The sequence below is a fragment of the Miscanthus floridulus genome, chromosome 1 (assembly GCF_019320115.1).
Source record: "Miscanthus floridulus cultivar M001 chromosome 1, ASM1932011v1, whole genome shotgun sequence".
NCBI lineage: Eukaryota > Viridiplantae > Streptophyta > Magnoliopsida > Poales > Poaceae > Miscanthus > Miscanthus floridulus.
In genome coordinates this window covers 34,793,243-34,864,227 of record NC_089580.1, presented here as the reverse complement: position 1 = coordinate 34,864,227, position 70,985 = coordinate 34,793,243, and the positions used below count along the sequence as shown (strand labels likewise).

Sequence of the window (70,985 nt, the reverse complement as noted above, 5' to 3'; positions counted from 1 at the left end):
GAGGTCTGGTCGGCTTCGGTTGAAAGGGTGAAAGGTCCTAATGGCTAGAGGGGGGTGAATAGCCTATTAAAAATCTACAACAACACTTAACAAATCGGTTAGACAATTATGAGGCGAAGCAAGTGTTGCGCTAGCCTACTAAAATAGCAAGCCACCTACCACAATTCTAGTTTATATAGTTTCTATCCACACAATAGCTATGACACTACACTAAGTTAGTGTGCTCTCAAAAGCTAACTAAAGAGCCACACTAACCAAACTAACAAGCTCTCACAACTAGCTACACTAAAGAGCTTGACAACTAGTTTACGATAATGTAAAGAGAGTGAGCAAGAAGGTTATACCGCCATGTCGAGGAAGGAGTCAATCAATCACAAGAATGAATAACAATGAAAACCAATCACCTCAGAATCAAATGATGACACAATGATTTTTTACCGAGGTTCACTTGCTTGCCGGCAATAGTGATACCATACAATTATCAAAATCATTTGATTTTCATGAATGAGCCTATTAAATGTGAAAGATGTCTAGATGCACTAAATAAGTCCTTAGCAAGGATGTATGCCATGCCAATCAACTTTTACCTTGGATTACTAGAAGGAGAGGCATGTCATATAAGTAGGGATGCATCAACACATATTTGAGAAATCCAATATGTTCAACTCATTCCTTAGGTTGCAAAATCTTTTCTCATCCAATGACTTGGTGAATATATCGGTAAGTTGATCTTCGGTGCCAACACTCTCATTGCAAATGTCTCCTTTTTGTTGGTGATCTCTTATGAAATGGTGGCGGACATCAATGTGCTTTGTTCTTGCATGTTGAACCGGATTGTTGGTCAACTTGATTGCACTCTCATTGTCATATAGCAATAGTACTTTCTTAAACTTGATTCCAAAATCACACAAAGTGGCCTTCATCCAAAGTACTTGTGTGCAACGACTACCAGCGGATATATATTCGGCTTTGGCGGTTGATAATGCAACACTATTTTGCTTCTTTGATGACCATGAAACAAGTGATCTTCCCAACAATTGACATGTGCCCGAGGTGCTTATGCTTTCAACCTTGCATCCCGCATAATTCAAGTCATAGTAACCAACTAGCTCAAACTTTGCTCCTTTGGGATACCACAAACCAATATTTTGTGTATGCTTCAAGTACCTCAATATTCTCTTAGTAACCTTCAAATGACTTTCTCTTGGTGAGGTTTGAAATCTTGTACACATGCATACATTAAACATGACATCCGGTCTTGATGCGGTCACATAGAGTAGGCTTCCAATCATAGACCGATACAATTTTTGATCCACCATATTTCTACTTGCATCACTATCCAAGTTGCCATTGGTTCCCATTGGTGTGCTAATGGCCTTGCCATCACTCATGCCAAACTTTTTGATCATGTCCTTGATATACTTGCCATGACTCACAAATGTACCATTCTTCAATTGTTTGATTTGAAGACCAAGGAAGTAACTTAACTCTCCAATCATGGACATCTCAAACTCATTAGCCATCATCTTTCCAAACTCATCACAAAAGTCTTGATTTGTTGATCCAAATATGATGTCATCAACATAGATTTGCAATACAAATAAATCTTTTCTAATCTTCTTGATCAAAAGAGTGGTGTCAACCTTTGTAACACCACGGGTGTTTAAATATTAAAATCTAGCATGTCATCATATGCATTGCAAAGCATTTGGCATTTAGTAAAAACTTTGATGTGCATTTACTAAAACAAGTTTACAATTATGTAATGAATGTTGAATTGTATTGTTTGACTCAAGTTCAATATCTGTTTGGATTTTGAATTTTTCCAAAAAACCCCGCTTTTCAACATTTAAACCCTACTCTGAAAATCCATTTCAAAATCTAAGCATATTTTGGGGTTGGGCCCAAAAGCAAAAGTGTAGAGCTTGGCAAGTTATACAAAGTTTGTTCTTGGAGTTTTTCAAGTTGTTTAGAAAAATTTTGAGTAATTCAAAAAGGCGTAATTCGTTAAATATCCCCTATTTGAATTTAAAAGATCATTTCAAAATCTAGAAAGAATTAGGGGTTGGTTATAAAAGCAAAGTTGTAGAACTTTTGATTTTAAACAACTTTTATCTTTGGAGATTTTTGAGTTGCTATACAAATTTGGGAGTAATTTGAATTTGAAATCGAATGGCAAATCTGTAATTTCGGTGAACAGTACTCACCGCCCTAGCTACATGGCCGGCGATCTTCGGTTTGCTTCCAGGCGTGGTCGTGGCCATCTTTGATGTCGCGCTGGCGTGGTGAAGGCCACAGCGCAGCTTCCTTATGCTTCTGAGCTGCTCTACTTAGCCTTGGCCGTCGTTGTTTGCCTCCGCTCTCTTGCTCTGTTTTTCCGACGCCACGGCCATAACTCCGGCGAGCTCGTGTCGATGCCGTAGTGCTTCACCATCGCTGATAAGCTTGTCCCAGCTCCGTCTCATCCTTATGCACCTAAATAACTAGCCCTGGTCGCTTGCCATCATCGGGAAACGCCGTTCGACGCTTTTCTTCCTCATGGCCGGCAGCACCACCGTGGAGTGCGCGTCGCCATGGCTAGCGCGCTACGGTGAGTCTCTGCCCTTACCGAGTCTTGCTTCGGCTTCACCGCAATAATGTAGTGCTTTGTGACCCATTGGTTTCTCATTTTGACCACCATAGCTACCGGAGCATCACCGTCGTCGAAGATCGCTCCGCCGTGACCGTTGTCAACGTCGACCCGTGTCACCGAAGCTTATCCGGTCTCGTTCTTTGCTCCAACGTGTTCGTGGTGAGCTACTGGAACTTCCCATGCCCTCTGTTTCACCGTTTTCGGCTTCATTTCGCCGGCGTAGCGTAGCCGCGCCGTCGTGGCCGCCATGGCCGACGTAGTGCTCGGTCCAGTCCATAGTTAGTCAGGCTTGTGCTCAAAATGGATGCGCCTAGTCTCGGGGAGGGTGTAGGTACCTTGGCCGTCGCTGTTGGACTCACCGGCGGCGAGATATCATCGGTCAGCGCCATCATCGCCGTAGTCAAAGCACGAGGTAGAAGATGACAGGTGGGGTCACCATGTCAGTGACTCAACGTTCAAAATGAATTTTTCTATTTTTAGATTTGAATGAATAGTGTCTATTTTTGTTATTTTTGTGTAGATTTATTTAGAGCTCCAAAAATTATGAAAAATTTTGAGTGACTTCTCTGTGATGCATAGTATTTAATAAAAATATGAAATAATATTTTTCAGTACTTTTTGAATGTGGTAAAAATTACTCAATTTATTAATAAATGGATTTCCATGATTTTTCTAGGCTTATTTATTTATCCAAAAATTATGAAATTTATTTTGCCACTTAGTCACCAGGTAATGAACATGTACTAAAATTTTGAGCTCAATTAGAATAAGTTGATTTATTTCATAATTTTGAATTAAATAATTAATTCATAAAAGTGAATAGTAACTTTTAATGATTTAGGTTTTTGTTTGGACTTTTGGATTGAGTGATGACCTTGGGTCATTAGTTGATAATGATCCTTGGCAATTGATTTGGGTGTTGTGAAAAAGGTTTGATTAGTTTGACTTGCAACCGTACCGTGAAGGAAAGTTGTATTCAAATTATTAATTTTGCATCCATCATCGAGCATAATATTTAGTATTCCGCATCATGTTGAACATGGCATTGTTTTTATGTGTAGTGAACGAAGGTGAACACGTGGTAGTTAATCAAGTCATGGAAGAAGTTAATCCGTCTATTGAGGTCGGATCGAATACTTGTGAAACGTCGCAGGAACCGGACTTTTCTGTAAACGAAGGCAAGCCCCGGATGCATATAACCCTACCTTGTGTTTTACAAATTAATTTCGCTTTTGCTTTCCGTTACCGCATTAAGTGGTTAGGAGTTAAGTAAGAGCCTAATTGGTGCATTACCACCCTTGTTATTCCATATTTACCATATTACCAGTCTAAAACCCGTATATGCCTAGTTTTGCTTAGCTATGCGTAGAACGATGAAAGTCAGGTGACTACCTGCCACCTGCAAGTAACAAATGGAACATTGGTTAATTTTGTCAGCATGTGATATGAGAATGTGGAGTAATAGATCTAGACCGGGCGGACTCGGTGTGTGTGAGCCACAAGACATGGAGGTCTTGTGAGCGGGTTATTTCCGCCTGTGTCGATTAAGGCACGTCCGTTGTTGAATTGTATGAGGTGAGAATCTATAGTACTAACCACATACTCTGGTAAGCCTGAACTTGGCAATTCTATTACGAGAATGGCTACTCGCACACTAGGAGTGGAGAGATGGCGGGAATAGCGTGTACCCACGTGGCCATGGGCTGGAATGGTGGAGTACTGTGTTCTCGGGTGGCGCAGACCCGTTCTTGTTTTAGGGGATCTGAGGGTAGGTTGGTATATGTAGGTCGGGGACCTGCATATGTCGTGTGGTCTGGAATCCCCAGCTGGGCTTAATCGGTTCAAATCGTCGTTGCTCCTTGGTTAAGGAGACTCAACTCACTATTCATCATCGTAGAATTAATAACCGGAACTTGAATAAGGCTTGTGAAGGTGTTGGATATGAAGTTTTATGATCTCAGTGCAGATTGTGTCAGCTTTGTATATAATTCTTGAGAAGTTTTCTATATAAAGAATGTTGTTAAAAGAGCTTTTGCGCAAAAGAACTTTGATCATTGTTAAAGCTATACCTTGAATCCCTGAGCCTGCATTACTGAGTTTATCAGTTAATATTTTAGATAAGTCTTGTTGAGTACTTTCGTACTCAGGGTTCGTTGACCCTTGTTGCAGGTGAGCCTCATGAGTAGATCTGTTTTGGATCATGCTGCATGACTATCGTTCGTTCTGACGATGAGAAGTAAATGTGTGATCCTTGGGCAGGATGTTTATTTTGTGTGATATGTATATATTAATTATGCCACTCCACTACTACTATGGTTTGTAATAATTATCGAACTTAGTTTGTAAGGTTTGAAACAACTGGTTTGTAAACTATGTTATTGTAAGACTTCCGCTGTTTTTACTCTGGTTTTGATATTTGAATAAATTTTGTAATACTGCAATGACTCTGTAACGTGATCCTGCTCGGAAATCATGGATGATTCGGGGTTCCCCGAGGACACCCGATAGTCTTTTTAAGTTATTGGAAACATATGCATAAATGTCAAAAGTCGTCGGACAGTGACAGGTGCATGTGGGCCCTATAACTTAGGAGGTTCTGCCACAGAATGGTATCAGAGCGATCGTTACAAGGTTTTTGTTGTATTGTTTTACAAAAAAAACTTCAAAACAATTTGGATGACTAAATTTAACTTGGTAATTTAGTCCAAATTGCTTCTGACTTATCTTATTTCTTTCTCACCATTCCCTATTTGATTAAAAAGGTTTTGTGTGGTGGAGTAGTAATCATACTATGCCCTATATAAAAATAAATGTTGTTTATGTGCATTATAAACTTTGATGTTTTTGTTCGTAAGAACGATTCATGCATCAGGAATAATTCACTCGTTACTTCCTTCACCTCTTAGTCGGGAGTTAAGTAGTGAGTCTGGTTTGAGGAATGTAATCCATCTTAGCTACTTTTTAGATTTTGATCAAATGGTCTTACTTGGATTAAATTGGTTTCCTACAGTATGGCTCGTGCCAAGATGACGCCCCGTAAGTCCACCGAACCCAAAGGAGTTCCTCGTCACCAACTTGCCCCTAGAAACGATGGTGCTAGCAGTAGCAGTTCTAGGCCTAATCCTAAGGCAGAGATACAGAAGATTTCCGTAGAGTTAGCACAAGCTACTAGAGATAGGGCTTTGGATGCTATATAGGTGGGAGAATTATAGGATCAATTGAGGCGTCTCACCACCGCACACAGGAACTGCGAAAGTATGTTAGTTCGTATGGTGGAAGGAATAAATGAAGCTTGGCATAGGGAAAATGTAGCTAGAGCTAGAACTCATGAGCTAGAATTCTATGTAGAAGATTTAGAAGAACATAATACATATCTACATGAGGAAGTTCATAGGCTTAGCAATCTACTAAATCCAAATCATGAGCCTCAAGCTGATGCCATGGACCCCGGTGTCATCCTTGCCGATGATGATGAATCGGGAGAGGAAGAAGAAGAAGATCCTAAAGAATTAGTAATGATCGATGAAAGTGATGATGAAGGCGGTAATAATTCCGGAATGGATACCGAGCCTAAAGTTTGAAGAAATTGAGGAAAAGAGTAGAGTTGTATAATAGTAGCTCTAGTTAAGTTATGTAGTTCTATTTTCGTACTCGTGGGTTTGATTGTACATTAGTAAACTCTATTTAATGTGTCTAGAGTAAGCTTTGGTACAATTCAATAAAGACATGTGAATAAAGTTTGGTTTGTTATGAGCAGATGCGTCGTACGCGGGGTTCGTTTATTCCGAGAACTTCACAAGATGAGGACGGTATTCCAGATCTACCACCAATTCCAACCAATTTAGCTGATGCTATAACTGCACTTGTCAATGTGACGGTTGAAAATTCTCGTTTGCTTCATGAGATGGCTCAGAGTAATCAGAATCAGATGTACGGAAACCGTGGACGCCACCATAACCGCCAGGAGGCTACATATGTTGATTTCACAAACACAAGACCCCCGGTGTTCACCAAGACAGATGAACCATTGGAGGCTGATGACTGGCTTTGAACCATGGAGCAGAAATTTGACCTTATCCCATGCACGGAGTATCAGAAACCTACGTTTGCTGCCCAACAACTTAGAGGAGCAGCAAGTGCTTGGTGGGCAAACTTAGTGGCTATGCAACCTGCTGGCATTCCAATAACTTAGGCTGAGTTCTATACTACCTTCAGAGCCCATTATATCCCTAAAGGAGTGATGGCTATGAAGCTAGATGAATTCCTTGCTTTGAAACAAGGAGATCAAAGCATGATGCAGTATGTGGGAAGATTTAATCATCTGTCCCAATATGCATCCGAACATATCAATACTGATGCCAAGAAGAAGAGGTGGTTTATGAGAGGCTTGAATACCAAGTTGCAGACTATGATGACCACTTGCACCAATGTCACTTACCATGAGGCAGTAAATATTGCAATTGCTTCAGAGTCAAAGTATCGGCAGCATAAGGAGCTCAAAAAGAAAAAGAGTGTGCCATCTGGATCTTTTGGGGGAAATCAGAAGAGGCAGAGGGTGATTTATCATCCAGTACAGCATAATCGTCCTCCTTATCGTCTGCCACAATTCCAAGCCGGGCAACAGTCAAATGTCCGTCCTGCTATAACCTATCCGAGTTCACAATCAACCAATGCTCCTAGTGGCAATGCTCCAACATCCCAGGGTCACAACTATCCATGCTACAATTGTGGAAGGACTGGTCATTTCTCCAGGGAATGTCCATATCCTAGGCAGGCTAATCAAAATTATCAGAAGGCCCTTGCTAATCAATAACAGGGTCAGGCAACAAACAGGAACCCCAATCAGAATGCTCAGAAGGGCAAAGATGAGAGGAAGACAGGACGGGTGTTCTATATTCAAGCTGGAGAAATTTCGGAAGGGGAGCTAGTGATGATGGGTATGTTTCCTGTTGCCAATCACCCTATAGTTATACTTTTTGATTCCGGCGCATCGCATTCATTCATCAATAGAATATTTGTCGTGAAGCATGAAATTTCAATTGGGGCAACAAAGGAAAGTTTCTTTATACAGTCGCCCGGGGGACGTCTATGTACTAAGGAAATGGTATACCAGGTACCCATAAACCTGGGTGGGCATATTTTTCCCACTACCATGATTATCCTTAAGGATCAAGATATAGATGTAATCTTGGGAATGAATTGGATGTATCAGCATAAGGCTGTTATAGATGCTTTGAATAGGACCTTAAGAGTGAGTTTGCCTGACAGTAATTCTCAACTTCTTATCCAACTTCCCACCCTAAGAAGATCAGTGAGCAAGATTTGTGCAACTGTTGTCAAAGAGATTAGAGATATTCTGGTAGTGTGCGAATTTCCGGATGTGTTTCCTGAAGATTTACCCGATCTATCCCCTGATAGGGATGTATAGTTCAATATAGAGTTAGAACCTGGAACAGCTCCAATTTCTTGGAGAGCTTATAGGATGCCACCTAAGGAATTGGCCGAGTTGAAAACTCAGTTACAAGAATTGATTGAGAAAGGGTTTATCCAACCTAGTTCTTCACCTTGGGGATGTCCGGCAATTTTTGTGAAAAAGAAAGATGAGACCCTAAGGTTATGTATTGACTATCATCCATTGAATGAAGTGACCATCAAGAATAAGTATCCATTACCTCGGATAGATCTGCTTTTTGATCAATTGGCCGGAGCCAAAGTTTTCTCCAAGATAGATTTGAGATCAGGATATCACCAAATCAAGATAAAGCCTAAGGATATTCCCAAAACAGCATTTATCACAAGATATGGGTTATATAAATACTTGGTAATGTCTTTTGGTTTGACAAATGCTCCAGCTCATTTCATGTATCTAATGAACTCAGTATTCATGCCTGAGCTAGACAAGTTTGTAGTAGTGTTTATTGATGACATTTTAGTATATTCCAAGAATAAGAAAGAACATGCGGAACATCTCAGAATTATTCTGACCCATTTGAGAGAACATCAACTATATGCCAAGTTCAGCAAGTGTGATTTTTGGCTTAAGGAAGTGCAATTTCTTGGACATGTCTTGTCAGCCGAAGGAGTTGCAGTTGATCCAAGCAAAGTGAAGGATGTGCTTGATTGGAAACTGCCAACCACAGTTCATCAAGTTTGGAGTTTTCTGGGTTTGGCGGGATATTATCATCGGTTTATTCCAGATTTCTCAAAGATATCAAAGTCCATAACTGAATTATTGAAGAACCAAGTTAAGTTTGTCTAGTCATCAGATTGTGAGAAGGCTTTCCAGACTTTGAAGAGACTGTTAACCACTACACCAGTATTAGCCCAACCTGACATTGAGAAGCCGTTTGATGTTTATTGTGATGCTTCAGGTATTGGTATTGGAGGTGTGTTGATGCAAGAAGGCCGAGTCATTGCCTATGCATCTAGGCAACTTAAGCAACATGAAGAACATTATCCGACTTATGACTTGGAGTTAGCAGTTGTGGTTCATGCTCTGAAGATTTGGCGGCATTACCTACTTGGTAATACGTGCCATATGTATACAGACCACAAAAGCTTAAAGTATATCTTTACTCAGTTAGAGTTGAACATGCGACAAAGAAGATGGTTAGAACTGATTAAGGATTATGATTTGGAAGTACATTATCACCCCGGTAAAGCAAATGTGGTTGCAGATGCCCTCAGTCGCAAAAGTTATTGCAATTGTCTGACAGTGAGAACAATGGGTTTGAATTTATGTCAAGAAATGGAAAAGTTGAATGTAGAAGTAATTCAACAAGCAAGTTTGACCAACATAATTGTTGAAGCCACTATTCAAGATCAAGTTATTGCTTCTGAGAAGGAAAATAAGGGTATAGCCCATATCAAGGAAAGAGTCAAGAATGGAAAAGCGGAATGCTTTAGTATTAACAAGGAAGATGTGTTGTGGTTCAAGGATCGCCTGGTGGTTCAAAAGTTCCTGAGTTGCGGCAGTCAATTCTAGATGAGGCACATGCTATTAGGTTATCAATCCATCCGGGAAGTAACAAGATGTACCATGACTTGAAGCAAAGATTCTGGTGGACTAAAATGAAAATAGAGATTGCTAGATATATAGCAAAGTGTGATACTTGTCAAAAGGTGAAAGCTATACATTTGAGGTCTGCTGGTGAATTACAACCATTACTTATTCCATCTTGGAAGTGGCAGGATATAAGTATGGATTTTATTGTTGGTCTACCCAAGACATCAAAGGGATTTGACTCAGTATGGGTTATTGTAGATCGACTCACTAAGTCAGCACATTTTCTTCCAGTCAAGACAATATATCCTACTATCCAATATGCCAAGATGTATTTAGCAAGAATCATGAGTCTCTATAGAGTACCCAAGACTATTGTGTCAGATAGAGGTACACAATTTGTCTCCAACTTTTGGAAACAATTGCATTCTTCATTGGGTACCAAACTTCTGTATAGTACAGCTTATCATCCGCAAACTGATGGACAGACTGAAAGAGTTAATCAAGTACTTGAAGATATGTTAAGGTGTTGTGTCCTTAACTATTCCAATAAGTGGGACGAATGCTTACCTTTGGCTGAGTTCTCATACAACAATAGTTATCAGGAAAGCATTAGAATGGCTCCATTTGAAGCACTCTATGGACGTAGATGTAGGACATCATTGAGTTGGTTTGAGCCTGGTGAAAGAAGATTCTTTGGAGTTGACCTTGTGAAAGAAACAGAAGACAAGGTTAGACAAATACAGAGTAATTTGAAGATAGCTCAATCCCGACAAAAGAGTTATGCGGATAGAAGACGGAGACCATTGGTATTTACTAAAGGAGATTTTGTATATCTGAAAGTATCACCAATGAAGGGAGTTACCCGTTTCGGTGTTAAAGGAAAGTTGGCACCCCGATATATTGGACCATATCAAATTTTGGAAAGGTATGGAAAAGTGGCATATCGTTTGAAGTTACCTGAACATCTTGTAGCTGTGCATGATGTGTTCCATGTTTCTCAATTGAAGAAGTGTCTTCGAGTGCCTGAACAAAATGTTGAAATTGAACGAGTAGAACTAGAACCGGATTTAACCTATTCCGAATATCCTATCCGAGTGTTAGATCAGAAAGATCGTGTTACTCAAAGACGGACAATCAAGTTCTATAAAATACAATGGAATCAACATTCAGAAGAGGAAGCTACTTGGGAATCAGAAGACTACTTGTTAGAAAAGTTTCCAGAGCTTCTAGCGTCAATATAGAATAGAGTAGTGTTAGTTGTGCTCGGTTGCTACAAGTTGTGTTTTGTAAAGGAACCTCAGCTGTTTTATAGGCAAGTTTTGGATGTTTTTGGACTGACACATTTCCTTTTCCATTACTTACCCTATGGCTTTGAATCTCGGGGCGAGATTTCTTTTAGTGGGAAGGATTGTAACACCACGGGTCTTTAAATATTAAAATCTGACATGTCATCATATGCATTGCAAACCATTTGGCATTTAGTGAAAACTTTGATGTGCATTTACTAAAACAAGTTTACAATTGTGTAATGAATGTTGAATTGTATTATTTGACTCAAGTTCAATATCTGTTTGGATTTTGAATTTTTCCAGAAAACCCCGCTTTTCAACATTTAAACCCTACCATGAAAATCCATTTCAAAATCTAAACATATTTTGGGGTTGGGCCCAAAAGCAAAAGTGTAGAGCTTGGCAAGTTATACAAAGTTTGTTTTTGGAGTTTTTCAAGTTGTTTAAAATTTTTTTGAGTAATTCAAAAAGGCGTAATTCGTTAAATATCCTCTATTTGAATTTAAAAGATCATTTCAAAATCTAGATAGAATTAGGGGTTGGTTATAAAAGCTAAGTTGTAGAACTTTTGATTTTAAACAACTTTTATTTTTGGAGATTTTTGAGTTGCTATACTAATTTGGGAGTAATTTGAATTTGAAACCGAATGGCAAATCTGTAATTTTGGTGAACAGTACTCACCGCTGTAGCTACATGGCTAGCGATCTTCGGTTTGCTTCCAGGCATGGTCGTGGCCGTCTTTAACGTCGCGCTAGCGCGGTGAAGGCCACAACGCAGCTTTCTTGCGCTTCTGAGCCGCTCTACTTAGCCTTGGCCGTCGTCGTTTGCCTTCGCTCTCTTGCTCTGTTTTTCCGACGCCACGGCCATAACTCTGGCGAGCTCGTGTCGATGCCATAGTGCTTCACCGTCACTGATAAGCTTGTCCCAGCTCCGTCTCATCCTTACGCACCTAAATAACTAGCCCTGGTCGCTTGCCATCATCGGGAAACGCCGTTCGGCGCTTTTCTTCCTCACGGCCGGCAGCACCACCGTGGAGTGCGCGTCGCCGTGGCTAGCGTGCTACGGTGAGTCTCTGCCCTTACTGAGTCTTGCTTCGGCTTCGCCGCAATGATGTAGTGCTTTGTGACCCATTGGTTTCTCATTTTGACCACCATAGCTACCGGAGCATCACCGTCGTCGAAGATCGCTCCGCCGTGACCGCTGTCAACGTCGACCCGTGTCACCAAAGCTTATCCGGTCTCGTTCTTTTCTCCAACGTGTTCGTGGTGAGCTACTGGACCTTCCCATGCCCTCTGTTTCACCATTTTTGGCTTCATTTCGCCGGCGTAGCGTAGCCGCGCCATCATGGCCGCCATGGCCGACGTAGTGCTCGGTCCAGTCCATAGTTAGTCAGGCTTGTGCTCAAAATGGATGCGCCTAGTCTCGGGGAGGGTGTAGGTACCTTGGCCGTCGTCGTTGGACTCATCGGCAGCGAGATATCACCGGTCAGCGCCATCATCGCCGTAGTCAAAGCGCGAGGTAGAAGATGACAGGTGGGGTCACCATGTCAGTGACTCAATGTTCAAAATGAATTTTTCTATTTTCAGATTTGAATGAATAGTGTCTGTTTTTGTTATTTTTGTGTAGATTTATTTAGAGCTCCAAAAATTATGAAAAATTTTGAGTGACTTCTCTGTGATGTATAGTATTTAATAAAAATATGAAATAATATTTTTCAGTACTTTTTGAATGTGGTAAAAATTGCTCAATTTATTAATAAATGGATTTCCATGATTTTTCTAGGCTTATTTATTTATCCAAAAATTATGAAATTTATTTTGCCACTTAGTCACCAGGTAATGAACATGTACTAAAATTTTGAGCTCAATTAGAATAAGTTAATTTATTTCATAATTTTGAATTAAATAATTAATTCATAAAAGCGAATAGTAACTTTTAATGGTTTAGGTTTTTGTTTGGACTTTTGGATTGAGTGATGACCTTGGGTCATTAGTTGATAATGATCCTTGGCAATTGATTTGGGTGTTGTGAAAAAGGTTTGATTAGTTTGACTTGCAACCGTACCGCGAAAGAAAGTTGTATTCAAATTATTAATTTTGCATCCATCATCGAGCATCATATTTAGTATTCCGCATCATGTTAAAGATGGCATTGTTTTTATGTGTAGTGAACGAAGGTGAACATGTGGTAGTTAAACAAGTCATGGAAGAAGTTAATCCGTCTGTTGAGGTCGGATCGAATACTTGTGAAACGTCGCAGGAACCGGACTTTTCCGTCAACGAAGGCAAGCCCCGGATGCATACAACCCTACCTTGTGTTTTACAAATTAATTTCGCTTTTACTTTCTGTTACTGCATTAAGTGGTTAGGAGTTAAGTAAGAGCCTAATTGGTGCATTACCACCCTTGTTATTCTATATTTACCATATTACCAGTCTAAAACCCGTATATGCCTAGTTTTGCTTAGCTATGCGTAGAACGATGAAAGTCGGGTGACTACCTACCACCTGCAAGTAACAAATGGAACATTGGTTAATTTTGTTAGCATGTGATATGAGAATGTGGAGTAATAAATCTAGACCGAGCGGACTCGGTGTGTGTGAGCCACAAGACATGGAGGTCTTGCGAGCGGGTTATTTCCGCCTGTGTCGATTAAGGCACGTCCGTTGTTGAATTGTATGAGGTGAGAATTTGTAGTACTAACCACATACTCCGGTAAGCCTGAACTTGGCAATTCTATTACGAGAATGGCTACTTGCGCACTAGGAGTGGAGAGATGGCGGGAATAGCGAGTACCCACGTGGCCATGGGCTAGAATGATGGAGTACTGTGTTCTCGGGTGGCGCGGACCCGTTCTTGTTTTAGGGGATCTGAGGGTAGGTTGGTATATGTAGGTCGGGGACCTGCATATGTAGTGTGGTCTGGAATTCCCAGCTGGGCTTAATTGGTTCGAATCATCGTTGCTCCTCGGTTAAGGAGACTCAACTCACTATTCATCATCGTAGAATTAATAACCGGAACTTGAATAAGGCTTGTGAAGGTGTTGGATATGAAGTTTCATGATCTCAGTGCGGATCATGTCAGCTTTGTATATAATTCTTGAGAAGTTTTCTATATAAAGAATGTTGTTAAAAGAGCTTTTACGCAAAAAAATTTTGATCATTGTTAAAGCTATACCTTGAATCACTGAGCCTGCATTACTGAGTTTATCAGTTAATATTTCGGATAAGTCTTGTTGAGTACTTTCATACTCAGGGTTCGTTGACCCTTGTTGCAGGTGAGCCTCATGAGCAGATCTGTTTTGGATCGTGCTGCATGACTATCGTTCGTTCTGACGATGAGAAGTAAATGTGTGATCCTTGGGCAGGATGTTTATTTTGTGTGATATGTCTATATTAATTATGCCACTCCACTACTACTATGGTTTGTAATAATTATCGAACTTAGTTTGTAAGGTTTGAAACAACTGGTTTGTAAACTATGTTATCGTAAGACTTCTGCTGTTTTTACTCTGGTTTTGATATTTGAATAAATGTTGTAATACTACAATGACTCTGTAACATGATCCTGCTCGGAAATCATGGATGATTCGGGGTTCCCTGAGGACACCTGACAGTCTTTTTAAGTTATTGGAAACATATGCATAAATATCAAAAGTCATCGGACAGTGACAGGTGCATGTGGTACCTATAACTTAGGAGGTTCTGCCACAACCTTGCCCATCATGAACCTTTTAGAGAGTAGGAAGTCCCTCAATCTCTCAAACCATGCTCTAGGTGCTTGCTTCAAGTCATACAATGCCTTCTTCAACTTGTATACATGGTCGGGCTTCTTGTCATCTTCAAAATCGGGAGGTTGCTTAATATATACTTCTTCATTGATGTAACCATTAAGAAATGCACTCTTGACATCTATTTGATAGAGCTTGATGTTGTGGGCACAAGCATAGGCTAGCAAGATTCTAATTGCTTCCAATCTAGCAACCAGGGCATATGTTTCTCCAAAGTCAAGACCTTCAACTTGTGTATAGCCTTGTGCTACTAATCTTGCTTTGTTCCTTACTACTATCCCATCTTGATCTTGCTTGTTTCTAAAGACCTATTTGGTTCCAATCATATTGTGTCCCTTTGGTCTCTCTACTAATTCTCATACCTGATTTCTTATGAAGTTATTCAATTCTTCATGCATGGCATTCACCCAATCAACATCCTTCAATGCTTTATTTATCTTCTTTGGTTCAATGGATGACACAAATGAGAAATACTCACAAAATGAAGCCAATCTAGATCTTGTTTGTACACCTCTAGAAATATCACCAATTATAGTATCCAATGGATGATCCCTTGCAATATTGGTTGGTTGGAGGATTGGAACTTGATTGCTTGCACTTGCTTGATCATTGGGTTGAGATGATGTACTAGCCACTTGATCTTGTTCATTATCATGAGAGCCACTTGTACTAACTTGATTTGTATCATCTTGCACAATTGAGTTGGAGAGCACTTGAACTTGATCATCTTCGTCATCATTCACTTACATAGGCCTCAATTCACCAACATACATGTTCTTCATGGCATTTGAAAGTTGAATGCCTCTAACATCTTCTAAGTTCTCATTCTCTTCTTGTGAACCATTGGTTTCATCAAATTCAACATCATAAACTTCCTCAAGAGTACCACTATCCAAATTCCAAACTTTATATGCTTTGCTAGTGGTTGAATAACCAAGTAGGAATCCTTCATCATATTTCTTTTCAAACTTGCCCAATCTAGTGCCTTTCTTCAAGATATAGCACTTGCAACCAAAGACCCAAAAACATACAGTGTTGGGCTTTCTACCATTCAAGAGCTCATACGGTGTTTGAAAGGACCAAGATGCCTAAGAGGGGAGGGGGTGAATTGGGCTAATTACAAATTTCTTTGCAATAATCAAATCCTATGGTTAGCCCAATTAACCCCTTGTGCCTAGAAAGTGTTTCTTTTGATCTAACGCACAAAAGTTTAGCACCCTAAGTTCCAATCCTACTCTAGCATGGCAATTCTAGAAATGTAAAAGACAAGTATTGAATTGCTCAAAGTAAATGCTTAAAGTAAAGAGAGAAGAAGGAACACGGCGATGTTTTACCGAGGTATCAGAGAGTTGCCACTCCCCACTAGTCCTCGTTGGAGCACCTGTGCAAGGGTGTAGCTCCCCGTTGATCCGCGCAAGGATCAAGTGTACTCTACGGGTTGATTCTTTGACACTCCATCGGGGTGAATCACCCACAACTGCTCACAACTTGAGTTGGGTCACCCATAAGCTCCGCTGGATGATCACCAAACTCCCAATCATCACTAAGCCATCTAGATGATGGCGATCACCAAGAGTAACAAGTATGAACTCTCACTTGACCACGACAAGCCTAATAAGAAGGGTGGATGCACACTTTGCTACTCTTCTGTCGGGTTCATAAACCTGAGGTCCCTTGGGGATCGGCTTCCACGACAGGGCTTGGCCTAGGAAAACGGCCTTTCTTTCTCCTAGACTGGCCTAAGAGTCTAAACTCAATAGACCAGAGCACTAGCTTCAGGCCCAGGCTACTTTTGGCCGATCTCTCCGACCAGAGCACTAGCTCAGGCTTAGGCCAACTCCGAATGGCCTCTCCGATCGGAGCGCTAGCTTCAGGCCCCGGCTGCCTCCGCACGGCCTCCATTTAGAAAGCTTGATCCGAGGACCGCCTCCGACTCCAACCCCGTGTCTTCGACCAGGGTTCATAGAAAAACCCCGCCAATCGCTATTCTCCGACTGGCGTGCCAGAACCAACTGGGGCCATCCGACCGAGGATGCCCGCTCAGAAGGAACCAGAAGGCGTACGAAGGAAGGTAAGGCAGGGCTTGCAAGTCAAACCACTATACTAGGGACCATACCCGGCTCAAAATAGTGCTCTATAGCCACCCTGACACAAAATACTATAGGGGCCGCTAGAAACTCCCATATGGTAGCCCCCCGCGTGTCTCTGGACATCGATCGCAGTATGGGCTCTAAGATTTGCCATACCGGGTGAACATAGCATGGCTCCTCACATGCCACTAGTCATCAAGAAGTATTTTGCAGGTACTGGCGTCATCCTTCCTGAAGAAGATAGCTCGCCCCCTGTGCACATCTGACATCCTACAGTGACATCGACAGTATTAGGGGGTGTCAACCATTATCTAGTCTTCATCACCGTAGGCAACAAGGCTTAGAACATCCGTACTCTCTCCCCCTCACCTATAAAGCTATCCCCTTCATCTATAAAAGGGAATGCCCTCCCTCCAACAAAAGGAGATCAATTTCTTCAAGCTCAGACTCACTAGATCAACATCAACACTCCCAACCATAGGACCACCTAGTTCTGACTACGACCCTTCCGGTCGGAGCTAGCCAAACCTCTTGTATCCCCCCTTCTTCCTCCTTCTTTGTACCCCCACTATAGACTTCGAGCATCTAGGCTTAGGAATAAAGTCATCGACCGACCCCAACTGGACGTAGGGCACGTTGCCCGAACCAGTATAAATCCTGTGTCATTGAGCGCTAGACCACATCCGATCACAACGTGATGAGTACAGGCCCGATCTTCCGAGAGGTAGCCGGTAAGTTCGATTTGTGGAGATCTCGACGTTGGCGATCCGGCTTCAAATCAGACACGATTCGAACCCTACAACCGTTACACCACCGCTCCGTTGGTTATCAACCAAGCACAACTTCATTGACCTCGCCAAGAAGGCTTTTCCTGCAAGCGAATCGAAGAGCACAAGCAAGAAGGTAAAACACGCAATCTGAAATTGCAAATATGAATGACGCGAATATCAATAGAGGGTTCAAGAACTCGGTTCCAAAGGACTAATCGACACAGTGGAGGAGATCAAGAACAGGGGCTCTGGATCACTGTAAAAGGATTTGTCACCACAGTTACAATGAATGATTCAGTTTCTCGAGGGAAAACTAAACTCTAAACAAAACCCAATTGTGTAGCAGCGGCGGCGGCTGTGTTTATAGTCTAAGACTCGACCTAGGGTTGGGGACGGCCAGGGGTTGGGCGCCCACAACTTGGGCTTAAGGCCCGACACGATACATGGCCAAGTTGGCCCAAATAGGTGACGCAGCACCTTGCCGTGGTCACACAGAATGATCCACGGACCTTCTGGAGCTGGGACCAGATCCAAAACGACGGCATCGTCGTCCCCTTTCCAACGCATCCAAGAACGGCCCGTTTCGATGTCGTATGAGGAAGTTATGACCGAAACAGTAACGACGTGTCTGCTGAATCCGAGGACGACGTGGCAGCTGAGTTGGAAACGAATTGCAACTTGGGGAAGACCATGGCGTCGGTGTGTCCAGCGTGGCGATGTCCTCATCATCCTCCCCTTCTCGAATTGGAGTCATCCTCGACTCCATCTTGGCGATGTCCTCATTACAACGTACAGCAAAACTACAAATATTAACTAATTGGTCACTTTCTGCACCGATAGTTGGCACTGTCCATGGGGAGGATGCTGTATGTTCAATACTCTTTTGGTCATCGGATGGCCTATTTTTCCACCACCCCCCGCCGTGGCGGGCTCGGGCGATACGATTTGTTTTGGCTCGCTGGAGTTCCCCACAGTCTCGCCTGCCGGGATGCGGGTTCCACCCGTCTTCGAGCCATTCCAGGCCTTTTGCCTCAGGAGCCTGGACTTCGTCGCTGACCGGCTCGGCGTACTCCACCTCTGCGAGGAGGCTTGTGACCTAGCACCCATCGGAGGGACGTCCTCCATTGACTCCGGGACGTGCGACTTCAACGGCGCATCATCTGTGCTTCATTCCGAGCAAACTCTCTACTCAAACCCCGCTGTGAGTAATATACATGCTGTTATTTACTTACTGCGCTCTATCTTCCACCAAATACCCGGTGGGTTACTATTGTCCCCATCGTAGCTGCCATATGGTTGGTTCCCTTATTGCCTCGCATCTTCCGTGGACACAAATGCCTAGGGACTCTAAAAGGTGCTGGCGCCGCACCCTCTCATGTCTGAGTTCATGGGGATGGCGAGCTATGCTCCCACCTGTTTCCTTGACAACATGGATGACAATGTCGGGAGTGACGGCTCCAGCATCAGCGACGTGGCGCCTAGCCACTGTTGGTCCTAGGAGTACACTATGGCAAACGCCCCGAAACGACCGCTAGGGGTACTAGAGTCCTTCCGGACCCATGCCCTACCGGGCCCCCACACGGGGACCCCCGATCTCACACATGAGCACGGGTAGGATCTACGACGATAGTGGCCGCATCAGCCACCAACTACACCAATGCGCTCGGCGCACCACACTACGCCCCATGCACATAGACCGGCGAGCGGTGCTCAAGGTCGCGCCCATCAGCCCCAGCGCAATGCTCTGGTTCAGGGGACCAACCCCCCACAGTTCGCTCGGGCCAATTAGAATGTTGTCGCCGCAGCAATGCTCCTGCGTGACCTGCCTGAGCCGAACGATCCTCATGGACGAGCAATCCACCAGAACCTCTAGGTACTATTGGAGACCACCGCCGTTCAACAGGCGGAGTGCTTCGTATCATGATGCCGACTCATGACCTCGCTCCATGTCTAGGGAATAGGGATGCAGTAGATGGGGCACTATACCCAGTCATCGCCACAACCACTGATTACGGCACAAGAATCCACAACCGCACCTCATCTTGACTTGACGACAACCCCGTGCCAACCGCCTATCTATGCACGGCTTGGGCCAAACCAAGACGCACGCAGTGTCGATCAGAGTCCCAACCCTGATAGCCTGGAACCACGGACCTTTGTCCAACACCCCCAGCAAGCGCCTTTTCTACCGCGCTTCAACAGGGGCCACGACAAAGGTAAGGCCAAGCTCTAGGATCAAGATGAGGGCCCCTCCACATAGAGGGGAAAGAAGAACAGAAAGGATCACCGCCGATTGGCTAACTTCATGTCGGTCGCCGTGGCCGATCATGCAGGCACGTAGCCCCAACAAGACCCTTTGAGCCACTTTCACAAGCTCATGGAGAGCCCATGCACCAACCACAACTATCCCGTCAACCATCTCTACAAGGACTGCCAGCTCCTCAAGCACCTACTGAGGTAGGCTGGCAGGCTAAAGGAAGAAAAGGGCGAGGAGGCCACTACCGAAGAAGGGGGCGTAGCGGGCAAGGATCCAGACGACTGAGGTGATCCAACCAGAAGCCTACCGACTGAAGGATGATGACGACGCTCTCTCCAAGGACCTTGGTAGTTCGTTCCTTTGTTTTACCTTACGTAGCTTTGCTTTAGAACATTCTGACTAATCGCACCCCGCCTTTTCCTACGGCTACGACCGGCCGAGCTTCACGGGCCATGCCCCGGGCTCGTAAAGTTGCAGCCCATGGAACAAACGGGCAGGTACAAGAGAGAAAGAAATTTAAAACAAAATTATGCTAAGGGAGAACTAAGGAACGAAAGGGAACAAGCTTCCCCAAACGAAGCAACTCCATTACAAAAACAAAAAACCGATTGCAGTCATTAAAACACACCACGAACGTCTTACACGGGGGCTCCCCCATGAACTTAAAACTTTTTACGTTTACTAACTACTTAAATTCTACAAGCTATTAAATTGACCCCGCGGCGTCTGCTGGCGGCGTGACCGACGAAGGCATAGGCTGCTCACCCCCTGGCGGCACAACGTTCGGCTCAACCGAGGCCGAGGCAACATTTCCCCCCGAACCAGGCTCCGGGCTATCCACAGGCTCGGACGCATTCTCTCCACGCATGCTCCGAGCCATGTCTTGACGGTGAACATCCATCACACACTCAGCAGAGACTTGCTCTAACACCGACCACGCGTGCGGCAGCAAGCTCACCCCGATGGATTGGATGTCCTCCATGCTCAGACCTTCAGCATACCCACTGCAGATAGCGTCGAAGTCCAGGTTCGGGTGGTGCGTTGCCACCGAGGTCAACACCCCCGACGCTCCATAAAATAGCCCGCTCCTGATGAGGTCCTTGACCATGTCTGGGACCTCCACCAGCTAGACCACGGGCGCGCTGGTACTTGGCCTCGACCCGAAGACTTCCAAGACGATGAGCTGGGCAGCGTTGCTGATCTAGTCGAGATCCCCTTTGAGAGCACGTTGCTCTTCACAGGACTTGGCTAGCTCCTCAGCGTTCCAGCTAAAGCTCACCTTGGACGTCTCCAGGTCTCGCTCCAGTGCCTTCACCTTTTCACCCAGCTCAGGAGGAAGGGCGACAAACTCAGAAACAGGCTGAGGGAGAAATCAACACCATGAGAAGGCAAAAGGGTACGCACTGATGCGAGAGGCCTCAAGGGTAGAGAAATCCTCTGCCTACCAAGCCACCTGCTCACACAGCTGGGCACTCACATCTTCCATCCCCATGACCTGGCCCCGGAGCGCGAGCACTTCCTGATCCGCCTCTGACCGGGCCCTCTGCTCCGCCTCCAGGGCCTTCTGTGCCCTCTCTAGGGCGGCCCGCTTCAGCTCAAGGGCCACTAAGGCCTCTTAAAGCGCTACCTCAGTATTGGCCAGGGATGTCCGCAGCCCTGCCTCGATCTCCTTATGGTGGGCCTTTGTCTTCTCGATCCCTTGCTCGGTAGCAGTCGCCCGCTCCACCGCACATTGCCCCTCCACCCGTGCCGCGGCCGCGTCGACCGTCTGGACTTGGGACTCGCGGCAAGCGGACTCCGCCCGGTGCTCTAGCTCGGTCGTCCGGGCATGTCCTATCTAGAGGAAGTATGACTTGCAGGACTACACCTTCCTTATTTCCTATGAAGAACAAGCACACTAAAAACAACCTACGAAAAGATTCAAAGGGCGAGGATAAGTACCAGAAACTCACCTCTGCGGCGAGCTACAAGTCGACCTCAACCAGCTGCCAGGCAAACTGAGCCTGCTTCCGGGCACTCTCAAGCTTCACGGATAGCTCGGTGAGTTCGGACACCACGACATGCCCTTGCCCCCCAAAAATGTCCCAAAGCTGGCGCTCCCGGGAATCCCAGAGGACAAACCTCGCCTTCGATGGGTCATCGGGGAAGGGCCACTCTAGGTCACCCTCCGATGAACCGCTAGAGGGCCCAGCCTCTGACTAGGCCACCACCAGCTCCCGCGGTGACACCACCGGTTCTGCCACGGTATCTGCCTCATCGTCAGATGAGATTTCCACCACCACATTCGCATGGGAGGCCACCGGGCGTCCCAGCTCTGTCCCGGCCATGCTTCCCTCTGGCGCCTTTGGCTCCGACGATAAGGATAGGTCGTGCAGCCCTCCACCTAACGAGATAGGGAGTTCGCTCTCCCTCGCCTCCTCCACCGCGATGGCCAAAGAAGGGGCCACGAGGGTCACCTCCGTTGTCGGCACCGGGATCACCACCAACATCGAAGCCACCGCTACCGCCTTATCAGCAGCACCCTCAGGGGGCAACACCCTCAGGAGGGAAGGCCTTACTGTCGCCACCCCGCTGCCACCTTCGCTCATCGCCATACGCTGTAGTGTGGGCCTCCAAACCTCCTGCATGGGGTCGGGGCGATGTTCAACCTCGGAATCCCCCGGCCGCTAACAAAAATCATGGGTAAGCCACACTCCACAAAGACTCGACCAGCAAGAATCAAAGAAGCAAGGGAACGTACCGAGTGGCGAGAGGCATGACCCAGAAGGTAGGCTCTAACGGCCACGGACCTATGGGCCGAGGACTGGTCCTAGGCTATGACCCATGCCCCCTTGCTTCAAATGGGGTCAGAGTCATCCCGACCGGCTCCTGCCCGGCCTACGGGTCGCTGCGACCCCCAGCCCGAGACTCTCCAACCAGAGAAGCGGGCGGGGCATCCTCCGACTGCAAGTCACGTATCGACCGGGCGCTAGTCTACCCCTCAGACCGCATGGATTGCTCGACTGAAGCCGTAACAGGCAAGGTCTCCTTCGGCTGCAAGTCCATCGTTGGCACCAGTTATGTCACCGCACAAGCGCCCGTCCGCTCCTTAGACCGCCCGGCTCACTCGGCCGCGCCCGCCACAGACGACGATAGGACAAGCGACGTCGCCAAGGGGCACGGCGACCACGGCCACTTCACTGCTTGCTCACCAACGACGTCCACACTCGTTGCATGCTTCCTCGACGTAGGAACCACCGCACGGCGCGTGGCCTCCTGCCCACCACCAGTGGACATCAGTGTAGGGCCACAATGCTCCGCCAAGGTCACAATGACCTCGCGAATCTCCTCCTCGTCGGAGAAGACCATGTCGTCTAAATCCATAGAAGGGTCATTCGACGCGAGTTTCGACTCGACATCGCTCCTACGTTCCCCGACCCTTAGGCGCTGGGTGACCTCCTTCTTCTCTTCCTTCCACCGAACCTCCTCGGTTCTTTTCTTCTTCTGGGCATCTGTCGCTTCCTTCTAAGCGGCTTGCCAGGCCTGGCCCTCCGGTCCCTTGGGAAGGTGTGGGCGGAACTTGTACTTACCGAGCCCCTATGGAACGTACGACCCCCAATCAAGAAATAGGAAAAGTAGAGAAAAATGCATAGATTAGAGAAGGGAACAAACCAGGTGGGACATGATTGAAGAGTTGAAAGGTATGGGCCTCCCTTCGACCCTCTCCCTAGGCCTCAGCTACAGCACCCGGCCAATGTGACTCTAGACCTCGTCGTCCGATAGATCCTCCGACGATGTGCGGTCCGTGTTTGTAAGGCTGTCGTACATCCACATCGGCCACACCCTCTCCGCCAATAGCATGATCCAGTGGCGGTACATGGTGTGAAACACCTACACCCTATTGAGACCGCTCTTCATGAGCTTCTAGAGCTCCACCTTAATGACTCCCACCTTGTGCTTCTCCTTTTTGGCGTAGCCCCACAACCAACTTTCTTTATTCTCTGGCCTCCTGCCGGTGAACACCAAGAATGGCACCGCCACCAGATTCCTGATGTAGAACCACTCCCCATGCCACCCCCAATTGGAGTTGCAGGGGAGGTACCCGAGATATGAGTCTCCCACGCCTAGCTTCCTCTACAGGGTGAATCCTCCCACCGGCGCGATCTCAGTTGAGTCCCCCACCGCCAAGGCTCTCAGGGAGAAGAGCCACCGAAAGAAATCCACGTGTGGCTCCATCCCAAGAAAAGCCTCGCAGATAATAATGTAACTGGCGAGATGCAGCACCCCCGTTAGATTGAGATGCTGCAGCTCTAGGCCCCACTCGTTGAGAAGCCCACGCAGGAACCAGTGCGTGGGGTATCCCAAGCCACGCTCGTGGAAGGAAAGGAATGAAACCACCTCGTCAGAACGAGGTTGCAGGAACACCTCCTTTCCGAGGACCCTCCAGTGCGCCACCTCTTGTGGCGACAGAAACCCCTTCTGGACGAAGGCCTTTAGCACCGACCTCCTCATGGTGGACGACTTCCAGTCCGACATCTTGCTTCGACTTGCAAAAAGGATCAGTGAGTCCTCCTCTTCTCCCTCGCTCTCTCCCCCTTCCTTTCCTAGAAACCTCCGCAGCTCTCAGGAACACTCTCGATGAGGAGGAAAAAGAAAGGCGATGGCGGCAGACGATGAACAGGCAAAAGAACAAGGCGAACACCCTCTCTCTTCTCCGATTTAAAGGAAGGGGGCAGCGGTTAGGAAAGGACATGCCGATCGAGACGGCAAAACGGTGGGGCGAGAAACTCTCTCTCTCTCTCTCACTTTCCATTTAATGTAGATGGGACGCCCCTTGATCGATGAGACGTGCCTAGCGCAACGAAATGGCTCCTAGTCAGACGGGGCACGACCGGGACATGGCCCACCACTACCGCACGACCAGCCACTACCACACGTTGGGCATGGAAACCAAAGCGTCACCACACGTGAACGGCTCCTCGTCTCCACAGGCATGACCTAGAGAGATCCAACAGCGAAATCTCTGCCGAGAGAAATTAGCCGGCCTCCTGAATCGATCGATTCACTCAGGATGAGCACCTAAGGTATAGGTCTCGATCGGACATTTCTGAACTAAAGCTATCCGAACCCCGTCTCTCAGGTCACCAAGGTGAGCATGTGTTCATTAAAACAAAACTGTTCACACAAGGGCTAACCCACGATTGACAAGCACAGGTACCGGTCGGACGTTTCTGACTGAAGCTCTTTGAACCCCGTCACTCTAGTCGTGCAGACACCACCACACGAAATCTCCGTTGAGAGACCAACTGGCCTCCTGAGTTGATCGATTCACTCAGGATAAGCACCTGAGACACAAGAAGGATAAGCATGAAATTTCCTTGGCTAGCTTTGAATGCTAAGTCCTTATCTTTCTTCTAGGTAGAGGATGAGCCATCTTGTGGCGTGATGTGCATGTACATCTCATAAGCATTGATCTTTTCCAAGATTTATGTCGGTGTAGCGGTGGAAAGATCACCTTGATGAAACACGGTCACAATATGCCCATATTTATCAATGGGAAGGACACTCAAAATCTTTCTTATAATATCGGATGGTTGCATTTGAGTGAGTCTAAGCCCATTGACTTCCTCTATAAGAACATTCAATCGTGAATACATCTCATTAGCATATTCTTTAGAAAGCATTTCAAAAGAGTTAAGCTTTTTCATGATAAGATGATAGTGTTCCTCACGCTCACTCTTAGTTCCCTCATGGAGCGTACAAACATCCGACTATAGTGCATGGGTGTCTTTGTGGTTCCTCACCTGATTGAACACATCTTTGCAAAGGCCTCTAAAGATGGTGTTTCGAGCCTTTGCATTCCACTTCTCGTAGTTCACCTCATCGCCTTGTAGGTGAGTAGCATCCTAAGGTTTTGGGAAGCCATGTGAGGCGGCTCTAAGAATACCAACATCTAGAGCTTCTAGATACGCCTCCATGCGAATTTTCTAATAAGGAAAATCATCTCCCTCAAAGATAGAAGGAGGTCCATCTCCGTGAGACATCTTGCTCTAGGCGGTTAAGCCTAAATACATGAGCACGAGGTTCCGATACCAATGGAAAGGATCAAGATGCCCAAGAGGGGAGGTGAATTGGGCTAATTACAAATTTCTTTACAATAATCAAATCCTATGGTTAGCCTAATTAACCCCTTATGCTTAGAAAGTGTTTCTATTGATCTAACATACAAAAGTTTAGCACCCTAAATTCCAATCCTACTCTAGCATAGCAATTCTAGGAATGTAAAAGACAAGTATTAAATTGCTCAAAGTAAATACTTAAAGTAAAGAGAGGAGAAGGAACGCGGCGATGTTTTGCCGAGGTATCGGAGAGTCGCCACTCCCCACTAGTCCTCGTTGGAGCACCCGTGCAAGGGTGTAGCTCCCCCTTGATCCATGCAAGGATCAAGTGCTCTCTACGGGTTGATTCTTTGACACTCCGTTGCGGTGAATCACCCACAACCGCTCACAACTTGAGTTGGGTCACCCACAAGCTCTGTTGGATGATCACCAAACTCCCAATCACCACTAAGCCATCTAGGTGGTGGCGATCACCAAGAGTAATAAGCACAAACTCTTACTTGACCACGATAAGCCTAATGAGAAGGGTGGATGCATACTTTGCTACTCTTGCTTCACTAATGAGGGCTCTCTTTGGGATTCTCAAATCTCAATCACTTCACTAGGACCTTGCTCTTCTTGGCACTCTCAAACGTGTTTTTCACCTATTGGAATGAGCAAAAGTACCCGCACATATGAATGGAGGTGGTATTTATAACATGGGCTAAAAAACAAATCGTTATGTGTCTCTACGGGGTGACCGGATGCTCCGGTCATGTTGACCGGACGCGCCGGTCAGTTCACCCTAAAACCCAGTGTTTACAGTGTGATCGGACACTGGACAGCATCCGGTCAGCATAGACCGGACGCATCCAGTCACAATTTACCCTCACTGGAACCTTACTGATGTCGACCGGACGCTAGACCTCAGTGTTCGGTCACTTCACTTCTCAGCGTCCGGTCACTTCTAGATGACTTTACCTTGATCAAATGAACTGACCGGACTCTAAGCCAACATCTAGTCACACCGAAGCCAGCATCCGGTCAGTATTTGAATCTACATTCACTTTCAACTCTCGATCATATGTGAATGAAGTTTGCTGCATTGGATCTAAGGGCTATTTAGGAGCTACCTAGTGCTAGTTTTAGCAAGTGTGCATCACTCCTAACCCACTAGACTCACCTAGGTCAAGCTACCCATTCGTACCCCCTTTAATAGTATGGCCAAAGGAAAAGTAAAGTCCTAAACTACTTTAAGTGTCACTTCAACTCGAATCGACACATAGAACTAGTCCATCCTTAACCTTGTCGTCCATCCTTTGAAAACCGAAACAATTTCCATCGTAGGGGCATGACCATCATGATAGCCCAAATGATCTCCATTACCGTGACCTAACTTAATTGCCTCTGTAAAATACACGTTAGTCATAGTAATCATGTATTGTCATTAATCACCAAAACCCAACTTGGGACCTAGATGCTTTTAGTGTCTTCTCTTTCAATGGGTGACAATAGAGGTGATTGCTATAATAGCAAGCTGTGTTGATAGCTTCGGCCTAAAAAGATTGACTTACATTATACTCACTAAGCATAGACCTTATCATATTAATGAGTGTTCTATTTTTCCTCTCAACAAGGCCATTTGATTGTGGAGTGTACTTAGCCGAGAATTGATGTCTAATTCCAAATTTATCACACAACTCATCAATTCTAGTGTTCTTGAACTCACTACCATTCTTACTTTTAACTCCCTTGTTGGTTGTTTCAAACTCATTGTGAATGCCCTTGACAAAAGATTTTAATGTTGCAAACACATCACTCTTGTCCACTAGAAAAAATACCCATGTGTATCTAGTGTAATTATCTACTATCACAAAGCTATATTTATTACCACCAATGCTAATGTATTGTGTTAGCCCAAATAAATCTATGTGCAATAACTCAAATGCTTTACTAGCGCTCATCATGCTTTTCTTAGGATGGGTGTTTCCAACTTGTTTTCTGGCTTGACAAGAGCTACAAAGCTTATCCTTTTCAAACACAACATCTTTCAAGCCTCTAAACAAGTCATGCATAACCAATCTATTCAATTGTTTCATTCCAACATGACCAAGCCTTCTATGTCATAACCAACCCATGCTAGACTTAGTGAACAAGCATGTAGATAATTCAGCTTCACTAGCATTGTGTCGGGTACCATAGAACAGGGTACAACAAGCGTATAACGAAAGAAATCACTTAAACACCATAAAAAACAAAGCCAAAGGATAAACCGTTTGTTAAACCCCAGCCTCGACCGAACCCACTGGCTCTCCGCCTTAAGTGAGGCCTCGCGTGGGAGCCTCGACAGGGAACCGATTCTCTGTCTCGCCCGAGGCCCCGCGCGAGGAGCCTTGGACGAGATGTCGATCCCCCGTCTCGCTCGAAGCCGGCTCGGCAATGACCCATCGCTTCTGCCTCGACCAGTCTCCCCGACAACGCGTCGTGTCCCATTAATGCGCCAACCACTCCCACAATATCAGCCGGACGATGGCTCGACACTGTGGAGCAGTTGACAAGACGGGAAGTCACGTCTACGCCATACCATCCTAGACCGGGCACGGCGAGGATTACCGGCCACTGTGCTCTGGTGCTGTGCCCACGATCAGCGCCTGCACTACACTGTGCCACCTAACCCCCACCCTAGAGACAACATGGCATGGGGGGTCAAGTCCGGGACACCATAGCCTTGGAATCAATGTATGTCACCAACTACTCCCCTAAGCCTCGGTAATCCACTTCAGGGTCTCGGCAACTCTGGGATTCACATTGGCCGAGCCTCCCACGATGGCATGGCCTTGGCACCAACTGAGCCTCGGCTTCATGCGCAGTCAACACACGATGACCAACACGCCGACTTCCGCGCTCGCTTCGAGATAGCACTGGAGCTTCCATGATGCATAGGATTGGACGTGATCGGTGCGTCACCCCGGTACTTCAAGGATGGACCACACCGCCGCCCACACTGCCATAAGAACAGGCTACAGGGCTCAAACACGCCACCTCCATCCGCACGACACCATGTAGCTAGCGAATGTATTACCCTCATCCCCCCTTCAACTATAAAAGGGAGGGACTAGGGCCGTTTCGAGGGGGGATAGGGGCGATCAGACCTAGACTCGCGCAAACACATTCACTCAATTCACACACACTCTCCCGTGGCCTGAGAGCAACGTCTCAAGTAGCCTACACTGCTCCACGCCGAGACCTAGGACTAGCTCACTCTCTCACCTAGCTTGTAACCCCCTACTACAAGCACTTCGGTGCAAGAAATACAAGATCAATCTCTCAGACTGGACGTAGGGCACCGATTGCCCGAACCAGTATAAACCTTGTGTCTCTTTGCATCACCATCTGGGATTGGGTACATGCAGTACAAATTTACTAGTTGGTTGAGGACCCCCCCAGTTCGAAACACCGACAGTTGGCGCGCTAGGTAGGGGCCTCTACGTGTTAGCTTCATCATCCCAACAAGTTTTGGATGGCAGACCCCGTACAACCACTGTGTCTAGGCATGGTGGTCTGGTTTAAGAGCCTAGAGTTCATGTCTCTAGGGCACGAGTATGACATGGTACTCCTCACACCCTGAGCCCCACCTACCAACGACGACATCACGCACCCACAGCCTAGGCGCAGGCGGCGCCCGGGCGGCCGCTCTCATCGTGCTCGCCAGGCGCGACGCGAGTGGGGCCATGCCGACACCAAGCGAACCTAGGACGACACATCGCACTCCACCGGTATAGTTGTTGGCACAAGGTCCCTGGTTGGGGACCTATCTGGCATGAGCCTGGACAAGGGAGAGACACCGGTGGTGTGCGGCAATGCCTCGTCACTGAGCTCTGCTCCGCCACCTTCTGAGGAGCTAGCCCCAGCAAAGTAGAATCCAGCAATGGCACCGTCTCCGTAACCCTTTGGGTTGAGAAATGCCGCCTCCTCCTATGCTTATGCCTACGCTTCCATTCATGTGGAGCCCTCAGGACACCACCAACGCTTCGCCCTTGACTTTGGTACTACGACTTCGACTCACTCCCACACCGACTCCTCGGAGGAGGACGAGGCGTGGGCCGGAGCAGATTTCTCCAGGCTTCACGACCCTGAAGCCATGCACCGCTTCCTGGCCATGAGTGACTATTGCTTTGGCTACTCCGACTCTGACAATGAAGGTACTTATGATCCTACTCGTGAGTGCTTCCACATCGGACTTGGGATGCCAACAACGGGCGATGAGGATGAGGGGGCAGGCAACCGTACTCTGCTTCATCAGGGAACGAGCGATGCCATGCCCTCATGCATTGTCCCACCAGCAGCACAGAACAAGAACCTTGCCCTCGGACAACTTCGATGTCAGGGAGATCATCTAAGGGACCCCACCCTATCTCGCCCTCGTCATCTCCATTCGAGGCATCCATCGATAGCGATGGCGATAGGGACTCCTCCAATGGGAGACCGTCCTTCCTTTACTGCTGACGGTGCTTATCCAATTCCTCGCACGCAAGGATCTTCTTCGTGCGCTTCACCACCTTGGCGTCCTTCCGCCTTTTTTGTGCCTCAGTGTGCGCCTAGTTAGCCGCCCGCCACCTTGCGTCCTTAGGAATGGGCAGCGGGAAGGCTCACACGTCCCTCATCCCCTGTAGGAATGGCGAACACGGATAAGGGAACAAGAAACAATGAGAAATAGGGATGCCCTGGGGGTTGTAGTGGCACGTGACTTACCAGCGAGAGGAACCCCCACGACGGGCGCATCGTGAAGGGGGTTCGGTTACTGCCCCTCAGCTTTGCCTCCACCATCTCCCCCACCCAGCGAAGAATTTCCTCGTCGAAAAGGGTGGAGGAAGACATCCAAATGCCCTCGTTTGGCTCATCCGGCCTCATCTCAAATAGGCGCCGCCATCGAGCCATCAGCGGTAGCACCCTCCGGTGGTGGAAGGCGGCCATGACCATGGCCGCGGTAAGGCCATGGCCCCATAGCCTCTCCAGCCCCTCTAGGAGCGGCTGCAGCTTGGGCTGATCCTCCCTTGGGACACCATACTTCCACCTCTCTAGGCAGCTCCCCATGATCTGCCCGGTGTAGGGGGGAAGTCCACCATCGTCATTGCGAAGATAGAACCAGCTCGTGTACCATCGGCGATTGGATGACGAATGCTGGGCCGGGATGTAGAGGTGCTGGCGATCCTAGCGCACTTGGAGAGTGCAGCCGCTAGCCCTCACCACATTCCTCATGCCCGACGTACCCGTTGGTCTGGTGGTATGCCCCGCCTAGAAGAGGTGGAGCCACAACTCCCAATGGGGAGCAATCCCTAGATACCCCTCGTAGACAGTGACGAAGATGGCCGCCTACGCGATGGAATTGGGGTTGAAGTTGTGGAGCTCCATGCTGTAGTAGTACGGGAGCGCCTACATGAACCGGTCCACCGGAAGGCCGAGGCCGCGCTTGTGAAAAGACACAAAGCTCACGACGTAACCGTCGCGAGGCCTCGGCTCTAGCTCACCCGACGGAGTGATCCACTCTGGCATGTTGGGGTCAGTAACCGGACGAAGGAGCCTGCCATCGATGAGCAATTGAAGCATCTCCACGGTGACATCGGATGGACCCTAAGGATCCACCTTGATGATAACAATGTTGCCGGCCATAAGTGTGATGGAGGGTTCGACTACAGCGGTGAGTCTCTCTCTCTCTCTCTCTCTCTCTCTCTCTCTCTCTCTCTCTCTCTCTCTCTCTCTCTCTCTCTCTCCGCCTTGCCTCTCTCCCTTCTTCCTCCCGGGGCTCTCTACTCTAACGACGGCTGAAAGACGGCAAAGCTATTGCAGGCAAGGTAAGGAGGGGAGGGGCAAGGCTCATTATGTATTTATGCAGGATGAAGGCGAAACGGATGAGCGACGAAATCGGGGAAGTTTCCCTCAGATCAGGTGCGGTTAATCCCGATCCGATTTTACCGCCCACGTGCCCACCTTTTCCTCATTAATCGCGGGAACAGTTACATCCCATCCGCTGACACCACGTCGCGCCCGATCGCTGCAGCTACAGGTGTCATTCCGTCTCCCTAGAAAATCACCTCAAAAGGCGCGTAAGTCGTTGTCGAGCCGGTGGAGGAGACATTCCCCCCACCCTATTCCTTTCAGATGAAGGAACTGGACGCTGAACCCATTACGGTCTAGGGGTTCGGAGGTAGGGCTCCTGAGGGTTTCGACAGCCGCCCCAGGGCAACAGAGTCAGGGATGACCGCGGGCGAGCCCACATGGGGCCGAGACCTAAGCAAGCGAAACGCTTGGGACACCATGTAGCTAGCGAATGTATTACCCTCGTCCCCCCTTCAACTATAAAAGGGAGGGACTAGGGCCGTTTTGAGGGGGGACATGGGCGATCAGACCTAGACTCATGCAAACACATTCACTAAATTCACACAAACTTTCCTGCAGCCTGAGAGCAACGTCTCAAGCAGCCCGCACCGCTCCACGCCGAGACCTGGGACTAGCTCACTCTCTCACCTAGCTTGTAACCCCCTACTACAAGCACTTGGGTGCAAGGAATACAAGATCGATCTCTCAGACTGGACATAAGGCATTGATTGCCTGAACCAGTATAAACCTTGTGTCTCTTTGCATCACCATCTGGGATTGGGTACATGCAGTACAAATTTACTAGTTGGTTGAGGACCCCCCGGTCCGAAACACCGACACATTGAAATCAACCAAGTAAAGATTCTCATATCTAAATCCTTTAAAGATCAAATAAGAGCCATCTACACTTATGATCTCTACATCATCTACCCCAAATATGCATTTGAATCCAAGATCACATAATTGAGCCACTGATAGCAAATTAAAGTTCAAACTCTCTACTAGCAACACATTGGATGTGCTCATATTATTGGATATTGCAATCTTACCAAGCCCTTTGACCTTGCCTTTGCCATTATCACAAAATATGATACTATCATAATCATCATTGCCATTGGTGTTGATTGAGTTGAACATTCTTGCATCACCGGTCATGTGTTGAGTGCAACCACTATCAAGAATCAAATGCCTTCCTCTAGCTTTGTAATTGACCTACAAAAGAAGATCAATTCTTTTTAGGTACCCAAACTTACTTGGGTCCTTGAAGGTTAGTTACTAAGCTCTTTGGTACCCAAATGACTTTCTTCTTTGAGCACATCCATGGTTTACCAATGAACTTAGCCTTCACACCATTTATACCCTTAGTAAGCATATAGAAAGAATTAATCTTAATTGAGGATACATTAGCATTTTTATTCTTGTTCTTACACTCATGCTCTTTATGACTAACTTACTTGTAACTAGTGTAAAATCAACTATTGTTCTTCATAAAACTAGTCTTATGAGGAGCAAAGACCACCTTGCCTTTCTTGGGGGTATAGCCCAATCCCTCTTTATAGAGAGAAGCTCTTTGGCTACCCAAGCACATAAACAAGCGGTCCTCACCACCATAGGCTTTAGCTAAGGTGTGAGTGAGCTTATTGACCTTCTTCTTGAGGTTCATATTCTCAATCATTAGTGAGGTATCACAAGTGAAACCATCACTACTAGATAAGGTGGAAGTAGAAGTACTACAAGAAGGGTTAGTGGGAGCAACATTGATAGGCATAGATAATGATTCATCAATTATATCGCAAGTTAAGCCTATATTACAAGTTTCAACATGCTTCTTTTTATTTTGCTCATCAAGCAAAGAGGAATAAGCTTTTTCAAGCTTCTTGTGAGCTTTGCCAAGCTTCTCATGGGCTTCGTCTAGCCTCTTATGAGTTGCTTTGAGCTCATCAAGGGCTTGCTTAAGGGCTTTTACCTCCTTATTCAAGCTCTTGCATTCCCTTCTCTTAATGTCAAAGTGTTCTTTTGCATCTTCTAGCATGTCAAATAATTCATCTTTAGTAGGTTTATTATTATCACTATCACTATCATTTTCATTATCATGTTCCTCATCACTTCCATCATCATAATTTTGTACCTTAGTGGCCTTAGCCATGAAGCATGATGGAGTGTCGAAGAGAGAAGGCTTCTCATTGATTGCAATGCTTGCAAGTGCCTTCTTCTTGGTGGTCTTGTCATCATCACTATCATCATCATCATCACTTGAGGAAGCATCACTATCCCAAGTGACCACATAGGAACCACCCTTCTTCTTCTTGAAGGTCATCTTGTCCTTCTTTTCTTTTTCTTTTTCTTCTTGTCCTTCTTCTTGTTCTTCTTGTTGTCATCATCATTGTCGCTATTGTATGGACATTGAGCAACAAGATGATCTTTGCTTCCACATTGAAGCATCTTCTTGACTCTTCCTTGTTCTTGGATGAAGATTTCTTTCTTCTAGCATGGTACCCTTTCTTCATCATGAACTTGCCAAATTTCTTAACAAAGAGAGTCATTTTCTCATCATCATCATTATCCCATGAGCCATCATCTTCACTTGATGTATCTTGCTTTGCCTTGCCCTTGGATGATGTGGCCTTGAATGCCATGCTCTTCTTCTTCTCATGCTTCTTCTCATCTTTCTTCTCCTTCTTTTCTTCCTTCTCGTCATCATCTCTATATGTATCATCGGTCATTATATCTCCCAACACTTAGTTTGGTGTCATGGTGTCCAAACCACTCCTCACTAGAATAGTGATCAATATGCCAAATCTTGAAGGTAAGCATCTTAAGAACTTATGGGAGAAGTCCTTGTCCTTCACCTCTTCTCCAAGTGCTTTGAGATCATTAACAAGCATTTGAAGCCTATGGAACATCTCTGGCACACTCTCATCCTTCTTCTCTTGAAGCTTGCAAACTTCTCTTTGAGAATGTATGCCTTTGCACCCTTCATGGCTTGAGTGCCCTCAAATGATTCTTCCAACTTCTTCCAAGCCTCATGAGCCATCTTAATATTTTTATTTGCTCAAATGTTCTCTCATCAATTGCATCATGAATGGCACTTAGAGCATCACGGTGACCTCAGCTCCGATACCACTTGAAAGGTCCTAATGGCTAGAGGGGGGTTGAATAGCCTATTAAAAATTCTACAACAACACTTAACAAACCGGTTAGACAATTATGAGACGAAACAAGTGTTGCGCTAGCCTACTAAAATAGCAAGCTACCTACCACAATTCTAGTTTATATAGTTTCTATCCACATAATAGCTATGACACTACACTAAGTTAGTGTGCTCTCAAAAGCTAACTAAAGAGCCACACTAACCAAACTAACAAGCTCTCACAACTAGCTATACTAAAGAGCTTGACAACTAGTTTACGATAATGTAAAGAGAGTGAGCAAGAAGGTTATACCGCCGTGTCGAGGAAGGAGTCAATCAATCATAAGAATGAATAACAATGAAAACCAATCACCTCGACATCAAATGATAACATAATGATTTTTTACCGAGGTTCACTTGCTTGCTGACAAGCTAGTCCTCATTGTGGCGATTCACTCATTTGGAGGTTCATGAGCTAATTGGCATCACACGCTGAACCCTCAATAGGGTGCCACACAACCAACACAAGATGAGGATCACACAAGCCACGAGCAATCCACTAGAGTACCTTTTGGCTCTTCGCTGGGGAAAGGTCAAGAACCCCTCACAATCAGCATGATCGGAGCCGGAGACAATCACCACTCTCCGCTCGACGATCCTCGCTGCTCTAGGCCATCTAGGTAGCGACAACCACCAAGAGTAAAAAGTGAATCTGGTAGCGAAACACGAACACCAAGTGCCTCTAGATGCAAACACTTAAGTAATGCACTTGGATTCTCTCCCAATCTCACAAAGATGATGAATCAATGATATAGATGAGTGGAAGGGCTTTGGCTAAGCTCACAAGGTTGCTATGTCAATGCAAATGGCCAAGAGAGTGAGCTTGAGCCGGCCATGGGGCTTAAATAGAAGCCCCCATGAAATAGAGCCATTGTACCCCTTCACTAGGCATAACACGGGGTGACCGGACGCTCCGGTCATATTGACCGGACGCTGTACCTCAGTGTCCGGTCACGCGATGCGTGCCACGTGTCCCATCTCTTCAAATGTTGATCATCTGATCTCAACGGTCAAGTGACGACCAGATGCAACAGCTCAAAGTGACCGGACACTGAACCCTAATGTCCAGTTGTTTCCAGTAAGCATCCAGAGACGACTTTTCACGTGTCCCCGGACACACCCAGCGTCCGGTCAGTCGGTGACTCCTCTGTGCACTACCACGTCAGCAGGACCGGATGCACCCTGTCAGTGTCCGGTCACTAAGTGATCCAGCATCCGGTCAGAGACCGACGCTGCACGCCCTCTGCTGCCACTGACCGAACGCACCGGTCAAACCGAGACCAGCGTCCGGTCACTTACAGTGACCTCCGTCTTTTCTGTTTAGGGTACCGGTGAAGTTCCTAACCCTTGCTCAAATGTGCAAACCACCAAGTGTATCATCTTGTGCACATGTGTTAGCATATTTTTATAAATATTTTCAAGGGTGTTAGCACTCCACTAGATCCTAAATACATAAGCAATGAGTTAGAGCATCTAGTGGCACTTTAATAATCGCATTCCGATACGAGTTTTACCCCTCTTAATAGTACGGCTATCGAACCTAAATATGATCACACTCTCTAAGTATATTGATTACCAAAATAAAATAGCTCCTACCATTTATACCTTTGCCTTAAGGCTTTTATTTTTCTCTTTCTTCTTTTGAAGTCCAAGCACTTGATCATCACCATGGCATCACCATCATCATGTCATGATCTTCATTTGCTTCACCACTTATATTGTGCTACCTATCTCATGATCACTTGATAAACTAGTTTAGCACTTAGGGTTTCATCAATTCGCCAAAACCAAACTAGAGCTTTCAAAGGGTCGAGAGTGACAGGAACTTCGCTATGAGCTAAGTGTTCAAGCATGTGCTTGAGGTTCGAACCTGACGGTTCTGTGATTATGGACTGGTGAACTTGATCGATCTAATAAATCTGGAATGACTTGTATGAACCTGAATCCACTTAGTCTCTTGGTAGAGAGCGCACCTCTTTTTATAGATGAAGGGGATTGCCTTACAAGTGAGAGGGAGAGAGTTCGTATGCTTTTAAGTCTTGTTGCCCACGCCGGCGGGTATAGGAGTATGGTAGACGCCCACAATACTGTTGGATGTCGGTTGTATGTGGGAGGTTATGTCGTCTTGTTTTGGGTATGGAAGATGTCGGCACTTGCATATACTATTGATGCCCAGATTCATATGAGGAGTCTCACCATGTTCACTTGGTACGGTAAATCCCGACGCCCGCAACAATGTCGATGTCCAGAGGCATGTGGGGGGGGGGACCTTACCGTATGGGAGTTTAACGGCGTCCACAATACTGTAGAGGAAAATATTGGCACCTATAATACTGTTTGTGTTAGGGCGGTTATAGAGTATTGTTCCTGTAGGTGACAGGGTACGGTCCCTGGTATCTTGGTTTGACTTGAGCGCCTTGCCTTGTTTTCTTCGTTCATTCCCTGGTCCCTTCCGGGTGGGCGTCCCCGGTCTGTTGGTCCTAGTCGGCTCTGGTTGCGCCAGTCGGAGAAGAGTAGTGAGCAGAGTCTTTACATACCTCGGTCGGAGACGTGGGGTCGGAGTCGGAGTTAGTTCTTTGTCAGGCCTTCCGGTAGGAGAGACCATCTGGAGGCGCTGGAGACCGAAGTGAGCGCTCCGGTTGGAGAGGTGGGCCGGAGTCGATAAGCGGGTACTGTTCCTCCTCGGTCTGACCTTCGATCGGTGACTGGACCGTCCCCTGGCCTATTATTTTAGACACTTGGGTCGACCCATAAGTTGTACGTTAGCTGCTTGAACCGAGCCTTTAGTGGAGAAGCCAGTCCGCGAGGGACCCAGGTTTATGAATCCGACATAAGTTAAACTAGTTTGATTTGAACTAGATTAGAATTCCATCCTTTCTGATATCGAGGGGAGTTGATAAAGATACCGAAATTTGCCGTTAGGATTGAAAGCTTGGATGACACCAGTACATGGAACACATTCTTAAGCACTGTTGCTGTTAGAAAAGCTGCATCACTAAAGCAACCCATTAAAACTGGCCGAGGCCGCATGGGGTACGGCCGGGTTTGTCTTGATTCCCAGTCCCCCGATCCATCCATCAAAAACCGACGCAGTACATCCAATTTCTTTTTTCTCTCTCTTTTTCGAGCCTCCTGGTGCCTGCACTGCGCTGCCCCCTGCCCTGACACCCCTACTCACACCTCCAGCTCTGCAGCGGTGGCTGTCTAGGTCCCCTAGGCCTCTAGATCCCTAGGACCTACACCTAGCTCCTAGCCCCCTTAGCATCTTTTGCACGCCTCTCTTTCTAGTTTTCTTCTCGTAATCTCTTTCAGCCTTGGGCTTACGACGATTGTGCATTATAAATTGAAATAATATTTTTTTATCTTAAATCAGTCAAACTAACCAACAGTAACTAATCACGCCTGTTTAGGAAACGATCGGCTGTTTCTCACTGCCCTTTACTCCCACTCAACCACTATTCTGAGCAGCTTTGCGTTGCAATATTCAGGCCCCGTTTAGATTCAAAAAAAAAATTGCACAGTTGGTGAGAAAAACTTTTAAATCTAATTAGTTTATAATTAGATACTAATTATCAAATACAAACGAAAGTGCTATAGTAGTCAAAATCTAAAAAATTTTGGATCTAAACAGGGTCTCAGTCTGTTTGTTTAGTTATAGTTTGTCGTAAATAATTGTAAATCTTAAATTAAAATAGTATTTTTCTCAAACACAGATCAGTTAACAATACTTCTTCGCAAACAGCAAGATAGGATTCGGCCAAACGAACAGGCTGGTTGTTACATCTCCCCCACAACGGCACAACCCGCTCTATAAATCATGCGCTTTGTCTTGCTTCTCGATGTATACAAATCTCTGTATCTCTTCCTCACCCATCTACCTCACTCTCCTGTAGGTCTAGTAAACTTGCCATGTTCTTTCTATCTATCTCGCGGCTCCTCGAGTTTGCAAGCAAGATTCCAGGAAGAATCAGTTTGGTAGCTGCTTCTTTTCACTGGCCATCACTTCCTTTGATTTCTTCTCTTTCTTAGAGATTGTCCCATCTTCTGTTCTTTGGATCTGAAATTGAAGCTTCCATCTACCTAGTCATGGTATTTTATGCAACATATCTAGCCTGGAACTGCCCAAGGGAACGAGTGAAGCTGCCAGCATGATCTAGCTCTGAGTGATCACCCGAGAAGAACAACAGTTCGAGGTGGTCATGCCTTGCTAGGTCATGCTGCGGCAGCCTCACTTCTTCCCGTCGTTGGGCATAGCACGGTGGCTGTTTTCGCTTGGCAAAGCAGGTAGTACCAACAATTCCTACCTTCTAAAGTTTAATTCTCTGCATTTCTTTTGACGAATAGTGATATTCTGATAGTTTCACTGCCTGTTCATTGATATATGAGCAGTTTCCTTTCCTTTGTGATTTTGGTCCACTTGATTTGGTGTTGATTCTGATTGATAGAGTCACTGCTCAATCGGAGTTATTAGTTGCTTGCTGCTGTGTTTGCTTTGCATGATAGGTTCGTAGTTGTAGCTTAAATGATTACGATTGCTGTATGTGCATTTTGGAGTTCATTCAAATCTGTTAGTAATCATTCTACTTTTCTTGCAAACTTAGATTTGTGGTAGCTAGGACACGAACATAATCTCTACGGTAACGGTGGTAACATCCTAAAATGTTGAATGCACCTTCATTCCATATTTCTGCTGCTTGCCTGTTCTTCGTGCAAGTTTCTGATCGATTCTGACTGTGCTTGTGGTCCTCTCATGCTTCATTAGTATAGATCACTGATCAGGTCAATCATTTGCTTGTTTCGGTTGCATTCAGTCTGTTGCATGATTCTTGATCGACTGTTTGCAATCAGACGTGCTACTAGCTTTGGCATGTACTGCATATTATTATCCGCTCTACTTGTTCCATGATTGTAAAAGCACATGTTTTTTTATTAGTAGAGCCCACACATCATTTTTTTATTTTGTTTTGTATAAATCCTGCAGTAAATTCATATATAGTAAATTTGATTATCTTAGACAAAACTGGCACCAGCCAATGCTAATATTTCTAAATAGAATTTACAAACCCCTAGAGGCGGAATCTAATGAACTATGGTATGTGGTAAGAAAATCCTCTTAATTACCTATCAGTGTCAGTGTCTTGAGAGAATAAAACTGTGTTGTGAAAACTGTCTTGAATGTTTGCAGTCCTGGGCAGAAATACTCACATTACCATCAACGTTTATACTACTTTATTAATCTTCCTAGCAGTCCTGCATAAACAGAAATACTTCTCACATCTACCATGTTTAATATTCCCGTTTATTTATTTGATCAACTTTATGTTGTGGATATTAATGTGAGAACTTGCCCTTAAGGGGACCTCAATGTTGCACATGGCTGCCATGATCGCATGGTGGAGATCTTGCCTTTTTTTTCAATTCGGCTCTAAAGTTTATTTATTTGTATATCTCAGTTTTTCTTTTCATGGTCGGATAATGTATCGCAGCAATCTACATATTACTGATTACTAACTCCGTCCCCAAAAAATATAATTCTGGTACGATGTCACGTTTTCGTATCTAAGTTCGATCATTTATGCGAATGAGCCAGTGGCTCAGTGGTACTCGCGGTGGCGAGTCTGCCCGCCAGCGTTCGTTCCCTGGCGATCGTAGCGCTGGTGCTGCACAGCATGCCTCTTTCGCATATGCCAGAATGGGATTGTGATGTGCTCATCGCCTACCAAGGATTTTGATGATCTCAATAAAGGATGCGGTCTTCAGTTCTGAGTGTAGTTGTAGGTTTGTTTGTACACGGGTGGTGTGAGTAGTGTGCGTGTGTACAAACAGATACTACAGCTGTATCCAGATAAGAGGCAATAAAAAAAAAGTTTGATCATTTATAGATAAAATACTATTAATGTTTATAATACCAAATAAATATCATTATATTAATTATTAAATATATTTTAAAATAAACTAATTTAAAGACATAACTGTAAATATTATTCACTAAAAATCGTATGAATCACTTTTTGTGAGACCTAACCGTTGCATTCTTTCAGGAGGAGTTCTTTCACGACGGCGGTAGTAATTCTTATGGGAGGTGAACTAGTTAAGTGGCAGAAAACATCCTATACATTGTACTTGCATAAGTCTAGATATGTTGTGAAAAATTTAGATATGCTGCGAAAAAATGGTGCTGAGATTAAGCGTGAAATTTGGGGAGCATGGTAGGCCGTACTACCTGTACTGACGAGGTTAGGCGAATATAGCTGCTGATGTGACCCAAACGTCTGAATGCATGCACTGATTAGTCGTAGTCAGGCCCTTCAATTTCTGGGCAGGAGACAGACTCTCCTGGCGTACCATTGCACGGATATGCCGCCGCTACATTTCAGACTTTTCACGGATGCAAAAATGCTCCTGCCTTTGTGGTAGTTTCTGTGGCTTGACTGTGAGGTTCTAATTTCTGTCCTGTGCAAATGTTTATCCGCAAAGGTTGCCTATCTAATCTGTATATGTCCTACATAAATGTCAGGGATAGAAATTTTGGTGAAAAACTATACTCCCATAGTTTTTTTAAATGCCTATTCAAATATAGTCATCTTTTATTTTGGATTTTTCGTTAATAAAAAATAGAAGACTAGAATGACTCTTTAGAGTGCGCATGATATATATAGAAAAATTGTTGGAGAGTGAAAAAATATAAAAAAACGATTTTTATGCAAATAACGCTTTAAATGATGATTTAGAGATTGAAATCTAGAAAGCTTCTTGAGATGCTCTAAGAACATCTTGAGCGACTATCTAAACGAGCTATCTGCTCTATATCTGAGTAGTATAATAATAAAGCCACCTCTAACAAGCTACCTATCTGGGTATCTGGATTTGTTGGCTACCAATTTCCAGTAGGCCTCTACTTTTTTTCTCCATCGGTTTCTTCATCCGTGCCCCACCTCGCTTGCCGCCACCCCATGCTCATGGCTAGAGCTGGATAACGAGCTCGTTAAAGATAACCGACTCAGCTGTTTAGCTTGGTTATTCCACTCGTTTAGCTCGTAAATCTGACATAAAAAATACATAATAAAATCTATGTAGTTATCTAAAGCTTGAGAATAGCAATAATACAAGCAATCAATCTACACAACTATGGTCCACACTCCATATAATAATATGTGCTACACTATACAACTATGGTCCACACTCCATATAATATATCCCTCTTCCAAATTATAAGTTGCCAAATTATAAGTTGCTTTGACTGGTACATCTATTTTTGTTATATGCATCTGAAAAAATAATGTTTAGATACATATAAAAATAGATGAACCAAAAAAGTTAAAGTGACTTATAATTTACAATGGAGGGAGTAAAATGCAACCGTAATCCTTTATTGATTATCCATATCCATTTACGATAAAGTGGTAGTAGAGTTGTAGTAATCCCAAATTTAAAGCATGTTTAGAACATATAGGAATTCCATTTACGATAAAGTGTGGTAGAGTTGTAGTAATCCCAAATTTAGAGCATGTTCAGAACATATAGGAATACAAAACAGAGAAATGGGATCCCGCTGAAAAAAATGTAAGAGTGAACAATTTGGAATGGATACTTGTTTGGAATAGACGGAAAAAAGTAGAGGAACATGACCAAGCATTCCTTCGTTCCAAACTTTCCTTGGTTCCAAATTTGAAGGAAATCAACATTCCTTCGTTTCAAACACTATAAAGTGATATAAACATGCTCTTATAGGGTTGTCCAGCCATCAATCAATTATAGAGTACAAGGCAAGTCATACATTTTCTCGAGAGAGAAAAAAAGGCAAGCCGTATACAAAACTAATATAAGTTTGAGGCCGACAACTTTGGCTTATTAGGCTAGCAAGACCTGGTTAACTACACGAGTTAAAATGTTGGCTTAGATTTTAAAAATTATAAACGAACAAGCTTGCGCTATCTTCTTCGGTCTCCCGACGAGACTACTCTCCCCTGGATCCTGTCTCCAAGCTTGCGATATCTTCTTCGGTCTCCCTTCGATCGAGCCGTGGCTAGTTCCAAAGGTGTGTGTGGCTGTGGGCCTGACGCATCTCGCCGCCCTGGCCTTGCCTTTGCTGTGGTCGGCACTGGGCTATTCTCCGCTCCATGTCGGTGTTGTAGGTACCTTAAAGACGAAGTAGGGGAAAGAAATAAAAAAGAAGGTAGGGTTCTAGCTGAGGAAGTGCATGTTTTGGAAGGGTTAAAGTTATTTAAAAATAGTTTAGGGTTCTACTATAAAAAGAGTAGAGGCTCTGTCCATGCATATGTAATTATGGCTCAATTGGCAGCGCTCCTTTCATCTGCCGTCAAGACCGAAGATACGGATCGGAGGGAGGTCGCTCCGGCCGGCCGCGCTGGTACGGTGCATCATGCATGATACATGCATGGCATGCGGTGTCAGCGTTGTAAGCATGTGTACCACGGATCCGTGGAGGTGTCGCGAGCAAGACAAGAATTAAAGGTAAACCACTAAGCATACAGCTGTGCATGATCAGCAGCATTAACGCCTGCCCCGATCGCTAGCTATGGCCTGTGTCAGCGATGCATATAGATCAGCAGGCCGCAGCGCAGCCCTGGTCCTGGTGCTGCTCTTCCTCTGCCTCTGACCCTTCAGATTTTACACACTGTAGTTCAGGGGCCGTACTATCTTGTAGTAATGTGTTTGTCCCTTTGTTATAGTACGAGTATTGCTGACGAAGGAACTCGCAAATGCATACGTATTGCGCCTTGACATCTGCCTAACCTGGCCCGCGTATCACTCTTTCTTGCAACATGCTCCTCCTTGAGTAGCCGTGTAGTCGTTGTGCCCTTGTGTGTTACTGGCAGTATATATACAGGAAGAGTATATTTACTAGGGCCCAGTTTAGTTCCTCAAAAATTTTGCAAAATTTTTCACATTCTCCGTCACATCGAATCTTTAGACGCATGCATGAAGTATTAAATATAAATAAAAAATAAAACTAATTACACAGTTTAGACGAAATCCACGAGACGAATCTTTTAAGCCTAATTAGACTATGATTGGACACTATTTGTCAAATAACAACGAAAATGCTACAGTGTCCATTTTACCAAAAAAAATGGAACTAAACTGGGCCTAGTTAGCTACAAAAATAAGTTATTCTATAGCCAACTTCATTTACGATAATTTATATACTAATTTACGATAATGTCAATACATATTTACGATAGTTAGGTTACTATAACATATAGGGATATTTACCATAACGTTATAGTAAATCACTTAGCAAGTTGTTATTATAATCTCATAAATTAACATTGTAGTTATCATAACTCAAAGTGACTATAGAATAAGTTATTTTGTAGCCCGCTACAGGATAGTAGTTATATATATATATATATATATATATATATATATATATATATATAGAGAGAGAGAGAGAGAGAGAGAGAGAGAGAGAGAGAGAGAGAGAGAGAGAGAGAGAGAGATAGATAGATATATATAGATAGATATAAGAATGCTAGCAAACATGATATATCTGGATATTGTAACAAGCGTGCATCATGTTGTATGGTCATAAGACTCATATAATTAGCTACCTAGGAGTATCTCATTAGATTTAATTGGAATTGGTCCAACCTTATTTTGATTAAATCATATGGCACACAATAAATGCTAGTTGCAATAAAAAATTAATCTTATATGAAAATTATCTAAAGATTGACTCGGCTTAAATAGGTGGTTACTGTACTATGAGGTTAAAAAAGATAGAAGTCCAGCCACACTTGTGCGTGCTAAGTTGCTACATACACTTGACTCGGTTGGCTAGGCCTGGCATGAGTGGTGCGATGCTAGTGAGGTCTTGCAACTCCAAACTAAATGAGAGATGACAAACCAAGAAACGAAAAAGAGGAGTGAGCAAGCAGGATCAAATCCACTTATGGAAGAAATAGTAGTGGAAATAAGGGACGGCGATGAATGGAGGAATAGAGGGGGAAAAATTATTCTTTTTTTTATTAAATATAGATATTTACAGTCCTAAAATGTAAATGAATTTGGCTAGCGTACGTGCATTGCACTGGTCGCAACGGTACGGTCCTCAACCAAACTTTTTTTAACCCTCTGATCTTAATATAATACAAAGAAGAGGATAGAGCAAAAACTAGGTACAGTGTGCGTAGCAAACTCTTCTACTTGTAGGGATCCAGTCATCATGCAATGTACGGAGTACGCCTAGCTAGTTTGCACAGTAGTGCTACGTCCGGGTACGAGTGCTTTTAATAATTAGAAATTGCAGTATCTAACGTGCAGTAATAACAGACTAACAGTGGTTGTACTAGTAGTATACTAGTACTGTACAGTATATTCTTATCAACTGTGGTAGGAGTATCGTGCATGGCCATGGGTACGCGCGCCTGCTGCCTCTGCACCTTGCATGTGCACGCACCGACGCCCGGCACCCCTCCCGCATGCGTGCTCCCGGCGTGCGCTGCCATGCATGCGTGCATGCTAAAGCTGCAGCGCCGGCGCCGCAAGGTGTCCGGTGGCTTTTCCTTCGTAGGCGTGATTAGCTGGCGAAATGAAAATTCTTGGATGCAGGGGGTTTTGATATTAATAAAAAAAATAATTATATAGCTCGTCTAAAAACTACTAGATGAATTTATTAAGTCTAATTAATTCATCATTAATATATGTTAGTTACAGTAGCATTTATGGCTAATCATGGACTAATTAGTCTTAAAATATTCGTCTCACGATTTCCAACCAAACCGTGTAATTAATTTTTTTCGTCTATATTTAATACCCCATGCATGTGCCGCAAGATTTGATGTGACTGTTTGAGATAAAAATTTTTGGGACCAGGCCTCAGCCTCTCTTTCAGCTGGACGGAGTGGGCAGTGGCGGCCCAGCCCAGCCCATCTTTTAAAAGACGAATCTTGCACCATCGGCTCTGGCTCTGGCCCCATATCCGGCCACGTTGCCTCGTATTCTCAGCCGTTGGATCCCAGTACAGAGTTTGATCTGGCTGGGCTCTTCGCGAATCGTCTTCCTCGCGCCTCCCGCCGCCGCCGCCGCCAGCCCCGAGTCAACGACGTGGCTCAGGAAGGACACCGCTGTGAACTGGCGCGACGCGACTCGCGAGCACAGCCAGCGGGCCAGGCAAGGGCGCCGCGGCAACCCAACAGCATGTCAGCCCACCGCCTCCCTGCTCGCATCCGCGAGGTGCGCCGTCCTCTGTGTCGCAGCTGCAGCAATTGCTGCCTCCCTGCCTGTAGCGGCAGCCGCGGAGGCGAGTGCCGCTCCCACCGTGATTGGCGTCTGCTTTGTGGTGTCCAGCGCTGTCCCGGAGACGAAGGGCGGGGACAGTGCGTAGGCAAGCGCATTGGAGCTTGGAGGCACTGGCGAGGATGTCTTCCAGCTTCCTACTGCAGTCGCAGAGTCCAGCATATCCTCGTCTTCAGGCAACAGTGAGTGGCTACGACCCGCCCTCCATCGCAGAATGCTGGTAGGGCCGCCAGCACCAGGGCAATCGGCCAGTGAGAAGATGAGGCAGAGTCAGCACTCAAGGGGCACGGCCACATGCCACAGCCCACCAGCGAGGCGACACAGCAGGGACGCGGTCCACCGGTGAGCAGGCGCTGGCACGGCCAACTGAAGGCACGTTAAGCGGCCGCTAACGCGCTCTGCTTGGACCACGGCACTGGAGCAGGGGACGTGGGACACCGGCGACGGCACCTGGTGCTGGGCACGTCACGGCACGTTCTGAGCCAGTGCAGTGAGCTCCATGGCTTGGTCCATTCTCCTGCAACGGCCAACTCCAGGCCGTGCTGCTCCTCTCTCTGCCGAGGCGGCTGGGAGGCCAGAATTAGATGTTCCCGAGCCGTCCATGGCTGCTGCGTCCTTGGTCAGTAGGCATGGGCAAGCTGGCGCTCCTCTCCGCCAACAACCGCGAGGCAGGGGCTTGACTGGCAACGCGCTGGGAACCAACGCTCTCATACTACAGCATTGTCACAATGTGGGTGCACACTACCTGTTTGATGTAATGCTGCCCACAACGCTGGAGAAGAAGGCTGCAAAGAGCTACGCGCCAATATCCGCACCAAAATTAGGGATATCCGTAAGCCGGCGTCCCCTGTCGCTTAACTGCTATGGTAGGGTTCCTCAACACCATCTTCATTGGCAAGCATGCCCCGTCCATGCTGTAGTCGGTGCCACAGGAGCACCACGGTCACAACCTCATATTTTCTATATTCTACTCCCTCCGTCCCCAATTGATCGTCGTTCTGGAGTTAGGCACAAAGATCAAGGTAAAAGCAAAAAGATGAAAATAAGACCCTGTTTGGTTTTCATAAGTCAGGTGACTTATTAAGTCAGGTGACTAAAAACCAGTGACTTATAAGTCATGCCTGTTTGGTTGTAGATAACTTATAAGCTCATTAAAGGTGTGGGCCCCACGCAAAAAAGGGTGACTTATAAGTTTTAAGCAGGGGTGAACCAACTTAAAACTTATAAGCAGGAGGAATTATAAGTTGGTGGTGTTTGGCAAAATAAGTTACTTTTTTCACTTTTTAATTTATAAGTAGGTGATTTATTTGGAACCAAACAGGGCCTAACCCTATGAGTAGTACACATGGTAGCAATCTCTCTCCTCTACTGTTCTGGAGCCATTCACGAAGACCAATCGCGTTGTTGCGAGGGATGTGGGGACGAGCAAATGAAGACAGGAGGAGGTGGGATGGGGTGACAGGATAAAGGTGCAGGGCTAGTTCATAGGTTGGACAGCCTAAACGACACTCATTCGGGGACATAGTTCGAACTCCAGAACGACCAACGTTAGGGACGGAGGGAGCATTGAACCTAATAATCATAATTTACCCATAAGTTCAATTTATACTGACAATTTTTTCCATATCCCATAGTCACACTCCTGTCACTTTGCTCCTTGTGGCTGCTCCTTGTCGCGGCATGTTATCAGTACAGCCACATCTCTTTCAGGTTTCATTTCTCCTTCTGGCTCTGTTTCTATCGTCCCATTTTTTCACACTATTACTAATAGCTACATTGGTTTCAAAGGAAAATGATGGACTTTTCCCATTGCAACATTGTGCAATATTACTAAAGCCATTTTACTAATGCTTCAGCAATTTGGCGCAAGTGAAGAATCAAAATTTCAGACATTCTGCAAGCTGGTTAACTAAAAAAGACAAGCAATCAATAAACCGCCTCGCAAGTTTAGCACCTCATTATGAAATGTCGAAGACAGTTAGATCAAACTCATGCTGCCAACAGTTTTGTGGTTGATCATAGCATGTTCTCACCTGAAAGTTATGACAATAGAAAAGACATATCTGTTCGGTAGTTCACCTAATTGCTTAATTCTAGGAATGAAAGTTAAATTCTGTAGGACTAAATGTGGACATTTGGCCCGTTCGGTTTGCTGAATCTTGGCTGAAATTGGCTGAAAAACACTGTTCTGTCTGAAATGTTGTGAGAGAAAAACACTGTTCCGGCTGAAAAAAGAAGCCGAACAAGCCGGATATAAGGTAAGCCGGATATTGTGGTTTTACCCTAGTTAGGCCCCGTTTAGATCAAATTTTTTTTGGATTTTGGCTCACTGTAGCATTTCGTTTGTATTTGGTAATTAGTGTCTAACTATGGACTAATTAGGTTCAAAAGTTTCGTCTCGCGATTTCTCGACCAACTGTGTAATTAGTTTTTTTTTCGTCTACATTTAGTACTCCATGCATGTGCCGCAAGATTCGATGTGACGGGTACTGCGTAAAATTTTTTAGAATCTAAACAGGCCCTTAGTACAATGCACAAAGGATAAAGGAGATCCCTAGCTTACTACTACAAACTGTTTAACTATCAGTGACTCGACTATAAACTAGAACCAAATTGAATCGAAAAGATGACTAAAAACAACACCAACATTCCTTCATCGAGTTTAGCCAAAATCCTCAATAGTGACTACATGTTGCCTCATCATGTTTCAGTCTCAGGTGTGCTTGCATCTGTCCATAGGCACAAGTCATTCTCTGTTCATTTGAGAGATTTCTAGAGATGAAGACATATCTTTCAATTCTCATGTTAGCTTCTTACTAATTCATCTGGAGCATTGGTCCATCTAACCATGTATGTATGAACCCTCAAGGAACAACTCATTTGTTTCAAATCATTTGCCAGGACAGTTACTAGTTAATCAGCCTGTTCGCCAGTTGTTTTCTGGGCTGATAAGGCCGGTTGGTGCTGGTTTGTTGTGAGAGAAAAACATTGTACCATGATTGATAAGCCATGCCTGAAACCAACAAGTGAACATGTTGTTTCTACGCTGTAGATAGTTGATACGTTGCATCTTTATATTATATAGCTAAAAGTTGGTGGCGAATATAAGGAAAATTCAGTCCATGAGACAATACATATTGTGCTGTTAGGTTTGATTATGTATGGCAATCATATTCAACCATATACATAGATTGAGATAATGCCATGTCCCAACGTCCTTCCCTACTACTAGCTTCTGTACACTCAAAGTTAGATCTTAGAAGTAAAGTTGTTGTGAACTTCCATTTTCAAAATTTGCAATATAGACCTCAGGCCAAAATTCTGCCTTGTATGCCAAAGTACTCCTGCTATCCAGATGATCTGTTTTGTGTTAGGAACTTGAGCTTCTTCTCCATTAGCAATGCTTTAATAGGCATTTGGTCTGCAACTGTTTTTTAATTCAATTGCGTATTTGGCTTTTGGAATGAGCTGCCGGTGTTTCTAGTACACGCAAATTATTGGTGCCAGCGCAAAGCCAATAAGGGGAGTGTGCACACTGCACGCAGTGGTCCCGTTCGCGTGCCTCAAATGTGGTTAGATCCCCTTCTTTTTTTTTATCCAAAATAATATTTTCTTCTCATAAATTTCTCTAAAATTTTTTCAAATCATCTAAATTCCTCCGAAACAATACCATCCACAGCAAGTGCCTGACAGACGGTTGCGTGATCCGAGTTCCGATACTATTTCCGCACAGTTGCGCCCGTGTCTGATACAACTTTGCTTCTCCCGGTCCCTACTCCTACCCTAAACCCTTTCTCAAATCTCAAGCATGCTCAACTGGCACTCTGGCAGCGCATCTTGTTTGGGGTGTTCTTGGGCATCTGCAAACAAGAGAGCGTCACTGCCGACGGATTCAGCTCAGGGAACTAAAGGCCCATTCAACCTTTTACTTCCTCCCTCCGTTTTTATTTGAATATAAATCAATTCTCAAAATTATCTTAGATCAAACATTCTTAAATTTAACTATATTTATAGAAAAGAACATTAAAATTTATGATATTAAATTAGTATCATTAGATGTACTATAAAATATATTCTCATAATACATATATTTGATGTCATAAAACATCTATGGTCTTTTTAATAAACTCGGTTAAATATACACAACTCTAGAAATATTGATTTATTCGAGAACAAAGGCAAAGACAGTACTACTTGTTACAACACAGCAGCAATGAAAATCATGTGAAGTTACAGAATCCGTGTTGATTTATAGAGAACAGTCTATTCAGACAAACACTACCAGCGCTCCGATCCAGCACAAAAGATTAAAAAGAAAGTCAGTATTGTGAAGACCAATCGGCAGCGCTGCCGACCCTTGGAATGCCGGTCTCCTTCTTGGCGCTTCCATCAACCGTGTACGTCATGCAGCACACCTCGCCCTTGCTGTCCACCCTCGGCACCGGCTTCACCTCGTTCATGGGGTGCTCGTAGCTCCTCAGCCCTCCGGACGTCGTGAAGAAGAAGCCTGATGCAGTGCAGCCGTCGGCGCCAGGCGTCAGCGGACGAGAACAGAGTATAGAGGGACAAGAACCACTTCTGCCCGTTTGCTTTTCTTCGGTTATTATTGGTTATGCTTACCTTTGGGGAACGGGGCAGAGGATTTTCCACAGGCCTTCTTCACGAGCTCAGCGTCGTCAGAGACCACAAGACGGCCATCGGTATCAGCGCCCCAGTAGAATGGAACGTTGCCATCGGAATCCTGTAATGAGGTGATTCATGAACACGAGCTATCAGTTGCCTATCAATACCAGTGATAACATTTATACGTCGTAGCCAACGATCAAATTGATCATAAATAAATGAACAATGCACAGCTTGCCATCGGAATCCTGTAATGAGGTGATTCATGAACACGAGCTATCAGTTGCCTATCAATACCAGTGATAACATTTATACGTCGTAGCCAATGATCAAATTGATCATAAATAAATGAACAATGCACAGCTGTATCTGTTCTTTAAATGTAGGATGCTGACACGAACAGCTTGTTCGGCTGGCCACAATCGGCTGGCTGACCAGTTTTTTTTTTCCAGCCGAAGCAATATTTTTCTCTCACGAACTGTTGCTACAGTGTTTTCCAGCTGCTACAGTTTAAAAATAATGCCAGCCGAACAGCTGGGAAGATGTTAGACAGAAGCATCAAGAACATCTATTTTAGTGAAATATAGATAGTGATGTTGTTGTTCTTGTTAAAGCTGAAAACTCAAACATTGATAAATGTCTCGTAGATGATCATGATCACGAACAGACTAGGTTACTAGGTTGGGTTTTCAAGAAGTACAAACCTTTTTCTTTACTTAAACAATTGTAACAGCACCAGACAGGTATCATAGTCCCAATTAGCAGGAGCTTGATTTGATGCTGCTAATTCTGCACTAACACTATGATCCAATAGTCTGCTGAAAAAATGGTATTGCCACTTCAACCTTAAGCAAAACCTTTAACTCTATATGTATGATGCCGGTTCTACGTGGATCCCGAGGCGAATTGAGTTTTCATCCACATAGAGCAACCAGAATACCACTAGGCACAAATCTTTTTTAAAAGAATACCACCATTGACTAATTTATTGATAAACTGTTTGCTCCTAAGATGTGAATAATGCCAAGATCAAACAATAAAAAAAAACTACAATATAGGAGTAGTTCACTTACAGCAGCCATGAAGACCGACTTAGTCGAGCAATCATACAGAACAAATGCAAATTTCCCATTAATGTCCCTCACAACTTGATCTGCAGGATAAGGACCCCTGTCCCTCAAGGTCCTGTAAGCCTCAATGATGATGTTGACCTCATTAGCGCCTTTACTCAATCCATACTGCTGCTTGAGGACAGCAACGTTCACAGTTGTGCCCTGGAACATGCAGAATATGTCATCCACCGCTCCAAACAATCTGCAACCACAAACGATTTGTTTGAGAACGAGGTACGACATATACCGCTGACCACGTTAGGCTAATGCAACTACAATTCAGTCAGGGCCTGACAGAGTTCATAAGAAAACTGCTCGTAATGAGTAGCATAGCAGTGTCCTATCTGTAGTTCAGCAATAAACTAACAACGAAACGGGTCTGATCGGATGATAGCTAGTGAGGATGTACTGATAAAGCATCGGCAGGTTTGTTACTTGTTGGCTAGTTTCTGAATCCGTGAGAATGCGATCATATATGGACGTAAATAAATGTCTGAGCAAATAGTGAAAATGCTATCGAGGGCACTAATTCAGTTGAAGCAGAGGATAACATGCTGGGAGATAAACAAGCGATTGTTAATCTCGCAGGATTGTCAGTTTGTCACGCGAGAGAAAATCAGTAAAACGAGGATCAGAGAGTACACATTCTGCACAGCGGAGACACCACTACCATGTACAGTGTATGAATGAAGACAATAGCGAGGCGAGGATGATCCTCAACCGAGACAATACAAAAGCAAGCTCGACTCACCTGGGGAGAAGGGGGCTCTGGTTGCTGGAGGAGTACGCCATGGCGCCGGACCCGCCAAGGTTGACGGTGACGGCGTCGGGGCGCGCCTCTCTGAACCGATCCGCGAGGCCCGCCGCGCTGTCGCCCCCGGCGGCGCCCGGCTGCCGCAGCCCCTCCGGGCTCGGCGCCACCGCCGGATCGAACACCGCCAGCATCTCCGCGCAAGGCCCCCCGCCCAAAGCTGCGAAGCGATCCGCGCGTCTCCCTCGCTCTCCTTTACCTCGTACGCTCCCGCTGCCACGCGCCGCGAGCTTGCCAATCGCCACAAGCGTTTCGATCGAGATGACGACGACGAGCGGATTGGTGGCGGGCTTATATTGCGGTGCGTGCGTGCGCGGCGCGGGGAAGGCGGGAGAAGGATCGGGACTGATCCACACCTGTCGCGGCCAAGTCACCGGCCGCCGCGCACTCGTCGGGCGCGGAGAGGATAAAGACAAACGGGTAAATAGCAATTCCCTTTTTCTTTAGAAAAAGAGAGAACCAACGGGAAAGTGGGATTCGCATTGGCTATTCTCTATCTCGAACTCGAAAAAGGATTTAATGGCCGGGGAAGATGGAAACATTTTCAGTTGTGGAGGCCCATCTCAGGAATGGGCCCATTGTAGTCATGTCTTCTTGCATAGTAGTACGTACTACTTTGAAGTTTGTTTGATATATATATATATATATATATATATATATATATATATATATATATATATATATATATATATATATATATATAGAACTACTATCCTGTAGCTGGCTACAAAATAACTTATTCTGTAGCCACTTTGAGTTATGATAATTACTATGTTAAATTATGAGATTATAGTAACTCCTTACTAAGTGGTTTACTACAACGTTATGGTAAATATATATATATATATAGTTTTGAATGGCCAGCGTCAAATATGAAAGGAGAGGGCCCAGAGAGCAGAGGGGACTACTAGCATGAAACCACTCCCTCAAGAAAAAGTAGCATCAAACATAGTACTCCCATCAGAAAAAGAAAAGCATCGAACTGAAGTCCAATAAATTTCGATTTCTTTTTGCTAGTCCTTTTGGCTACCGATTGGAGTAAGAGTAAAAACTACGGTGCCATGTTAAGCGTCTTTGGCAGACAAACGCTCTACATTTCACAAGTTGAAAACAAGTTTTGCATGCAAACAAATCTCCGGGCACTGGCACCGACCAATACACGTGTAACAGTGTAAGATCGTCTTCCAATCAACTTTGGAGGAGGTAAGAATTCCAGCAGCACGACCACTTCGGATCACTAGCAAAGCAGAGCATCTCATGATCACAGCTTCCCACAGCAACGAGAAAACCAGTAGGAAAGGCAACGTAACATAAGTGCGTAAACAAAGACAATGATGTGGAAATACGGCGATAAATATGTTATATACAGACTAAAGGTGCACATGATAGGTTACTATAGATCAGCAGACATAAAAGGACCACTTTTACATATATACAAGCTATCTGGTCTTTCCCTACAATCTCATAGTGGCAGCTTGGCAGGCCACTGCGCTGTACTTGTTTGCACAAACAGTGTCCACGGTAACAGGGTCGGGCAATCGGCCAGAAGAAAATAAACTATGGTATCTCTGGATACCATAGGAACATCTTAATCCAAATACTTCCATCCGCATGCTGAACAGACTGTATTAACAGCCGCAGCCGATATAGTGTCTCATTGATCAAAGGGTCAAGTACAAAACAGTGATATACGAGCATAAAAGATACTCGGAGCCATTGTGATAAAACTAGAGCCGCTGATGTCTGGGTCCATGTTCTTTCAGTCGAGGCAGGCTACCTTCTGAGACTACATCTTCATATCATCGTGACCAACTGCATTACCTGCATCTGCACCGAGTCCCCCCTCATGCAGAAGGTCCTCCCAGAAATCATCATTTAACTCTGCACTTGGCCTGCCATTAAGACGCTCAGAGTCACCGGAAGAAACACCTTGTTGGACCTCGAAACCCTTTGCCTCAACAGATGAACTCTCCAGATCAGATGGCACACCATTGGCAAGTGATTCGACCAGCTCCAGCGGTTCAAACACTGCCTGAAACCCTTGCTCCAGGCTAGAACCAGTGCCCATGCTATCAGCTTCAGGTCCCTGATCAATGCGGCGTCTTCTTTTCTTTGAGATGGCATCAAGCCCCTTCCTCATCTCACGCTGGGAGATCAGCTGTCGCATGAACTCAGGGTTCTGCATGACTCGAGCCATGAATGCCATCATCTGCTGTTGCTTCTGCTCAGTATCTTGTAATTTCTCTTCCATGGCCTGTAGATCTGACTTTGTATTTTGCTGCTCCTGCCTCAGCTTCACTACTTCAGCCATCAAGAGCTGTTTGTCCCTCTTCAGCTGATCAATCTCTTCTTCATACCCGAAGTGCCCTACCTCAAGGTAAGAGCCAAGAGATTGTTGACTTGGAGATGAATGTGGAGGTTTCCGACGCCTAATGTTTTTGAGAAGGTGCCTCTGACCTCTCAGAAACTCCTCATTAGCAAATTCCCATCTGTCAGGATCCACCTTTCTGAAGCCCTGCCAAACCAATAATCCAGTCATCAGAAATATCAGTCGCCATTTTTCATTGAGGAAGAATTAACTGCTGAAATCATTTCAGGTCGGATAAAATGCCAAAATGAAGAGGAATCCTATGAAGAATATAAACTATTTATCTTAAATCTATTAGCCAAAATTCTTCTTCAACCTATTATATTATTTTGACGTGACGAATAGAAAACAAGCCCCTCATGAAGATCAAAGATAATTTGGAGAATAAGAATTCATTTGGAAATTGTAGGTGATGACCTGCCTGCATGCAAAATTTGTACAATGCATCTAACAAAGTTGATCAATGTCAGCAGACCTTCAATATGGTGTCTGTGCATACATATATGATCTCAAGAACTACTGAAAGAATGAAATTGGCTGGGGTATAGGAATACCAGGTGCCAGCTTTAAAAGTTTTAGAAGATCAGAAAAACAATTCCACGCAATAAAGTTTCAATATTCAAACCAGACCATTGCTGCAGGAAAATAAAGTCACCCCTTAGATTTTTACAGACCACATGCGTTCCAACAACCTTGAACTGAGGAAGTGGGGAACAACAAGCACAAAACAATTCTGCATTATTTTCTATTATGCAGTCTATGAAAGATCTTAAAACATCAGTAGTTTCTAGATTGTTAGTATAGTATTCTTAAGCACTAACAGTATCAGTGGTTTACTTCAATGGTGATAACCAAATTAGTCAAACATACTCTCTTCTGTACAGTTTTTTTTTCCGCCTAATAATTATGAGAACAATTATTTGGTTATTTGAGTTCATTTTTGTTTCAAAGGTTTTGACCAACTCTTAACTGGTGCCATCCTACTCCTAAGCATAATAAGTTCTTAATCAATATTCAACTGGATCCTGATTACCTTGCTTTGATTACTTCCACACAAACTTGCAACTTTGCTTTTTCAGATTCTTATGTGCATATATAAAGAAAAAGACGACACACATGCTATCATGATACAATTAGGATTTTTCATGGCTAGTTACATGCTTTTCTGTGCAACAGAGGGAGCAGCCAATTTTCCCTGTTATTCAAAAATCACCATTGTGGAATGCTGGCAATTCTCAAACACTAACTGTAATTCACTCCACAAAAAAGAAAGTAGGATTTCAGCAACCACATCATAGAACATGGGACCAAAGCACCGATGGAGTTAACAACTTACATAAGTGTTGAGCTGCCGAACGAAGCTGGAGAAGTTGTTGTGCTTGAAGTACCTTGGCAGCAGCACCGTCCCAAATATATGAGGATCCCAAACTATGAAGCTATTGTTGGTGGCGCTCCACGACACAACGGCATCCGTGGTTGGGTCATCAACCATGTCGTACGTCTTGGTAAGGAACGGCGGTGGACCGCCGTCATGGAGCACATCCATCGGCCTAGGCTGGCCATTGGCAGCGCCCACTGACAGCCGGCTCTCCACCTTGACAGAATTCAACATCCCGTTCCCGTGGTTCATGGTAACCCCATCAACAGAGCAAACTTAGAGCCTCGCCTCAGCAGGAAGCAGATCTAGGCATCAACGAGTTGTAACCCCTTTGGGCTTTGCACCAGACACTAGTTTATTTCTAAGCAGGTTGCTATTTCGTACTTGCCAACTGCCAAGCCTCAGATACTACAAGAAGACACGGTTCAGGTGTGACAAAAGCAAAGTATGGGCACAAGAACAAGGTGCGGGGAAGCAGACAGGCGGCGTAATAAACCCACAGCCCTGTGAGGAACGCTTCAGTTCACCCCATCACGACCCGCGCGCACCTAACAGCTGCTGCAGCAGCAGAATCACTCGCGCAGTGGGCAGAAATAAAAGCGCCCGGACATGTGAAGTGCACCAAGAGGAAGACGCCGCGTGACCTCACAGAACCCCTGACGCCGAACCAACAGGGAGATCTCTTGGAGCAAGCGCATGCGCCGATGCTACGAACCAAATCAGGGGGGCATCGATTTGATTCCGGCGTGAGGAGGTGGAGCGGAAAGCGCCGCGCTTTTGACCCACAGCCCCGCAAAAGAAAACGCAAACGCCCCAACCTGCTCTGCTCACTCTGCCCCTTCTCCCCTGGAGCGAAACCAGCAGCACGGGCGCCCGCCGCACGGCGGCGCCTGAGACCGAGGTGAGCTCGCCGCGCGCTCAAGTGGCGGTAAGCGGCACCCGCTTTTTGTGAGAGAAAATCAAGGAGGACAAGGGATCCGGGAAGAAGCGGTGGTGGGAGTGGAGACGCAAATTGGGAATGGATTCCACCGCACCTGGACCTGCTGCAAGATTTGGTGGGATAGGGAGAGAGAGCTCACTACGAAGACGACGACGCGGCGACACGCGTCAGGCTCAAATGGGCAGACAGCGATGGCGGTTTGGGTCCACTCACCTGGGGCACGGCCCGCATGTCTACACGATGGGCCTAATGCACACGCTGCATTCGGCCCATGTCGCAATTGCCTTCTCTTCGAAGGCACCGCATCGAGAAGGTCGTAACAGCATGTTCGCTTCCACTTATAGTCCCTGTTTTATCGAATGTTTGACACATGTATAAAGTATTAAATATAAAAAAAATAACTAATTATACAGATTGTGATTAATTTGGGAGACGAATTTTTTAAACCTAATTAGTCTATGATTTGACAATGTGATGCTATAGTAGATATGTGCTAATGACAGATTAATTAGACTAGATTCGTCTCGTAAATTAGTCTCTATATGTGTAATTAGTTTTTTAATTAATTCATATTTAATTCTTTTAATTAGCATCCGAACATGTGATGTGCCACGGATTAAACTTTAGTCCCCGATTCGAACAGCCCTCAATTAGAATCTAACCATCCCATCCAATCCAAGTATTCCGAGCCAGCGAACCAACTGTTCGTTTGCTTTCCGTCTTCGTCCTCCCTCTGCCCAGTTCTCGGTCGCCCGCGTCGTCGTCTCCGCCGGCCGGCCTGCGAAACCCTAGCGAAGCGAGCGAGAGACTAGCGGCCATGTTCGGGTTCAGGAAGGCGGACCCGGACCTCGAGGCCGGCGGGTCCTCGCTGCTGTACCCGGGGATGACGGAGAGCCCCGAGCTGCGGTGGGCGTTCGTCCGCAAGATCTACGTCATCCTCGCCGTCCAGCTCGCCATGACGGCCGCCGTCTCCGGCTTCGTCGTCAAGGTGCCCGCCGTCTCCAACTTCTTCGTCTCCTCCAACGCAGGGATCGCGCTCTACATCTTCCTCATCATCCTGCCCTTCATCGGTAAGCCCAGCTCTCCCGTCTTTTGGGTTTTTTTTCCCCCCGTGAGCTGAAATTGGTGGCAACCTTTTGTGCCGCAGTGCTGTGCCCTCTGCGCTACTACCACCAGAAGCATCCGGTCAATCTGCTGCTGCTCGGCCTCTTCACCGTCGCCATCAGCTTCGCCGTCGGCATGACATGCGCATTCACCAGCGGTAATTTGTTCAGTTATTGCTTTCTCTAAGTCGTGATTAGGTGTGATAGCGTGAATGGTTTGTCTAATTGAGCATCTCAAAATGGTTTCTGAGTTGATTGGTGATTCTAGTGAATGGGAGTTTCTGTTTGCATTAGGATTCCTTTTTTTTAATGCTCCTCTAACCACATTTGTTGGACTAAAATTTGGTATACTTGATCATTCAGAAAATTTTGGCAAGGCAATCGACAGTAAACAAATTTTGGCAAGGCAATCGACACTTTAAGTACATGGGCATATAAGGTCCTAAACTTTGAATGGTCCTATGACATATTGCAGAAGTATGCAATGGGACCAGTTCCATTTGTGGCAATTCACTTCATCTACTCATTGGAATTCTGCCATGTGTGATTGCAATGTGCTTTGCTGATGTCCCTATTTCGAGCATGCATGGTTTGTATCAACTAGGATTTTGTTCTCTATATGAAGGAGCTGATTGGCAGTTTGTTATGTGTGCAGGAAAAATCATTTTGGAGGCTGCCATTCTTACAGCAGTGGTGGTGGTCAGCTTAACTGCTTACACTTTCTGGGCTGCAAAGAGGGGCCATGACTTCAACTTCCTTGGCCCCTTCTTATTTGCTGCTATCATGGTGCTCATGGTGTTTTCACTAATTCAGGTTGGATGGCTCTACCTTGATTCCCATTAAGTATTTATATATCTTTATTAAGATACTTTTTTACTGTGGTGGATTTTGAGTGCATCATCTAATTACTTGCTTGCTTATGCTGAATTATGCATCATACTAATAGAGATTTTGCTGCACAGATCTTTTTCCCACTGGGCAAGATATCTGTGATGATATATGGTGGATTGGCGTCACTTATCTTCTGTGGATACATCATCTATGACACGGACAATATCATCAAACGCTACACTTACGATGAGTACATATGGGCTGCTGTTTCACTCTACCTCGACGTCATCAACCTGTTCCTGTCTCTGCTGCAGCTGCTGAGAGCAGCCGATAGCTGAGCTCGTCAAGCTTTCACTTTGATCTTGTTTTCACGTACATTTGTGTATATCACACACTGTAATCTCATGGATACTCCAATTTATAATTAGATTTGTGTTGGGGCTACCTTAGTTCAAATGTTATGTCTGGCCTAGCGAATAAGGATAATTTTGTGTATGGAACTGCCCAAGAGTCAAGACTGTTTACCAGCTTTCGACAAGACGAAGTGTGGCTGTATTTCTACGCACGATCAAAATAAGAATCCCAGTAAATTGCACTGCGTTTGATCCGATTTTTATTCTATTTTATTTTAATTGGAGGCATTTGAACGGATTCATGGACGTAGATTCTCTGGTTTGCAAGTTGGAGTGAATCCGCAGTCCTGTATGCACGTAATTTGATCGTTTGCTATAAAAGTTCTCCAGAATTTTGCCTAAAATGCTACTATTTTGGAAAAACTGAGGCTGATAGATTACTGGACACAGCCGGTAGTTTTCCAAAATTTTGTCCAAGGCCCTGGCAGAGCTTCTCATGGTTTTGGCTGGCTCCATGTTACAGTACTTGAGGAGCTGGAGAGTGTTACAGTACTTGAGGGGTTACGGCTGGCTCCGTGTTACAGTACTAGGAAAATCATTGGTTTCTTTGGAAGAAGTAAAAAATATTAGTTTCTTTCGGCTTCCAGTTCATTTGACAATGAAAGAAAAGGAACTTCAATGAACATTGCATGGGTTAGCCGGAGTCCCTGAGACCCCTTTCAAATAGGGCCTAAGAATGTTACTATTTTGAAAAAAAAAACTTAGGCTGAAAGATGACAACCAGTATCCTCGTATATACGTTGATGACCTCGTACTGATGCAATACGTTTCTCCAACTGTTGATGTGGTGTTGTCAAGTGGATACCTAAAGATATGAGAAAAGGATACACTTTAGTCATCCTGATTGCTTAGGAGTTAGGAGATATGGATTATGGAAGCATTTAAATGTTGTTTGAGGGTGTAAGTCTAAATGTGCAAGTGGTTCGGTAAATATTGAGAGCAGCGTTTGGTGCTTTCGAGCCCGTTTGGCCGGGCTCTCCCCAGCTCCGGCTCCGGCGCCGTAGCGCGGAGCCGGGGAAGCCACGGAAACGCAGCTCCGCCTGCTCGTCTCTTGTACGGAGGAGGAGGTAGAGCCTTTTTATCGCTGCTATAGTCCGGCACAATGCAGCGGGAGCCGGAGCCACTGGGCAAGGACCCCTGCCAAAGACTGTCTTCGTTGGAGCTTCTGCTCTCCAGGAGATAGAGGTACGCCTTCGGTTGCTCTCCTAGAATACGTATGAGTATTTCTCCAAAAAAAAAAAAGATAGGTATGAGTATTGAGCTTTTTTTTTTCAAATCTGTAACCAGTGCGTGTTCCTGGGAGTAGATTCTATGTCCGTTTTCTTGTTTTTTTCTCCTATCTCAATAAAATGATACGTGGCTCCCTTGCTTTATTCGAGGAACAGGTAAGTAATAGGACAGAACTGCATACCAAACATAAAAAATCCATTTGTCCGGGTACGGCATGGAGAAGACACTCCTATTACTCCCTCCGTCCATTTTTTAACTTTCGTTTTCACCTCTCAGGAAATAACCTTGACTAAATATATATAAAAAATATTAATATGTATGATACATAATTAATATCATTAGATAAACCGTTGAATTAATTTTTATAATAAATTTATTTAGAGATATAAATGTTGCTAATATTTTGTACAAATCTAGTTAAATCTATAGACACGCAAACGGTGGCAACAGATATTTAGAGACAGAGGCTACTCCCTCCGTCCCAATTTATCTGTCGTTTTCGGTGTCCGTGCCATGACTTTGACTCAATTTGTACAAAATATCTGCAACATTTGTGTCTCCAAATAAATTTGTTAAAAAACTAGATTCAAATATCTTTTCAATGATGCTAATTATGTATCATAAATAATAATATTTTTTAATATATATTTTGTTAAAGTTATTTTTCGGTAAGCGAGAACGGCAGATATTCTGGGATGAAGGGAGTAAATCTCAAGTCTCTGTGCTATTTCCTATTTGTGCGAAGTGATCTTGTGTGTGTACGATGATTGCTGAACCAACAGAGACATTCATCACTTCCTGTTGCTGCACATGATCCCAAAAGTGTCACTCCTAGTGCGGTTTGTTTATTCATCAGTCAGGTAATGTTACAGGCCTGAGATCCTAGATTCCTAGCGAATCATGCGCTTGTACCTTCAGTTCTCGAGAGTAAAAACAGAGTAGAGAAAAACCGGCAAATTCTTTTCTTTTCTGAGGGATATATGCAGGAGCTTTGCACATTTGAATTTCTTTTTGGTGCGGACTTATATATATTATATTTTTTTTCCACGCGAAGGTCATCCTCTATTTCCATTTCAGATAAACCGAAATACAAGCATTCGAACACGTAGAAGGGGAAGAAAGACAGAGCAAAGTTCCAGCACCTCTAGCCTAAGCTGCACTCTGTCGAGTCAGAAAGCTAGGAAGGACTTATATATATATTAGAGCATGTCCAAGAGTTTTCTACTTTTTTTCCCTAAAAACTTATAGTTTGGCAACTCTTTAAAAAGATTTGGGGAGGAAAAAAAGAAGGTCATCTCCAAGAGTTTCTGATAAATGGCATCTAAAAAATCAAATTTGGGACCCACATGAACTATGTTGTGGCTTTTTTTTTCTTTTCCATCACGAAAAACTACAGGGCGCGTCGAACCCTGAGACCTTGAGCTCCCTGCAATTGAAAGCGTTCTCCATGGCATGTGATCACCATCATGGTGGAGCGTAATACGTACTACAATGCATGGCACGCATGGATCGTGGGCAAGTGGCTGTCACCGCGGGAGCAGTGCTGGGCGCTGTCGGGCACGCACTTCCACCAGATCGGGGTGCCGCCCATCATCATCGGCTTCCGCCGGGACTACACCTTCCTGTAGGACGACGCAGCAGAGTGTTCGTTCCTAAGAGACCAGGTCGCGTGCCGCCGGAATGGCCGCGCCGCACTCCGGCTACGAGTGGTGGGTGACCCCGGCGCCGTGCATCTTCTCTGCCGTGCCCAGGAGCTGCCTCATGAGCGCTCACGTCTCGGCCTTGGAGAAGGACCGCGTGATGAGCCGGCTACGGAGGGTGCGGGTGCCGACCAGTGGCTCCATGACGACGAACAGGTCCCTGGTCGTCTTGTCCGCTGCGACGCTCTTGAGCTGCAGGATGGAGGCGGCTACGGACGGCCATGGCCCAGGCAGCGGCTGTGGCGGAATATGGTGCGAAGAAGAACTGCCCTCGGCGCGAAGAAGGATGCCGCGCGGGGAAACTGGATCCGCGCGAGGCTGCGGCGCGTAAAGTTACACGAATGAGGGAGATTTTTTCCAACTCCTAAAATATTAGGGGATTGTATTAGGAGTTGTTGTAGATGGATTTTTTTATGGATCTTTGTAAAAATTTAGGATTAGGAGGAGGTTTAGAGAACTCTTGGAGATGCTCTTATATATAGTAGAAAAATAAACGTTTGGTTTCTTATTAGGAAGTTAGAGCATCTCTAAGAGTTCCTTATTTGCCTTCTTAATACTTGTTTTTTAGGAAAATCAGAAAAATCTCTTTTCAACAGTTTCTAATCTATCATCCTAGTATTTAGGGCACTGAAAAACTGACTCAGAAGTAGCTCTTCAGTCGCGCGGATCCGTCTCCCGCTCTCGTCCTCTCCCGTCTTCTTCCCCATCGTGTCGAGCTCGCACGTCCGGCCATGGCGGCCCTCGCACAGCCATGCGCCGCCCCCAGCCGCCCCGCCCCCGGCCTTGTCGAGCAGGCAAGCCGCGCGTCTGTGGCCCGGCCAGGGCCGACGAGCCACCGAAGCCCCCGACTGCGTCGAGCTCGCACGGCCCTGCCCCGCCCCAGCCGCCCAGCCCATGCCCGCGACTGCCCGCCCATGCCCCTGGCCGGGTCGAGTAGGCAAGCCATGCGTCCGTGTCCCCACCCCCGAGCTCCTCGCGCGAAAGGGCGACGCGCGTGCGTGCTCCTCCGTCGACGAGCGCGCGTGCAGGGAGACGCCGCCGCGTGATCCTCCTCGCGGGAGCCGCCGCCACACGGTCCTCCTCCGCTGCGCTTCACCACGGCCGGCCGCCGGGTCCGGGATCGCGTCGCGGCTCCACTGACACGCGTTCGGCGCCGCGCGCCAGCTCCCCGACCGCGTTCATGAACTGCGCGAAGCCCGGGCCGTCGGCGACCGCATGGCTGAAGCGGAAGCCGACGACGAATCCGCCGCTGGCGAAGGCGGTGACCTGGACGAGCAGGACGTGCCGCCTAAACCCACGACGAATCCCGTCACCTCGTCTGACCGTGCCGCCGCCGCGGCGCTGAGCTCGCGCGTGCGTGGTGCGGCCGCCGCCGCACCGAGCCGGCCGCGCGAGAAGGCAGTGAGGAGGGAGGTCGAGGCGGTGGCCGCCTTGGGTACCTGTGGCCGGCTGTGGCTGTGGTTGTGGCCATCCATGGCTCGCTGTGCCCTGCCAAGGCTGGTTGTGGCCGGCTACTGATGATGTGCTTGTCCTATCAGATGATGGTGCAGACCGGCATAATTGCCTGTTGGTCGCTTTTGTGCTTGTCTGCTGCTACTGGCTGAGTGTTGTGCTTGTCTGCTGCTACCGACGGTGGCGGCGGTGGATGGGAGTTGGCGGCGGTGGCAGGGAGGTCGCGACGTGAGGGGTTCGACGCGCCCCGTGACGTCCGGACGACAGAAAAAAAAGGCGCAAAAAATAGATGTGAGACCCAAATTTGATTTTTTAAATGCAATTTATTAGAAACTCTAGGAGATAGCTTTCTTTTTTCCTCCCAATATATTTTTAGGAGTTGTAAAACTATAAGTTTTAGGAGAAAAAAATATAGGAAACTTTTGGAGATGCTCTTAGGAACCCAACAGTAAGACTGCAGATTGAGACTACTGTATGACATTACATCAGTGATAAATTAAATGACCAGCCGGGAAAAGCTATTACAGTTTGAGCGCACCAAGAATAGAAGCCCTCGTGCAGTTGCCGCCATCTTTCTCCACCACCCAAAAAGGTTTTGTCAAAAAAAAAAAAGGTTCCGACACGCCTAAACATCCCTCCCCCAGCGCAGCGCAGCCCACCTATCAATAACCGACGAGGAGCGAGAACCGACGACCACCGGCTGCTCGCCGTCTCTCTCCCTCGGGGCACGCGCGCGGGAGACAGGCCCGGCCAGGCCAGCAGCCAGCCATGGGCAAGTGCAGCCACGACGTGGAGGCGTGCTACCCGCCGGGGGCGGACGGCGGCATGTACCCGTACATGATGGAGAGCCCGCAGCTGCGGTGGGCCTTCATCCGCAAGGTGTACGCGATCGTCTGCCTGCAGCTGCTGCTGACGGTGGCCGTCGCCGCCACGGTCAACCTCGTGGGCGCCATCGGCGACTTCTTCCGCTCCCGCACCATGGGCGCCATCGCCGCCACCATCGCCGTCATCATCTTCCCCATCCTCGGTACGTCCGTACGTGCTTCTTTCTCGACACTTCTCGTGTATGCACATATACATGTTCATTCACTCGACGTCGTTGCTCGGTGTGCATTTTTTTTAAAAGAAAAATATTTGCAGTGATGATTCCGATGATCATTTACCGGAAGCGGCACCCGGTGAACCTCGTGCTCCTGGCGCTCTTCACCGTCGGCATCAGCTTCGCCGTGGGGCTCAGCTGCCTGTCGGCGAAGGGCCCCGTCATACTGGAGGCGGTGGTGATCACCATGGTGGTGGTGCTGGGGCTCACTGCCTACACCTTCTGGGCGGCCAAGCAAGGCTACGACTTCGAGTTCCTGGGGCCCTTCCTGGTGGCCGCCCTCCTCATCCTCATGCTCTTCGGCCTCGTGCGGATCCTCTTCCCGCTGGGGAAGACGGGGACCATGGTGTACGGCTGCATCGCCGCGCTCGTCTTCTCAGGCTTCATCATCTACGACACCGACAACCTCATCAAGCGCTACTCCTACGACGAGTACGTCGCCGCCGCCATCGAGCTCTACCTCGACATCATCAACCTCTTCCAGGCCATCCTCGCCGTGATCGAAGGCGTCGACTGATGACTGAGAGCATATATACATAGGATCATATGTAATCTAAGCTACCGCTACCGGGATGGGTTGCAAGTTGCAACATGCCAATCTGTAATCCATAGATAGGGTCGAACGGCACCGCCGTGACTGAACATTACTACCAACGAAATATTGCCAATCCAATCCATTATATCACAAACGGCAGCGAAAGGATAGTGACGGCAACACAGCTGTGCGTATGGCAATTGCCGCAACAATGCATTCATCGGCCTCAGAATTGTTCAACACAAACCAAACTTCCCAGGAACGAACTAAGCTTTGCTGGCCAAGTTTGCAAGACCATCGATGCATGGAGTAATTTTGGTTCATTCATGAAATGGATTAGGATGGTCTGACTGTCACACCCAAGCCATAAATTGCAGGATCACAAGATGCCAAGAGGCAGTACCTTCGGCATCACCAGACTTGCACTCTTTGAACTCCTCGTTGTATAAAAATTGGGGAAAAAAAAGTTGCCAGGGTCAACTACAAATTGCTCAATTCAACATATAACTGTTTCTAGTACGCCATACACCCACTGGAATAAGCTCAACCTTTAAATGGTCTCAGTGCTCTTCTATCTTCTTCAAATCCTTCATATTCGTCGTGTCCACACTGCAAAATAAACCAAGCAATTTAACTTTAGGAAAATGGACCGCGTCAATTATACATATGCATATGTGAAGAAATTAAGGAGAGTTCTACTACGTTCTCAAAGCCTGACAATGGATCCCCCTCCCCTTAAGCACATTCCTATCTGATTTGGTATATTGATTTCCTTCACCTTTCAATTTTGGCTAAATAAAATAGCCAGTTACTAAATCTAGCAGAACTCCAGCTGCTTTTTCTATACAGGTAGTAATAGTAACCTGCTTGTACAAATGAACAGAGAAAAAGCAAAATACATAGCTCTGATAAAAAACCAAAGGTTGCACTTGCATATCACACAGGTATCCTATTGATCACTAAGCAGGTATCACCAATCAGCTTGAATTTCTATGGATGTCTACCTCAAAAAAAAAATCTATGGATGTCCTCGCAAACTTAATTAAATTTATTAGCTCAAAGAATACATGTTTCCAATTCTTGTTCATATTCCAGAATTGCAATTCTCCTCCTCCAAATAATTAGTACTTATTCCAGAGGATCTCCTTCAGTGACTTTTACTTTAGACATCGTCATCATTTCTTATCTTCACACTAACAAAACTTTATAATTCTAGCCCTTGCCCAAAACAAAGTAGAACCAACCAAAACGGAAACAGTGGCTATGATAGTAAACATGTGGAAGAGAAAAACTTACGTTGTTCCATAAAGAGCAATCTTGTGAATTTTCGAGACATCACTTCCACTTTGATTGTCCTCAATAAATATAGTCAGGCTGAAATAATAACAGAAGGCCATTAAAAACAGTGATAAGAAACAAAAATGAGGGAACAAAAGCATATATATCATGGAAATGTACATACCTGCGAACATTTTGGAACTTGACATACTTTAGCGGCAAAGGTTTATTCTGCAGGAAAGAAAGGCCAAGATCCATCTGGGTGAGCAAAACAATAATGGCTGGGATGCCAAAAAAAAATGGATGGCCATCAACCATATATGAGTCGGGTGATAAGTCATACCTCTATCAAATGATTGGAGGATAGCTCGAGGGTGTCACTTGGTGGATAGTCATTGACATTGCTGCCATTTATTACATAAATATATGGTCATGCACTCAAGCTGAATAGAAAAGATAATGTGTTCTGAAAAGACCAAACTCCAAACAACTCAGGCAGGTGGTAGAATACCTGAAACCCATATGCTCTTTGTTGGAGAAGAGTTTTACTGTTTTGGGGCCTGTGATGAGAAAAGGGCATTATTGTTTGAAAAAGAAAGGCAACCATGAAATTGCAGTGACAGAGCATCATGCAGTCCTCAACAAAAAAAAATTGCCAGAATATCATGCCGCATAGTGTTGCAGTGGAAAACATCATTTTCAAAAGAAAAAACCTTATAATTCGTGGAAAATTCAAACTTTTAAGCACCTCCCTTATTTGATGCTGGGTCTAACTTTTATTCTCAAAAACACTAACGTTAACTTTTCCAGAGTCTGATAAGCGCCATGTGAAAAGATGGGATTGCACTTTTGGTTTGCAACTCTGCAACCGACACCGTGAAGCAGCAGCTGGTGGAGCTGCGGGCGGCCTCGGCCATGCCAGAGTCCAGACAGCATAATCCTCTCCCTGCAGTGCAGGGGCTACTCGGAGGCGCTCAGCTGCATCGACATGGATGTCTCAAAGCAGAACTATACCTAACAAATCTGCCCCCCCCCCCCCCCCCCCACCCCCCCACCTGGTTGCATTGGATAACTCAAAACAGAGTGGGTCTCAGGCTTGGTGGACTGTTCAAATACTATTAATCTGAAGTCAAATCCTCTCATACAAACTCAACTAGAAGTTATTTAAATTTCACTTTTTTCATCCTACAAAACTTTCATTCTTGTGAACCTGTTGAAATTCATCTAAACCTTGTGTGTCCATGTATTTATTTTGTATATACGGAATATTAATAAGTTCTTTGCTAAATGCAGACTACAAGGGCAATCCATATTTTTCACATGGCACTTACGAGCCATTTGATGGAAAAGCTAACAACAGTGCCACATTATTGGGAATGAAAGTAAGAACCCATGTCAAATAAGGGAGGCTGAATTTTCATGCGATGTCAAATTGGGAATTGTCTCCAATAAATGGCAACTTAACACTGGCAATACTAATGCAAGTATCAGAAATCTAAACAAGCAAAGCACCCTCGTTGCAACTATGAAAACAAGATATTTTTCAGCAGCACCAGCGCCACAACTAACAGTGCATTATGTTCAAAGTAGGTTGTACTCCTACCTACTTTGAACATATAAACTGTCAATTGGGCACAAATCTAGCCGCATCGCACAGAACCCAAACAGGGATTTGCAAATCTTACCCTCTTCCTCGGGGCCTTTGAATAGCGCGGAATGCAGCTTTACCACCTGCATGAAGGGGATGTAGATCAGCAGCTGCTCGTCCGAATCGCTGGCGAGGAACAGCCCCTCGTCGTCCCTCAAACTCTGCAACCACCGAACAAGCACCACAACGCAATCGCCGTTAGAGTTCGCAGTAGAGTAGAGCCACGAGCGATCAGGAAGTCACCACCGACGAAACCCTAGGAGAAGTTCCCGAAAAAAAAAAGGAAAACCAAACGAACCGCCCCGACCAAAATCGCGCGAAGAACAGAATCTAAAATCCGTCGGAGGACGGGGCTAGTCGAGCTAGGGTTTGTGTCGGGAGGACGCTGCGCCTACCTGCTTGAGCGCGTTCACGATGCTGTGGGACGAGTCCTGGTTGAGGCACTCGACGCCGGTCCAGTCGATGAAGTCGATCAGATCCACCTGCCCGCGCGGCACCTGCACGGTCGCGGCCGGGGCGGGGGCCGGGGTGGCCAAGGCGGCGGCGGCGGCGGCGGTGCTGGCGGCGTCCATGGCTTGGGCTGGCTCCCGGAACCTTCTAGAAGAGCGAGGCTGATAAGACGGAGAGGGAGGGGAGCTGGCGTTCGAGAGGGGCTTTGCGTTGCGTGCGCCGGTGCGCGCGTGCCGGAAGGTGAACGAGCGAGTCCGAATCGTGAGGTGACTTGCTACTCGAGTTGCGGCAGCGGGGATACTGATATCTTCCATGACGCGGTGCGGTCGAGCCGAACTATAGATGTCCAACGGGCCGGCACGGCCCGATGGGGATAGGGCCGACAAGGCACGACGTGCCCTACGGGCCGTGCCGCCATGGGCTTCGTGTCTGGCCGACGGCCCAGGCACTGCCTGCTGGGCCGTTTTTCGTGTCAGGCCGTGTGGGGGTATTAACCTCTATACCCTTACGGCTAAGCTTGGGCTGGCCCGGATCGATGGGTCCGATCCACCCGAAAGACGACGTGCGGCCCATCCAACCTGATCGGAGTCCCGCACAAGGAGTCAAGGCGAATTTGACGATCAGGCAGGATCCTGATCGGTTAGAATAGGAATCCTTATCCAGCCACATATGGCAATTGTAACTGACTAGTATTGGTTTCTAGATCTGTAACCCTACCCCCGGACTATATAAGTCGGACAGGGGATCCCTCTAAAAAACATCTCTCATTGATATACAGTAATACAAATCAGACGCAGGACGTAGGTGTTACGCCTTCTTGACGGTCGAACCTGGATAAAACCTCGTGTCTGTCTTGCGTCACCGTCTTGTTTGTGGCTTACGCATCTGTCTGTCGACAATCTACTACCTTGGGTATACCCCTAGGTAGACTGCCGACCATATTTCTTCGACAGTGGCGCGCCAGGTAGGGGGTGTGCGTACTGCTCTCCAAGCAAACAAGATGGTCATCGTCTCCGCCTCCATGGCTACGCCGAACGGCCTCAAATTCACCGTCGGCCAGATCACCTAGACCACCGGCTCCGACGACTTCATCGCTATGACCACGGAGGAGGCGTGGATTCAGTCTGTGCCGACCACTGCTTCACCTGCATCGGCTACGGCTTCAACCACGACGGGTACGGCTCCGACCACGATGGATCTGGCTCCGACCAAGGTACATCTGGCTCCGACCACGCCTGCATCATCTTCAGCTACGCCGACAACTCATCGTCCGCTTCCCCGCTATAAAGGGAAACAGATCGACAACACCGACCTGCTCGACTCCATCGATCGGGTCGGCACCAAACTCGCTGAAACCCTAGCTCTGGTAAGTACGATTTAAAGTCAACCTAACGAACAGGTAACCGCTCCCCACAACAGATCTACCCGACCAGCTCGGATCAGTCGTCCTGCACGACTTGGTACAGATCTCATAGTCATATCTACTCCTGAAGGGCGCTCCGCTCGTCGCTGACCAGCCTCCGCGACGGGTCTCCGGCTCTCCGAGTACGAAGCCTCAACAGAGAACCACCAGGTCCAGCCCTACGGCCTGCGAAACGCTGTCTCCAGCTACGCGTATAACCTACCACGCCGCTTGGATCTGTGTTTTATGCACCGACATCGGCCGAAGCCGCGCGACTTCGTCAACATGATCCGGACGGAAGATTATCAAGAAGGATCCGTCCACACAGTCCAAGAGGGCGACTCCAGCTCCTCGTCTGACATCGCATCTAAAGC

At 45.9% G+C, this 70,985-nt stretch overlaps 5 protein-coding genes across 5 annotated transcripts; 2 read left to right on the top strand and 3 right to left on the bottom strand.

Moving 5' to 3' along the window:
* Positions 1-50,375: 50,375 nt before the first annotated feature.
* Positions 50,376-53,180, bottom strand: LOC136478392 (stem-specific protein TSJT1-like). The gene is made up of 4 exons (XM_066476839.1): positions 52,725-53,180; positions 51,935-52,175; positions 50,859-50,979; positions 50,376-50,745 (listed from the first exon to the last, which is right to left on the bottom strand). The coding sequence occupies exons 1-4, from the start codon at positions 52,916-52,918 to the stop codon at positions 50,558-50,560; spliced, it is 744 nt and encodes a 247-aa protein (XP_066332936.1). The 5' UTR covers positions 52,919-53,180; the 3' UTR covers positions 50,376-50,557.
* A 917-nt stretch (positions 53,181-54,097) lies between these two features.
* On the bottom strand, positions 54,098-57,593 carry LOC136479389 (heat stress transcription factor A-2e-like). The gene is made up of 2 exons (XM_066477294.1): positions 56,489-57,593; positions 54,098-55,299 (listed from the first exon to the last, which is right to left on the bottom strand). Exons 1-2 carry the CDS (start codon positions 56,780-56,782, stop codon positions 54,571-54,573), a joined length of 1,023 nt encoding a protein of 340 aa, XP_066333391.1. The 5' UTR covers positions 56,783-57,593; the 3' UTR covers positions 54,098-54,570.
* Positions 57,594-58,135: 542 nt separating this feature from the next.
* LOC136479484 (protein LIFEGUARD 2-like) lies at positions 58,136-60,004 on the top strand. The gene is made up of 4 exons (XM_066477360.1): positions 58,136-58,540; positions 58,618-58,731; positions 59,229-59,386; positions 59,536-60,004. The coding sequence occupies exons 1-4, from the start codon at positions 58,288-58,290 to the stop codon at positions 59,740-59,742; spliced, it is 732 nt and encodes a 243-aa protein (XP_066333457.1). The 5' UTR covers positions 58,136-58,287; the 3' UTR covers positions 59,743-60,004.
* A 4,826-nt stretch (positions 60,005-64,830) lies between these two features.
* LOC136478375 (protein LIFEGUARD 2-like) lies at positions 64,831-65,971 on the top strand. Its single transcript, XM_066476814.1, has 2 exons — positions 64,831-65,226; positions 65,340-65,971. Exons 1-2 carry the CDS (start codon positions 64,968-64,970, stop codon positions 65,813-65,815), a joined length of 735 nt encoding a protein of 244 aa, XP_066332911.1. The 5' UTR covers positions 64,831-64,967; the 3' UTR covers positions 65,816-65,971.
* Positions 65,972-66,138: 167 nt separating this feature from the next.
* LOC136478384 (PITH domain-containing protein At3g04780-like) lies at positions 66,139-69,491 on the bottom strand. The gene is made up of 7 exons (XM_066476827.1): positions 69,155-69,491; positions 68,797-68,920; positions 67,623-67,671; positions 67,455-67,515; positions 67,296-67,342; positions 67,130-67,207; positions 66,139-66,442 (listed from the first exon to the last, which is right to left on the bottom strand). The coding sequence occupies exons 1-7, from the start codon at positions 69,329-69,331 to the stop codon at positions 66,394-66,396; spliced, it is 585 nt and encodes a 194-aa protein (XP_066332924.1). The 5' UTR covers positions 69,332-69,491; the 3' UTR covers positions 66,139-66,393.
* Between the last annotated feature and the right edge of the window lie 1,494 nt (positions 69,492-70,985).

Excerpts from the sequence above, each read along its gene's own strand:
- LOC136478392 (XM_066476839.1), bottom strand. The coding sequence starts at position 52,918 with ATGCTGGCGGTGTTCGATCCGGCGGTGGCGCCGAGCCCGGAGGGGCTG. Across the intron at positions 52,176-52,724 it reads CAGAGCCCCCTTCTCCCCAG|ATTGTTTGGAGCGGTGGATG; the intron begins GTGAGTCGAGCT and ends TTGTGGTTGCAG. Across the intron at positions 50,746-50,858 it reads CTCTGCCCCGTTCCCCAAAG|GCTTCTTCTTCACGACGTCC; the intron begins GTAAGCATAACC and ends GCACTGCATCAG.
- LOC136479389 (XM_066477294.1), bottom strand. The coding sequence starts at position 56,782 with ATGAACCACGGGAACGGGATGTTGAATTCTGTCAAGGTGGAGAGCCGG. Across the intron at positions 55,300-56,488 it reads TTCGGCAGCTCAACACTTAT|GGCTTCAGAAAGGTGGATCC; the intron begins GTAAGTTGTTAA and ends TTGGTTTGGCAG.
- LOC136479484 (XM_066477360.1), top strand. The coding sequence starts at position 58,288 with ATGTTCGGGTTCAGGAAGGCGGACCCGGACCTCGAGGCCGGCGGGTCC. Across the intron at positions 58,541-58,617 it reads CATCATCCTGCCCTTCATCG|TGCTGTGCCCTCTGCGCTAC; the intron begins GTAAGCCCAGCT and ends TTTGTGCCGCAG. Across the intron at positions 58,732-59,228 it reads GACATGCGCATTCACCAGCG|GAAAAATCATTTTGGAGGCT; the intron begins GTAATTTGTTCA and ends TTATGTGTGCAG.
- LOC136478375 (XM_066476814.1), top strand. The coding sequence starts at position 64,968 with ATGGGCAAGTGCAGCCACGACGTGGAGGCGTGCTACCCGCCGGGGGCG. Across the intron at positions 65,227-65,339 it reads CATCATCTTCCCCATCCTCG|TGATGATTCCGATGATCATT; the intron begins GTACGTCCGTAC and ends AAATATTTGCAG.
- LOC136478384 (XM_066476827.1), bottom strand. The coding sequence starts at position 69,331 with ATGGACGCCGCCAGCACCGCCGCCGCCGCCGCCGCCTTGGCCACCCCG. Across the intron at positions 67,516-67,622 it reads AAAGAGCATATGGGTTTCAG|CAATGTCAATGACTATCCAC; the intron begins GTATTCTACCAC and ends AATAAATGGCAG. Across the intron at positions 67,208-67,295 it reads AAGTTCCAAAATGTTCGCAG|CCTGACTATATTTATTGAGG; the intron begins GTATGTACATTT and ends TTATTATTTCAG.